At 45.8% G+C, this 72,089-nt stretch overlaps 1 protein-coding gene across 1 annotated transcript; it reads right to left on the bottom strand.

The window, feature by feature from the left end:
- Window positions 1–28,811: 28,811 nt before the first annotated feature.
- On the bottom strand, window positions 28,812–62,289 carry LOC121836447 (connectin-like). Its single transcript, XM_042291346.1, has 3 exons — window positions 62,243–62,289; window positions 60,691–61,685; window positions 28,812–29,338 (listed from the first exon to the last, which is right to left on the bottom strand). The coding sequence occupies exons 1-3, from the start codon at window positions 62,287–62,289 to the stop codon at window positions 28,812–28,814; spliced, it is 1,569 nt and encodes a 522-aa protein (XP_042147280.1).
- Between the last annotated feature and the right edge of the window lie 9,800 nt (window positions 62,290–72,089).

Here is a 72,089-nt window from a genome sequence, read left to right as displayed (position 1 = left end):
GCTTCTTTTGCATGCAGGTACCACTGGACGGTTCTCTCTGTGGACGCCAACCTCTGACAGCAGAATATGCGGCGCTCATTTTAACGAAACTGGGAGAAAGAAGTACGAGGACAAAGCTCCCCCGGTTTTTTCCAACCAGGACATTTCCGAAGTGTATGTTATTTGCCTATTTTTGTTTCTTTCTGCAATAGTTGTTTTTCCCTGCTTATATTCTTGCTTGTGATCACTGTATACATGGGTCGGTTTCTCACGTGAGCTACGTCACTGCTGGTGGCGTCTGGTGATTTGTGGACAGCGGTGCTACCCCAGTGAGCATGGCGAAATACGTGACCTACGGAAGCAATCATCGCTCTCATAGAAAAAGACGGAGCTTCAAGCAATCGTAATGTCAGATTTTGTAGAGCTGCAGACATAATAACAATGTTTTGTCTGAATACATGAGATCTCTCAACGGCTAGACGACGCAAATGGACTGCAATCGAAAAGAGGTTTTGCGACGTGCGGTTAAGTAGCATCAAGGATATCACTGAAACTGAAAAAAGTATAACATTCTCGTCCGTCATTAAATTTGCAGTGGGAATAGGTGGCATATAAAACCTACTGGACTGCCTTTTTCAAGGATTTGGCTTGGCTTAGCTAGCTTGCTGCTCAAGGCACCAGGGGATGTCGCTCTGCTGCCTTCATCTCTGATGGCCCCAAATGACAGCTTTTAATCCAGCTCTCTCGTTGTGGAAAGTAGTGAAGGCTCTGCATGTTTCCTGTCGTACATTGAAGTGCCAGCTCATCTCGACTCTAAATAACAGCAGTGTGTTTGAACGGTACCAGACGATGCTTCTTTATATTTCCGACTGCTCTATCTGACACAGTCGGTCACAATGCAAGAGGACTTCAGCGAGCTGGAAAACACTCTCTTAGCACATAGAAAAACATAGGAGAAAATGTACCAACATGAATTCTAGAAATATTTTGAGCGAAAACTGACGTCAGGTGCAAGGACTCTATAATTACTGTCCACCGTGTTTGCTTGACTAGGCAGCTTCCTAGTGACCATTCAAGCAGATAGAGTTGGACATGCCTTGTCAGGAGTTTGCGGTCGTAATATGCTTGAGCCAACTGCTTTGTAAGAAGTTGCAGCTGTGCATATCGTTCGTGTCACAAATGGAAACACATATGAATGCGGAAATATAATTATGTTTAATAAAGGGCCCTTTAGGCAAGTATGGACAGCCTAAGATGGCACCGAATATAGTCGATTTCACAGTAACATGGCAGGTGGCAGACTCTATAACCCCTGTGAACTGATTGAAGTGTTGAAGTCAAATGTATGTGACAGCTCTTTACTAGAGAAGTGTACTCTGATTGGCTCGCTTGGGACAAACCTTTTGTTGTGTGCCAAACTATGTTGAATAAGGATATAAACTTTGTTCCCTTCTTTTATACGCCGGTGGCTGTTGAATGCACTTCGTCTCAGAAAGAACTGCAACAATCGCTATTTGGCTACAACATTCCAGACCAGCTACCAAAGGGTAGAAACAGTGACCGCTATTGATCCAGCTGAGCTCTTGGTTGTTTGACATGTTATGTGCTCCGTACAGTGTAAGCTGTGCCCTGTGCTAGACAGAATTCCAGCCGGTATGTAATGCTTATAAAATAATTGCGTGAACAATTGCCTTATCCTTGCCTGCAGATGTTGCGGCCTGCCCAAAGGTCCCAAACATGATCTGCGCAAGGAAGCGCCATGCGCTGCAGCCGCTGCCGGCCTACTTTCTGTCGGACCTTGACCTGGCACAGACCGTGACCCTGCCTGCTAGCCAGGAGCCAGCACAACCCGGCAGCCCCTTGGCCTCCGCTGGTGCCCCTGACACTGATGATGTAATAGCTAGCGGTAAGCTCCTAACATTGAGCATCAGTGTTGCTCGTCTGTTTATTTGGCATCCCTGTCAACTGTGCAGCAGTCCCGATAGGTGCATGGAACACTTACATGCAGTACGTCGAACTTTACAAACTGTACTAACTCAGTCACCGCTGGCTATAGCACGCAAGTTGTGGCCGTTCCATACTCGCAGCACCATATGGCACGGTGCACTCTAAGATACCGCACATGCAAGGTACCCGCGGAGTTGTTCTTTCAGATTGCGGTCACACCCTCACTTCATTGTCTGCCAGGTACAAAGGAGATGCTGCCACAGCCCTGCTTGCATGTTATTTGCCTCAAGATCCAGATTGAAAAGTGGGGACACATGCTTTTGTTTATCCATTGTTTCCTACAAGACAAGCGGCGATTCTCTGGCGTCCACAAAAAAACCATCCCCACTTTTGTTATGGAGCACGGGCAAGGCTATGCATGCTCTTAGAATTCGCAGTTGACTCCAATGCATGCGCACGAACGCTGCACCGGAGCCTCTCAGGGCTTCGAGTTAGCGTCCGCAGCATTCTCCGTGCTCCAAGTAAGTGTAGAACAAAGCTTAGTTCCGCATTTCCCCGCAGCACCCCTGACGATCGGATCTCAAGGCGAATAGCCAGCATTCCCATTATAGCTCCTTCGTGTGGAACAGAGCAGCATTAAAGAGGTCATAAACCGACTCAGTTACTTCTGCTAAATGCTGCTGTCGCACAATAAAGCTTGAGAACAAGCAATATTCTGCTCTTCCTCACAGCCAGGTAAAATAATCACATGATTACTGTTAGGGGTTAGCTGCTACTGTTGGCGCAGTGATTAGACACAAGCCCAAGCCCCAATAGTTACCATGGCATTGATTGTAACCAAATAGTCAGGTGCTCACTCAGTGCTTGGGTCCAGTTCATAAGCCGTCTGTATTCAAGTGTCGTCACCCTGGTGTGAACCCTAGGCTTTCTCAACATTGTGATTTCTGACTGTAAATTAGCCTTCTATTCCTCAGAATATAACCTTGGCAGGGGAGCCTCTGGTTTGTGGTATATAGATTATTATATAGATTATATTTGTGCTACAGACGTCAGTATGCTTGTATGAGGTGCAGAACATCCAAATGCATATCGTTTCTTGGCCCCTTTAACATGTGATGCTTTTTTTGTATGGCACATGATATGCTATTTGGCAGAGCCAAGGCAATTACAAGGAGAAAGCCTAGTTTTTTGTTTTGATATTTGACTGCAAAAATGATGTGATATTTATTTTGCTATCTCCCCATCTGGCAGACCACCAGTACAGCATCACAGGATGTATCGATCAAGCCCTGCGTGATCGCATCAGGCAGCTAGAGGAGCTCGCTTCTGCAAACGAGAAACTGCGCAAGGACAACGACCGTCTACAGAAAGAAAATGAAGCTCTGCGGAAGAAAGTAGCCCATCTTGAGGAGATGTATGACAAAGCAGAGGAGGTCATCGATGCTACAATCCCCTTTCAGAACTTCACGCTCACAGCCGTGCAACAGGACCCAAAGAAACTGGCCTTCTACACGGGATTCGACTCCCTGGAGAGATTTCTCGCCTTTTACAAGTTTGTTCAGGCAGGTTATGAAGCTCACAAGGAAAGTCAAGGTCCGCAGAGAAGGTCACCTTATCTATCCATGGATGATCAGCTGCTGCTCGTGTTGTCCCGCCTGAGGGTGGGACTTTTGGAGCAGGACCTTGCATACCGGTTTCGTATCCACATCAGCACAGTCAGCCGGGTGTGGACATTCTGGATTGGTTACCTAGCGGACTACCTTGCTCAACTCAACTACTGGCCGTCGCGACAGGTTGTGAACAAGCACATGCCGGAGTGCTTCATCGAGGCGTATCCATCGACGAGAGTCATTCTGGATTGCACGGAAATCTTCATCGAGACACCTAGCGACTTCAGGGTGCAGAGTGATACCTACTCAAGCTACAAGTGCCACAACACTGCCAAGGGACTGCTGGGCATCACCCCCAATGGGTTCGTGTCGTTCGTGAGCGACCTTGCCCCTGGCCGCGTCTCTGACAAAGCCCTGACCGCATGTTCCGGGCTATGCAACCTTCTTGAGCCCGGAGACTCTGTCATGGCGGACAGAGGCTTTTTGATCACTGAAGAGGTCGAAGCTGCAGGGGCTAACCTGAACATTCCACCTTTCCTTGGGGGAAGGCTACAGCTCTCCCTGGAGGACGAAGCGAAAACTAGGGCGATTGCGAAGGTCCGGATCCACGTGGAACGAGTGATTGGACAAATGAAGTGTTTTCGAATCTTGAGGGGTACTTTCCCAAACAGTATGAGCAAGAGCCTGGACTCTATCTGGAAGGTCTGTGCTTTGCTGTGCAATTTCACGAGAGAGCCACTGCTCAGTCGAAGCTAGAGCTGCAGTCTTGTGGCTTCGTAGATGGTCGTGGAGAAAAAAGAGGCCATATCTCTCTATCTAGCTCACTTCAGCTCCGGCAACTTTTTGTGCCCACACGCCCTCATGACCCATGACGACCATTAGCACCGACTACGGCCCTCGGGACTTTCCTCTACCCAACGAAATGGACTCACAACCCACCGAGGCCACGCTGGCTTCTCCCGCTGTCTGAAGCTTACCGCTCAATGCACCACCCACAGCCGGTGCAACCACTCCTGCCGTCACGTCGCTTCTTGATGCACCACTTGTTGCCGCGTGAATTCAACCTGCGGTCTTTACTCAGAATCCATTCTCCATCCTCGGCGACGATGATCCCGAAAGCAAGTTGTCGCCCCTCAACAACAGTTGCCACATCCGCACTGCCGCCAATGAAACGAAGCGTGCTCGTGGCATTTTTTTCTTCGGCGCCGCTGCGACTAAGCTTACCACCTCACCCCGGTGCATCCAACGTGACTCGAACCCTGACTCGTTCCCCCTGGAGGACGGATGGCATCCTGTCTCTCGCCGACGTAAGGCGGCCCCGCCCGCGGCGCCTCCAGCAGCATCGTTCTGCAGTGAGTTCTCCCACACTGTCATTCTACGGCCGGCCAAACCATGCCGCATCATGGACGGGGTCTTTCTTGCCATTGACTCTGCAGTTGCTGCACAGATAGACCTCAGGTCTCCTACACCATTGCAGCCCCCTACCAAGTGAGGTACCTCGACTGCAGTAATCAACTTGCAGTTGATGCTGCTTTGTCTCAAGTGTGCGATGCATTCCTCAATGTAACATACATCCCGATCGGCACTCTGCAGGTCTCCGTGCAAGGCTACGAGGCCATTCGCCGTGGCCAGGTTCGCGGATTCATAAAAAAAGTCTGGCGACCTGGATTCTGCGTCCTAAAAAACCTTCATTGCCGGAAATCTGCTATCCTCCAGGCCGGTCCTCTCACAAACTCTGGGTCGGCACTCATTACATTCGACGGCACCAGCCTCGCGTTGCCCAGTGCCCCAACAGCACCCAAGCCAACGGCACAACACAGCGTCGTCAGTTGCCTTCATCAACATCCAAAGAGAAGCCGGCGTCACCACCAGTGACGCCTGAAACTAGCTCCTGCTCAGCAAGCTGTGCTGTTATCTGCGCCCAAAGCCCTCATCGCAGCACCGAGGTCTGCGAAGCAGAAGACTGACTCCCGCCCGGTGCTCGCCACAAAACTCCTAACGCCGGCACACAACATCACCGCCGACCTCACACAAGTCCCAACATCAGAACCGCCTCGGACCACCTTCGCAGAATCAGCGAGAGCTGTCAACAGCACTAGTGAGACGCCTGCCCTACTTCCGTCAGGGTCAGACTTTACTGGCTTGCAACAACAAATCACCCTTTTCACAAAACAAATGCTGGCAGCCACGCAGCGAATTCCGACGATGCAAAACTCGCTGTTTACTCTCGTGGATACCTGCACCCGTGCAGTAATCGGGCGCCTCGCGATGCAGGGCATCATTCCGTTCGGCGGCCCCCCACTATCACCACGCAAACATGGTTAGCGCCCCCAGGATTGTTCAGTGGAACTGTTGCTCGCTTAAACAGAAGAAGGCAGACTTCATCGAAAAATTTTATCTTCACTCGTCATCCGACATGGCCGCTGCGTTTGCTCTACAAGAAATCAACGGCCCCCTCCCTTCTTTGCCACAGTACGATGGACTTGCTCCGAACATTGAGACTAGTGCCCCCTTGCCTTGGATTCGTTCCGCCCTGTACGTTCATCGATCAGTGTGCTTCACTCTTCTCGACACCTCACAGAGGTGCTCTGCAATGACCAGCGTTACGGGTTGCCGCCAATTCCTCAACGGCCCGTTTTTCTCTTCTCTGTCTATGTGGCTCCAGACACATCGCTAAACCGCTGGACAAGGCAGCCGCTAAACATCCCTTTTTTTAAGCACTTCGCCCGTCTTTATCCAAAAGACGACGTTCCCGTTTGCGGTGATCTTAATGCCAAACACACGCATGGGGCTACGACATTGACCTTCCCCACGGCACGCGGCTTCTTGCAGACCTCACAGGGCTGAAACTTTCGTTCCTCAACATCCCAGACACCCCCACACGTATCAAACAATCCTCCCAACAGCAGGACACCTGCCCCGACTTTACCTGTGCTCGTTACCCTCGACGCTGGAGATGGCATGTCGCCGGCGACCGCCTCGGCGGTGATCACCTCCCCATTATTTTACGCTACGACTTCCTATCCGCAACCCTATCTCACTGTCGCGCCTGCTGCGACACATTCTTCACTAAGTGGGACAACTTCCGAGCAGCTCTTTCTTCTGTCATGGAACTTGCTGGCTTTTCCGACATTATACAAGCTATCCAGTCCGCCCACAAGTCTGCCACAAAGCGGCTAACCGTACCGGACGATGCCGCTTTGACGAGCATTTACTTACTGGACCGCCGCATTCACCTGTTGGCCTGTTACCGCCGTTCTCGCAGACCACGACGACTCCTCAAACCTTCACATAAACTCCAAAAGACTATCTCGTGCTACACTTCGGAACTCGCTTCCAACTGCTGGACTTCCCTGTGCAGATCCATCTCCGGCAATAGCCATCTTTCGAAAGTTTGAAGGCTCCTCCGTTCTCTCCTCGGGGACCACAAACCTAGGCAATTTGCTGCCACTGTTGCCCTTCGCAAAGGTGTCTCTCCCGAGGAGCTAGCTGAACGGGCCTCGGACGTCTTTTTTCCGCAACCAGCGCAACATGACTCTGGATGCTACACTTGTGTTCACCCTGTCACCAAGCTCTTGGGATGGATTGCCCGTTCACCCTCCACTCGCAGTGCACCTGGCCCCCAACAACGTCACAGTCGGGCAACTTCAGAACCTCCCTACGGCACTCAAGGAAACCATACTCGCCGAGATCAACCAGGTGACTCCAGACTACTGAAGCCCCAGGAGTCCCTGATCGCTGCCACTTGTCTCATTCGCCCTGGAAGCTCCCGAGAAGATTAAAAGCTTTTCCTCTTTTTATGCCCAAACAGCAGGGCAGATATGGTGGCCACTTCTTTGGTCGTTAAATAAATGTTTCAAAGCAAAGGTAGATGGTCATGATGAAAGAAATCAAGGACGTTAGGATTCCTGTCAGAAGTACTCAACGCAATAAAATGTTGTCCAAACTTGCCAGGTTTTAATTTTAGATTGGTTGCACACTACACGACAGAGTAGCGAGCATTTGATTATTCTTAATTTTTAACTAGGACTGATTAAATTAATTTCAATACTTTTGGATGTTTTATTTTAATACACACATATCCTCTAAAAAGGGCGGAAATGTAGTGGTTAATAAAGAAAAATAGACGTAATGGTGGGGCCACAGTCGACTCCTAGCAGAACTGTTTGGTGGGGCAACAGGCAGACTGAGATTAAAGCCCCTCTATCCTGGGAAAAGTGGCGCCATTCATTGTTGTGGAAATTCTCGAGACACGTACCGTGTGCCACTTCTGGGAAGGACATGGCGTCTGAAATCTAGCTCAGTGCTGCGCTGTGTCGCCATGATCTTCCCAAGGGCTGCATGTTGCACGTGCCTCGTGCATCGACGCACTTTGCGCTACTTTTAAAACATGAAGGGGCTTTAACTGAGATGCCATTGCGTGTGCCACAGGCAAAAATTCAAGATGTTGAAAACAAGCTGTTGCATTGTAAATTGTGCGAATTACTAAAATTCTCCGTCAATATGCCCCAGCAAATGAAGATTAGAGGGTTTACAGATTAAACCAAAGGAAGATGTCTGTCACCCCAGAGGAAGAACATGTGGGGACCTTGACGTGCAACCAAAATTTCACCATCAATAGCGCTGAAATCAGTAACGACACTACCGTAAACCAATTTTGCTCCCAGGTGGGCCGCCGGAAGCGGCGTTGGTAGCCACAGCACATGGTCGTTGTTGGAACTTTCGCGCATAATGCAGAAGAGGATCATGCCCTCTTTAGGTGTCACACGCTCTCATACCATCTTTAGTGTTTGTGTGTATGGCGCGTGCTTTGGACGGTTTCACAACTGACGACCACGCGCATGCTAGGCTGTGAAGATTACACGCTGGGGCGTGGGTTTGTAAACAATGGAAAAGTGTATGAAATTTAGCATGCACAGTGCACAAACTCTATTTTCAGTACACAAATATTGCGACTACTATATCGGACAGAGGTACGCGCTACAGTTTGCAACAAATTCTTGTGCCGACATGAGCAGTCTGAGGCATTCCAACTACTTGTCATGACAGCCACTTTCAGTTCACAAAAGTTGGTTTATTATATGTTCTCCAAGTCTTTGGCATTAAAAATGAGGTTGATTCCTTTGTGACACTGCCGTGCCGGGCTGTGGCCGGCGGTGAAACTGCACAGCCCACCAGCGACGGCAAGCAACCAACTGAGCGTCCAGAGCTAGGAACCAAAAGGCACCTTTATCACACGAGGCAATGGCTTTTTACACAAGACGTGGGCACAGTGTTTGCAACCCGATTACCGAAAGTGTCCAAACTTGGCACTAGCACCGCCCGCAAAATCCCCCCTTTAGAATGTTCAAGGAGAGTATCGGACACCTTGGCTGTGAAAAAAAACAAAGTTTTACAGATTGAGTCTCTTGGGAGCGACCACTTGTCTTCCAGAATGGGTTGAGTAGTGTCGGCCCGTACCATCACCACGAACACGTGGTGGTGATGCTGGACGAGGCACATCACGATGACGCGAGTAGACAGGTCCACCTGAGGCCGAACCGTCGACGGAAGCTAGGGGTGACGCCGGCCTCGGAGAGACACAACAGCACCTGCCGCAGGCGTTGGTCATGTTCCTTTTTCGTTCTGCCGAAGACTAGGATGTCGTCGACCATGTTGACCAATCCGTCTAGGACTTCCAAGATCCACGCCACCTGTCGCTGGAAAAACTCAGGGGCCGACGTGATGCCAAATGGGAGTCGGCAAAAGCAATAACGCCCATACGGCGTAATGAACATCGTAAGCTCTTGAGAGTCCTTGGAAAGCTTGACCTGATGGAAGCTTGAGGTAACTTTGAGCTTCGAGAAGACTGCCGCATCGCCCAGAAGTCCCAGGACTTGATCGACGGTGGGGAGCACATGACGTTCTCTCGGGACAACTTGATTTAATTTTGTAAAGTCGATACAGACACGGTAACCTCCCGACGACTTTGGAACCATGAACAGTCCAGCGTCCCGAGGTGTGGGGTTGGTGACACGCCGAATGGCTCCGTCTTGCTCCAGTTTGGCCAGTTCTGTTTGCACCACCTCGCGCAGGGGTATCGGTATGCGGCATGGAACACTAAGTGAAAACGGAACCGCATCCGGGCGTAGCCGAATCTTGTACTCCTCCTTGAGCGTGCCGAGACCTCTGAAAAGTCCCTGCGGTGCCGGCACTTTCATGTCGTCCAAGAACTTTACCACACCCAGAGCCTGGATGGCTGGGAACCCGAGCAGGGGCATAGAGAGGGACTTGATCACGTACAGACGCTGATGACCGGTCTTGCCTCGCCACAGGAGGGTAGCCATGAAGTACCCAATGACTTTTAGCGACTGGTCTCCTGGTGCTGTCAGCAGGTCGTCGACCTTGTCCAGATGATGAGGTAAGTTCGGGAAGGCTTCCGAAACAGCAGACGCCTCCGCGCCGGAATCTACCTTGAATATCGCCGTGTAGTTGTCGACATTGACCTCAACGTACTTGGCCTTGGCCTTCTCAGTCTCGAGGATTGCGTGGAGCGGTAAGGAACGCCACCTTGCTCTGCTTTCGTTTCCGAGCGCAACAGACGTCCGCGAAGTGGCCCTTCTTCTTGCAATAATTGCACAGAGACTGCCGAGCAGGACAGTCTGAGCGTGTGTGGGGGGCCCGACTGCAGTAGCTGCAGGAACCTGGGTCGTTATCGCCAAGTGAAGACACTGCTGATGCGTCGTCTGACCGTTTTGTTGTCTTGCGTTGGTGCGTCGGACCATGACAAGACTTGGTGGCGTCAACGTTGACGGTGACCTGGACACTCTCGACTCCCGCGAGCAGTTTTTTTCTTTTTCGGCGTCTTCGATCTGCCTCACCTGCGTCCACGCGTCCTTGAGGCTGAGCTTGGCTTTCCAGCAGAGCTGGCCGGACAGGCGTTCGTCGCAAAGACCAACAACGAACCGGTCGCGAACCAGGCGTTCTTCGACTTTGGGGGACGGGTAGTTGCACCACTTGACAAGCTTGCAGAGCTCGGCGTAGTAACTGTCGACGCTCTCTCCCGGCTGCTGAACCCGCTCGTGGAACCTCGAGGACTCTTACACCTCGTTGACGGGGTACAGGAAGTGTTCCGAGAAGCGCTTGACCACCGTGTTGTAGTTGTTCAGGGAGGCGGCGTTCAAGCCGAACATGTCGAGAAGGACCCGAGCCTCGGGGCCCATGCAGTAGAGAAGTGTCCGCACCTGAATGTCCGGTGGTGCTTGGCGAAGTACGGAGGCATAAGCGTACTCCTCGAGTTGCGTAAACCGGGTAGGCCAAGAACCGGTGTTGTCGAAGTCGAAACCAGCAGGCTGACGTACGGAGCCGCCCACCCACGCGGGCAGTGTTTGCAACCCGATTACCAAAAGTGTCCAAACTTGGCACTAGAACCGCCCACAACAGACACTACAATTTTATGATCAACACTCAGTCTTTCCGATATTTAAAAAAAAAGTCTGTCAGGCGTGGCACCATAACGTTCACCCAGAGTGCCTCATCAAAGGGCACCCGTGTGACCCAGCAGTCTTTCGCCCAGTCAACAACAAGGTCACACCACTCCAGTCCTGTGAGCGCAAGTTGTCCTGTCACCTGGTAGTAGTGCTTGTGCTTTTTGTCGACACTCTTGTCCGCATGGATAAACTCCACAAACCCTCTGCTCATCACCTCCTCGAAGGTCGTCAGGTTCGCATCTATCGCCCGTGACACGGTCTTCACTTCGACTAGTCCGTACTCCTGTATATCTTCGTCCCAGACCAGCCCGTCTGGTGATGCCCCCAGCATGGGAAGGCCAGGGTTGATGCAAAGGCCAACACTGAAGACTTGGACCTTTTGCTTGGCCTTGTAGCGCTTCAGAGCAGCCGCCTCATTCTGAAGTCCCGCCCTCATGTGACGTGTCGTGCCATGTCCGCCCGAGAAAATCGTCCTGAGAAACTTTTCGTTCACGGGTGCTTGTCGTTTGACGATGTCTCCGAACTGTGATGCCGTGATCCTTTTCTCACGTTCCGTGTGCCACAGCATACTTCTGCTTTGGCCACGTGTCTGTTCCTCCAGGTGCTGAGCTTGTGTAAGAGTCAGGGTGCATGGATCGCTTGGTGGCATCTGGTGATTCCAGCACTCTTTTATGGGCAAGCTGATCCGTGCTGCAGAGGCCCCATCATCCGTGTTCGAGTGCTCCTGAACCTTCCTTGGCAAGGGTGTGAAGGCAGCTTCTTCCATCACGTCCGCAAACATTGGGAATATTCCCTTCTCAATGAAATCTGTATGCAGCCTCTTGACGGTTGCCTGCGCCACGTCCACATGCACTTCCGTGGTTTTTCTCGCACTCTTCGCCTTGTTGCTAGAGTCGTGCTTGACGAATTCTAGTTCGTTGAACGACACCGTACTTGCACCTCTCTTTGAAGATGGGCCCCACTGCCTTGCTCCCTCAGTGCAGGCCAGAGCATCCGGGATGTAGGACCTTCCCTCCCTTATCAGGTCTAGCATGTGCCAAAGCAGTGCTGCCACATGCTTGCACACACCGCCTTGTCCAGCCTTGCAGGAACAGGAAGCCTTGCTGACCTGCCCATCTTGGCAGAGCACAGCATGCACTGCGTATCGCTTCGTAAGGGTCATGGAAGCCTCCACGTTAGCCTTGACAATTGTCTCTGATGCACTTGTGGTGTGGAGGAAGATGTTCTGCACTTTGTGGGCCTTGAACATTTTGTAGCCAGAACTTGTGTGCTTCTGTGCTCCAGCTGCTTGGCCATGCCCTTGGATGTGGCTTTCCGAGAATGCGGAAGGAAAGTCCTTCAGCTGCTTGGTCCAAGGTCCTGCTGGAAGTGGTAGCTCTTGCGGCTCTGGTACATCCCGTGTCGCCATAGCCTTCCCTGAAAAAAAGGCAGCTCAGTCAGCGTTTTAAAAGGAGGACGGAAATTTGACCAACACAGTTTTTTAATGGGTTTGGTGTTGTTTTGACAGAATTAACCTAAACTTGCGAAGTAAGAGTTCATCTAGGGTAACAACCCCTCAAAAAAAGCCTGCTGTAAACTTTGTGCTAAAAAAAGAGCGTTTGCTATTAGGCAAACATGCCAGCTTTTGTAATCTACAACTTCTTGTGCACTTTCGAACATTACACAGTCGAAGGAGCATTCTGAAAGCAAGCCACGCACTGGCATTGGGGACAAGCATCTCCAGTGTCACTGAGCTGCTTGTTGCTGCTGCCCTGTCAGTGTCCATGATATAGTGCAGCTCTGAATACGAAGAACGCGTTTTGACCATAATCCGTTTCGTGCCAGCAGCATAAAGCTGCTGGCACGACCGTGAAGTGTTGTACAGGAGTGGCAAAGACACTCCAGCTTTCAATGCGTCAGTGTTCGTCCAAAAGAAGCAGTTCGCAGAGCCACTAAAAAGTGTCTAGCATTTCATATGCACGCGCTTGCGTGAAAACGGGATGATCAATAAAGATATGCACTCGCGGGACGCTGTGTTAGCGCGGTTCGCAGGGGCAATCTTGCCTCACCACAGTGAGCGCGCTAGCTGAACTGTAATTTCGATAAACAATGGAATCTCCCCCATACTATGCATAAAACGCAGTCAGAACCCCTTCTCCCGCCGCGACGAAGAACCGAACGCGAAGGATGTGATGCTGCGCGGACGGTTGTTGACGAGCGCTGCCGAGGCACGCCGACCGCTGGTACAGCTTCGCAAGCGTCCGAAGGGCAAAAAGATCGCAACGACAAAGCACCGTCCCGAATGTTGAGCACGCAAGCAGTACTCGATATCCCACGCTCACATTTCACAGGGCGAGCGCATCACGAAGCGAAGGCATGTCGGCCTTCGCTTCGTGATGACTACTTTATTTCTCTGCTTACAGCGGTGACATTTGTAGTGATGTTCGAAACTGCTCTCTCGCGACCGCACACGAGTTAAATGAACGGCCTAGGAGCGGGATAGAGCGTAACGGCAACAGTCAGTACTCACCCCGGGAGCGGCGAACGAAGCGGCGTGGTGTCCGTCGACGGCCGCGTCGAAAACGATGGAATATGCACAAAAACACGTAATATACAGAAGAAATACAAAGCGCTGAACGAAATAGATACACTTATGAACAAGAAAAATACACTGGAGTAGATAAAAAAGAGGATTATTAAGTATAAACAACGAAGATGAAAAGTATGTCTAGGGCGAGGTGATGCGATTCCAACGGAGAGCAGCCAGACGACGGGGGCCGACAGAACACCGATCCCAAGATTCCTCGCGCGCGCGCCGGGGCGCTTGGGAGAGACTGCAAATGGTCTATTGGTGATTTCACTTGGCTACTCGTTTCAGTGGAATGTGTAATCTTGATTCTGTCTGTCCATAATATATTTATTGGCTGGTTTGTTCGAAAGTAACTCAGTCGGTCTATCTAAGGAAGCTTCAAGAAAAAGCTTTGCTAAGGCAGCACTAGCCTCGACAATTTTTTTTTTGTTGAGACCAAGATAAGGCCACCTGATTTTATTTTGAGCAAGCCAGCACACTGCAGAGGAGGAATGACCCAGATTTAGCATGGAGTTATAGGTTTCACATGAGCACATTCCATTTGTAGCTGAAAAAGAGATGTCACTTAATTAGAAAGACAAGTGAAATGAAAGCATTCTTAGGTTTTTTGGTTAAGAAAGCTGTGCATACTTTAGCTCAGCTTTCAGTATTTTGGGTACATTTTGCTTTGTAGCTTTGAGTTTATCTATGATAACTATTAGTTCACTTAAAGCATGTAAAATACATTGGTTTTGACAGACAACTGCACTTGGGCATCTATCATATGTCTGAGCTGAGCCTTAATTTTTTTTTTCAGCTGAAGTGTATCTCTCGCTTGGCTTGATCAGTATCTACTTCATGTACTGAATGCCTTTTTACAGGGTTGCGTTGCCACAGGAGACTTGTGCGCTTGTGGGTGTTCGGTGAGTGGTGTCACCAATCACCATGAGCCCCGAGCCCAGCATGGGTTCAGACCCCCTGCAAGCCTGGCTGTGCTAGGTGTCCCCGTGTCTGATGAAACTGGGGTCTTGGCAGTTGAGCCAAGCCCGGGCTAGGTTTCCTTCAAAGGCCACCCAGGTTAGGCAACACACCACCCCAGCCCACGCCCAGCACAAACAGGTGTCCTGCGTTGGCTCGCCTAGGACGATTCGGTCAGTCGCTTTGCTTCACCACTCCTTTCCTCTGACGTTCTTCTCCATCCCTGTTTTCAACCTCTCATCTTTCTGATGTAACAGAATTCTTTGAAAGTGAAGAGGAATTATATAGCCCATGGGTGTTGAAAACCACCAGGGTGTGACATGACGACACCAGATACTTTACTATGAAAATATCTCACCCCATGAGAACCCAATGGCCTGGACACAAAGAGGCTTTGCATGGTTGGAACGACTGGATGTGCAGCAGCCTCAGGGTTTTTGCCTTTGAATAGACCAATCTCACCAGCCAGTTTCATTAAGCCGCCGCTGCCACAATGCATCAAAGAAACTTAATCTGCATGTGGGAGAATCTGCTGGAGCTTTGCACGTGACGAGACGACACGAGCTGTCTCGTGCACTGCCTCCTGTGAACTAAAGTTATAGCGGCATCACGCATGCGTGGATTGCTTAGTGAGATCTGCCTATTGGGACAGTTGATGGCAACAATAGACGACTGTTCCCGTCTATGGTTGTGGACACCTGGAGCACTAGTCGAGACAGCTGCCTCTGCTGTCTCGGCAAACCCGGTATCTCGGCGTGCCCATGGCAGCCCTCTCCCTTGGTGCGGCATGACTGCTGTACAGTGTGGACGGTGTGATCCTCATGCATACTCTCAGATGCGTGGTGTCTACACCGTTAGGAGAGCAACATTTGGCAGTGTGGGTGCGCCGGCGTAAATGAATGGAGACAAATGTATTTTTCCTGGTGAAGCATTTGGTGACACTGTCAACTGGCATGCTTACAGCCAGGCTAGCAATGGCCGTGATAAGGTGACTCGTATCCCAAATGTCCCAAGATGTCTCTGTCACATTTCAACGACTGCATTAGATGTGCTTGCAAGAATGGGACATTCACAATAAAAATATAACAATTCACTCAAGATAGATATTAAACATATTTTTTTTAATGAACCTGTATATGCTTGTAGTTTAATTTCATTATCACCGCAGGATCAGAAGGTTAATTGACAACAAAATTTGATTGCTTTAATTTTTTCTAGTTTTGTAATTTATGGTTCTAGGTGCATCAGCAAAAGACATAGGCATAGTTGCAAGTGATCACTCCGAAAGTTTGGGTCTATGCAGCATGAACTAATTGTATTTTTGGATAGTGATCATACCAGAAATAGCATGTTGCTATTTCAGCGGTTGCTGCTCGTGAACTCAGGAGACTGGAATTGCAGCTATTGCTACTTCAAGATGTAACGAGATTTCAGCTGCTCGTCAGACCATGGCCAGGCGGTGGAATGGATCCTCAATCCTTTGGGGGGCGTGCTTGTTGGTTTAGATTGTGAAACTTCCAGAATTCTGTTCGCCTTGCAATGTCAAAATGTTGAAAAAGATTTTTCGTGTGAAGCCAGCCTAAAACAAATCTGTTTGCTACATTGTTACAGGTTTGTCACCCTGTTTTTTTGTTTTGTTTTTTTATAGTGATTTAGAACTGTAGTGGGAAACACCAGTGCCCACCGCCGAGCACAGCACCTCATGTGGCAAGCACCAGCAAAACGATGCGAAAGAGGGTTAGCAGATAAGGCCCACCATGTAATAGATGCCACCAGCCCGACAACCCACAGGACCACGTATTGTATGCAATGAATCAGTTGTCGTCGTTAACCTGTCTCGACCACGACATGCCGGCAGCGGTGGCATCCAGTGTTGCCCATGAGAAAAACAAAGGCTATATCAAAATCATAGGAGACGAGTGAACATTGCAGTATGCGCTTCTGCTATTTGTATTGCAGCCAACAACAGCTTGTCAGCTACCCTTAAATAGACCCTTTTCAAAAGGTTGCACCAGCTATACTATGTTCACCCTGCCGGACCAATCAGCCGCCTCCCTCTTATCACCAAGTGATGTGATTGCTGCGCCAATTGTGCCAAACTGTGCCTAAGTGCTTATTCTGCTACACTTGCTACATTTGATCAAAATGTGAGGAATTTGCATCAACATTGCACCAGAACTTAAGTTCAATTAAGTAATACTGAAAATATAACAGCTGCAGGCCTCGCTGCCGGGGCGAATCGTTAGCGTAGGCTCGTGCGGGTTTTCAGGACTTTCGATAATCGTCTCAAATAACATACTATTCGATTGATTTCGCACCAAGCACTGACAGTGCTTAGAAGTTTCACAACAAGTCTCGTGTTCGTGGTCTGTTCTGGTGGGTTAGTTAGCTTTGTTGAGTGCGCTTCTCACCGCGTGGTGTAATGCAGTGAAGCAACAATTGCAAATTAGGCGTCGCTATGTTGCGTGTCTTGCTTCGCCGCAGCACACCTGCATATTAAGGGGAAAGGTACTCCTCCAGAGCGAGACGGGGTGCAAGAAGGTATATATGGACTCTTGTAGGTTTATTTTTTATGGGTTCTTTTTTTCTGAATTAAGAGTTGCAGTTTTGTTGCAACCACCCTTAGAACTTGAAGGACACATAAATCTAGGTGCTCAAAATGATTGTATTTTAACATTTTTTTAGTGGGATTTCGTACCTAAAATCATCGTCCACAGCCGTTTGCGCTGTTCTTCATCAGTCGTTGTCTTGTTGCCGTGTCTGGTGCTTCCACAAGCAACTAAACAGCTGGTGTTTGTTCTCCTAATATTTGCCATCTCTCCTCACATTTGCAGTGATATAAATGAAAATGAAGTGTGCGGTTGTGCTCCAAGAGCTCTTTTTGCTTCTCCAAAATGAACTTTTGGCTGCTCAAACAGCTGCTCCAAAATGGCTATGACCAATCACATCACTGCTTTTATCACCTGACCCAACTCTTTGCGCGTGGGTATGGCCGGGAGCGTGATGATGTGGCAAAAGAGAGGCGTATGACTACATCTAACGAGGACGTAGCTTCCACCACAGTCTCAGCTTAGAGGTGAATGGAGTATGGTAGCTGCAGCACCAATTATCGAAGTCTGCCATTATTTGGGCACATACTGTGGCTGATGTTGCTTGATGTTACAGAGAAAATTGCCTCATCTCAATTAACTTTATGCGAAATTGCTTGGTAGTCTGACAACACTGAGAGCGTCACTGTTTTAATGTTAGCAAGCGTTGTCGGTACTGGAGCACGGTGGAGGGCAGTGTGTGATGGCGCGGCAGCTGTGTTTTCCGCCTTCTGGCCATGGAACGGGGACGAACAGTTTAAACAACCTACCGCAACTGTCTGATGAAACTTTCGGAGGCCTGTGCACACGCTGGCGACAACCCGCAGTGTGTAAGCTTGTACAGCAAAGGCGAAGGACTTGCTCCGCTGCTTCGACGAGGTTGTTGCCAGCGTGCACAGGCCTCCTAGAGCTTCATCAGACAGTTGTGGTTGTTTGCTTAAATTGTTTGTCCACATTTCATGGTCAAAAGGCGGAAAACAGCTGCTGCGCTACCGTACACTGCCCGTACGGCTCTCTCTGATGCCTCCACCGTGCTTTGGTACCGACGACGCTTGCCAACATTAAAATGGCGACGCTCTCAGTGTTGTCAGATCACCAAACAATTTTTCATAAGGTCTATTGAGCCTCTTTGACTGGTTGCCATCTTTTTTTTTTAAACATGGCATATATCGAAAGCTTTTGGTGCAGTGATTCGTTCCAGGTTGGATGCAAAAGTAACCGGAATGAATTTCTGAAAGGCGGGCTGTTTGTAGTACCAGCTTCCGCCGCTAGCAGCGCTTTGCAGCACCTCTTCCGAGCGAGTTTGCCGACTGGCATTGTCTGCTGCAAATATTTTTTCCAAGCACTTCAAAATCTTTTTTTTTTTTTCGATGTCTGATATGAAAGAGCAACATGGGGCTGTGAATTATTGCTTTAGGTAAAACTGTGCCAGAAACTCTTGTAATGCTTCAGAGAGCTTACAAGGAAGATGCTAATAAGAAATTGCAAGTGGTTTTCTCGCTTTAAGACTGGTGATTTTTTGATCGATGAGCAACCTCGTTCTGGGCGACCTTTAACCTCCTCAACTGAAGAACACAAAAATATTTGGGCATTGATCACTCAGAGTTTGTTCCTCTTGGTGAATCTGTTAACTAGGTGTTTTACCGGAGAATTTTGCGACACTTGCGAAACTTAGTAAGGCAGAAATGCCCCGATAGGAGGGAAAGGGGGAATGATAGTTCCATCACAACAATGCCTCAGCAGACACTGTCCTGGCATGACACCGCTTCTCAACCTCCCATATTCTCAGGACCTCGCCCCGTGTGACTTTTTTCTGTTCACCCGTATGAAAAGTCTTGAAAGGAAATCATTGTATGGATGTGGAAGGTCCTTCAAGTCAGACATTGCAAAAAACAAGGAATGATTTTGAAGCGCTTGGGGAAATTCACAACATGCCGCTAGATCCTTAGCAGACGCCGCCGGTCGGCAAACTAACTTGGGAAGGGTGCTGCAAGAGGTGGATGCTGGTACTACGAATGTCCGGCCTCCTGAAATTCATTCCGGTTATTTTTGGGTACCCACTCATACTTTCTTTTATTGTTGAAACTTTGGTTTTATGGCGCAGTATCTTGCTTGGTGTAAACCATATCCCTTTTTGTGTTATACATATTTTCAGGTATTCTTTTTTAAAATGGTGAAGTGACTGTGATGTTGCATATTTTGATGACTTAATATGTTTGTAATGCATACATAACATTGTTTTTTGGTTAAACGTTCCCTGTTTCCATGTAAGTTTTCTGGTTTGTTTCATATTCAAAGGGTTGTTTCTGGCTTTTGAAAGTATCATTACTATAACTATTATAGTTTGATAGTCCGGTGCTGGAAAAGGACTCCTTTTCAGATTTCCATTTCCACAATGTGTCAAAAGTACCTACAAGGTTGTTTTATGAGTTTTATTTATTTTTTAGAGGAAAATATTTTCAATATAAAATTGTATAATCAGGTTTGGAAAATAAAAGAATACAAACAATTGCCACCTGAGCACTTTGTCTTCATTATAGCCACTTTATATATATATATATATATATATATATATATATATATATATATATATATATATATATATATATACACACAGTATAGTTTTGGTTGTAATGTCCTAATAATTTGAGCTTAATACACTGTTTATATCAAGTGTCCCCATACTTGAAAAGTGCCAACCTTTTGTTGTCAACAGAAAACTGAAAGATTTAAAATAATTTGATATCGGTGTACATGTTCCCCAAAAGCAGCACAAAAAAAAAGGAAGAAACCTTGGCTATGCTAGTTGTTTTTGTTTCTTTTACAGGTACCCCAATCCTTTTTTTTTTCACACGAGTATAATTTAGGGGATTCTAAAGTGGAGCGAGTGGAGCGACTCATCGGTCACACGATCAACACGGGAAAGTGTGCCGCCAGCGTTTGCCCGCTACAATTGTCACCTATTTTCAAGCACTAAATTTAAGTGACGAAAATAATCCCTGGAGAAGGGGAACAAGAGGGACAAAGGACAAACACAAATCTCCAAACACAGCTAGGTGACTGGTGCGCGACCGAAAAGATCCGCCTGGTCCGGGTATCGAACCCGGGACCTCTCCATTACAGGTGGAGCGCTCTACCAATTGAGCTAACCAGGGGTTAGACATCAGTAGAGCAAACGGGTTTTATCAGCCGCCACCAGTCTAACACCAACAAGGGTGAAGCTTGCAATTTTAAGGTTATGATTATAATGCAATTAAATGCAATTAAATTCGTCATTCTTGTCCAGCTCGCTTGCACATTTGCGTTTAATTGCATTATAATCAAATTTAAGTGCTTGAAAAATTTAAGCCCAAACATATTTCTAGGCAAATTAAAATTGTAGAAACTTGTGTGCCTTTATTTATGGCTAAGGTAAGTACATTCATACAAAAAGAACAATGAAATTTCAAACCAGTAAAAAATTATTGAACATATCAAATATGCTACACTGGGCTTTTCTGCTACGTCCTTGCCAGCTGCAGTCTCGTGGCTTGTGGTATTCAAAGAAACAGTTGCGTCGCTTGCTCAGACTCGGAGTTACAATGCATTTTGCGCACACAACCGTGCTAAATGTGTTCACGCTGGGCACACAGTTCCTGCATCGAAGTCGGTTGCTCGCCATAGTTGGAAGATGCCCAACCCCGTCTTTTCTAACGTCATCTTGGGGATGACTTGGCGTGAACTTCCTCTTCTTCATCAGAGGCGAAGGCAGACTGACCGGCCATCCTCTTGGCGCATTTCCAGTAGAGATTGGGCTTTCTGATAAACTGGCAATGAAGGTTCTCAGCTTGAGTGGCCGCTCCTTCAGCTGATGGCTTTGGCGCCTGTGAATATTCCAGGCATTCACGACACAGATGAAGGTAGCATGATATATGAGGTACGTGTACCAGAGCCTCAATCGAATAGTGTATTTGTACAGCGACACCTGATAATTATGCTGGTCGATTCCCCCCCCCCCCCCCCAAAGCTGTTGTACATACCAACAATTGCCGGGCGTGTGATGTCAATGTGGAGTTTGGTCTTCCGGTCATACCGTTTGACTTGCTGAATTGACTCAACAGAGACGAAGTTTGACACTAGGGTGACAGCTTTCCTGTCAAACCAGCGAACTACCACAATTCCTTTGTCATTGTCAACTCTGTAGTCATGTGAGCCTTGCCCAACTTTTCTCAGTCTTCTCATCCTGGAGTTTGCAGTCTCTCAGCTGATTTTGCCTCAGAGTTCCAACGTACTGTATTCCTCTCGTTAGCCCTTCAACAAGGTTCAAAGAGCTAAAAAAAATGTCAGCTGCAACCTTGAAGTCTTCATTTGAACGTATTTCAGAGCAGATGCTCAGGACAGTATCACCCCAAGTCCAAAAATGTAGTTTTCTTTGGAGTGGCCTTGGTATACCTCGAACTGGTAAAGGACACCGGTTGTGCCTGCCCGTCCCCAAAGCGTGAAACCCCACGGCATCGGTTTGTTTGGGATGTACTGTTTTAGCGAGCTCCTTCCTGTAAATAACACCATTATCACATCCACCGCATTGAACTCTTCTGGTTCAATGCTCTAGAGGTTGTGCTGGAATAATAAAATCCAAGGACGAATCTTCCACAACTTGTCCTCCTTCGCTTCTTTGGTGGTTTCCATGTTGTTTACAACATGCATGCATTGAATCAGCTTCAAGAAACGATTTCTCGACCTCTTGTCAGGGATAGGAGAATACCTTATCCCATTCTCGCAGTAGCATATGACGTTCGGCATTTTGTAAGCCCCATTTTCAGGTATATTCTAATATACTGCTCCAGCTCTTGCAGAGTTGTGTCACGGAGCTGCCGTATTTCTGCGTACTGTACACATTTGTTTGCTCCACTCGCATAGTGAGCACATCAGTCCTTAGAAACTGGCGGAAAAGGAACAATGGTGAATCTATGGCATCCGGCTCAAAGAATAATTTGGAAAATTCAGCATGACTGTTTTGGAGCAATTCCTTTCGCCATTTGTTGTATGGACGAGAAGACGAAGCTACAGATGATCCGAAGGAATTTTCTACGGTTTCTTCATCATCACTTGTCTCGGAGGGCTCAGCCACGGCGGGGGGACTAATTTTCGTCACTTTCCGACAGATCACTAAAATCGCTGACATCTTCGCCAGCGACGATGTTGTTCAATATGTTCCTAACTTAGGAACCTAAAATTAAAAGGAACAAATCAATAAAAAAAAACGGTTAAAACGTGTACCATTCAAAGCTTTACCAAGAAAACGTATCAGAATTGGTACAAAAATTTTGCCATCAATTACGACCCACTGTATCGAAAATAATAATGCTTTATTCGGTTTCTAAAAACCCGGGCGACAGTGAAAAGGCTATTGCCCATGCCATAGAGGCCCACTGTACCCGCTACACAGACATATATACAAAAAAAAGGTATATATATATATATATATATATATATATTAATCTTTGTACACTGGGATTTGGGTCGGATTGAGTGTCAGATCACAGTTCTTTCAGATGGATGGTTGCACATTTACACAGTTCCCTTATGTCCGCTTTGCTTTCAAATGTCCCTTGTGTGACGTCATTCGGGAGGGAGCGCCAGAGCTCGATGGTTCTCGGGAGGAGCGTGCTTCTATGACGCTCCGTCCGTCCAAGGAGGGGTTGTAGTTTATCGGCGCGATTCTTCCTCACATACCCTAGGAGAGGCGTAGGAGGGCCACCCAGCGTGCAGGCTAGGAGGCGGAGCGAAGCCACCTGCCTACGGACAGACAGGCAGTTCCACCCCACAGCTCCGAGAAGTTCCGGGGTGCCAATGTCCCTGTATTGCCTCAGCTGCGGCGGCGATTGGCGACGCAGGATAGCATAGGCCGCGCAGAAATTTGAAGCAACATTACTAAGCGGACGGGACTCAAAAACAACAGCGAACGGAATAATGTGGTTGCGCAACACTTTCTGAGCAAAAAAAAAAAAGAAAGTGCCGAATTTAGGACGGCTTACTGTTTTTCGAGTAAAATGACGCCGACGGTATGCCTTCGAGCGAGCTGCTGCGTGCGGCCATCTTGCTGTAGCTGCCAGCGGCAGCCTGGCGGGGCCTTGCTGAACTACCCAAATCGGAAAACTCTGTCAGCGTATGAAAACCGATACTGCAGGCTTTGGTCTTAGCCATAGAGTTATTACAATAATAACGCTATGGTCTCAGCTTCACGCAATTTATTGTCACTTTTTGAGTTATAAAACTCCACGTAGCAAATATGATACGCTGGGCTTTGTGGGGTATATAACAACACAAGACTAAGAATTATGTTACCTCTAGCCGATTACTGACTAGGAATGCAGATATTATTGTAACCTGTGCTGCTATTACACGCGCGGAACGAGCATGGGGCAACATGGCATTAGTAAGCTTATCACTGCGTGAATCTGAAACCGAAACTGATCGGGAGCATGCCATGTGGTGTTACTTTAGCCGATTACTTTCATATCATGGTGCCTTTCAAAGCGTTAGATTAAGAGAAGTGTCTAGCCGGCCAATCTAAGTACTCAGAACAACTGTATACTAATAATACTTGCAGATACTTTTTGTATTCATCAACTAAACAGCGGCAGTCACCTGCCTAATCCTTGTCAGAACCGGGTAGGGCATATATACGAATCGGGTCGGTTGGGTGGTCAGAGTAGAGAGTCGCGGTTGTGTTGTGTTGCAGTTGCTTGTGTCTTGTTGTACTGTTCATATGTATGTGCCCGTAACAGTGTTCGGTAACGTGGTTGGTGTGTTGGCGCATGAGTTGTCATAGGTGCAGTACGTACGTAGTTCAAGAGCTTCAGGAGAGTTAGTGAATGAAGAGCATTTTTTTAGTGCATCTAGCGGTTACTACTACACCTCCTAGGTGGCGCAAGCTGCCGCCTGATTCAATAAGCTAAGTGTTGTGAAGTCCTGTAGCTATTGACTACAAACAGCTGGCTACGGTCCAGCCGTCCAGGCTCTGCGGTCCACTGGGCTCCCTACGTGCCTCTCAGATTGAAAACAATCGTAATAATTGTTTCACTCGGCCACCTAAATTATTGTTCTGTGTCGAAGAGCTGCGAAGTGCAGGCAGCAATGGATAACCACGTCGGTTGAGGTAGGCCCAAACAAGAAGAGATAGGGGAAAAAAAAAAAGAATGCGGGGCGTTGGTGCGAGTTGAACGCCTCCCGTCGTGTCGACGAAGGTGCCCAGCGATTCATCGCCGCAAACGACAAGCATACGTTGTCTTCAATAAAGTCAGCATACCCATTCCTCGCGTTACGATTTCTTTTTTGAGCGTTCTCCGCCGGCGGTAAAAATACAGTCAATCTAGCGAGATGCCGTCGGGTGCAATCGCGACGATTCCGGCAAACACGCTGCCGTCCTCCCCGCTAATAGGTACGGTACCGGTGTCTAAGGACGGATGTTTAGAGTGTCTGGTGGCGCCTGGAAGACGTCGAATAGGCGTATGCGCCCTATTCTCTAACTCGGCCGAAAAGCCGTGCTGTTCGCTAGGCCTTACCGGGGAATCCGAGCCTCGCTAACCGTCCGCCATGTTGCTTTTGGGGGTAGTCAAATTTCACTACCTGCTTTTTGACTACGTGTGCAGTCGTCATTTTTACCCTAGGGGTCGTTATATTTGGGACAACTTTTTACCACCCCAAAGGTAGTCACCTATGACTACCTTTTTTTTTAGAGTGCATGTGCTCGATCGAACGTTGTTCGAAATGTTTATAGTTAGTTTGTTATTTTTAAACGTGGCCTGTTCAGGAGTCTACAGACTTTTTTTCCAGCGAGGACAAATACATTTATCCAAGGTATAAAACGGGTGTTTTGGAAACCATATATCCTGCTACCTTTCGGGCCAAAGTAAATTGAAAACCTTGACACAGGCATGGAACTTCGTAAATCAGTTAAGACGTGATTGCCTAAATTTACTAGTCCGTAGCATTAGTTCTGAAACCTTGGGCCACGAATTGTGTAATTGAGCTCTCCTATATATTAATACACGACACAGGGCTCATTCGATTGGCCTGCACCAGCCCGCAGCGGTGCAGAAAAATGCAAGGAAATGTATATTTCCTTGCATTTTTATGAAATGGTTGTGTTTTTAGATAGGCTGCACTCGTAAATCGGATAAGGTGGTATGCACCAAGTGCAGCTGGTGCAGGAGATGCAGGTAAATCAAAATAACCCAAAGTCATGACAATGCATTACGAGATAAAATTTCACAGCGATACTTCGCCTCCCTTTTCACGGTATTCACTGTATGCTCCCATTCACAGCGCACACTGCACATTTAGATCAATGCCTTTCATGTTTTGGACTCATCATTCGTTAAGCTCACTTTGGTGGTTGCAGTAATTTTGTGAACTAGTGCTTTGGAAAAGTTAGATGTTTTATAGTGTTTCGCATGGAAACCAAACTGGAGTATGCTTTACAGACTGGTGTGAGGGCAGTAGAGTATCATACATATGTACACTTCAATATAATGGTCGTCAAAATAGAATGCTTTGAACGAAGACAGCAAAATACTCTACATGTGTTGTGCACAGTGAATATTGTTCCGGAACGGTGCCTCATTTGTACAGAATGTCAAGAATTGCCAAGACATCGGCAAGGGCCGGCCGCAGTCCTTTTCTCAAGAATTGGGAGCTTGAGCAGTCTCGTTTTTGCAGTATTGCGGGGGTATCAGCTAAATATATGTTAAATTTCTCGGAAATACTTAAAACGCGTATTTAGCTGGTAAACATGTTGGCTACTTTGCTGACACCCTGGTTGGTCATGTATCTCAGACTGCTATACTGATTAAATGACAAATGAAAACCAGTTACAACATAGAGCGGTAATTACATCGCTTGAGAAGAGTATATATATACGGTAGTTCATTGTGTCATAAAGTACTACTCAAAAAAGAGTCCTTTAGGATAATTCGTCGTGCACACATTCAAGGCAGTCGAATAAAAACTGCAATCAGCCACATTAAGACAATCGGTAGACTCCGGATATTCGAGATTTCCAGACAGGCAGGACCGGAAACTATTCTTGTACGAAGTGTGTCATTTTCTCGCGAACGCTCGACGGCGTAGGAGCAGTACCGGATATATCTTATCCAAGTGCAAAAACGATCAGCTGAAGCTCCCTCGTAATAGTTGTGCAGGTGCAAAAAGTACACTTAGTGACAGCGACTGGGGCCGCTCGACGAATCTCGCAAGAGTACGTGGGTCTAGAACACCATACCAAGGGCCACACAGAAAACACTGAAACATGCGCACATTTCTTAAATACAGTCCCAATTCAAGGCAAAATAAGTCAGCCCAGGTCCTTTGTATTATCGCTTAAACAGATTCGCAGTCCTGAATTTTATCACATGTATTTTTTTTGCGCATCTATTAACGGGAAATTTACGAATTTTGTTCACTCGTAAAGGAAACTTACCACAAAATAAAGGCGAAATCAGGAGTACCATATCTGCAGTTCGATGACTCGGGTAACGCGGTCAAGCAAGGGTTCGATAGCACAAAAAAAACAAAAAAACTCAAAGTACGTTGAAAGAGTTTCATAGAGTCACCCTCAGAACAAGAATCGTGTAATTAGGACTAGATACGTTTACCATTTTTGACGATGCTTTGGTTTTTTTACTAAAAAGTGTCATGGTTTCATATCTGCCGAGTAGTTAAGATGGGCCATGTATACCCGACACTGAAAGTTAATTTTACCTTGTTCTTTTATATACTAAAGCTTTAAAGACATACAGAGAACGATGGTAGTCGAAGTTGAAGGGAGGAACTTCCAACAGAACATCCAGGATTACGCAAACTGGGAAACGACGTTGCGGTAAGATAATTACTAGATCAATGTTCACAGACACTGGAAGGTTTCCGATGTTTTTTTTTTTAACCTATACAAACGTTTTCATGTTCGATATTTGATGATATATCCTTCAGACATTCCTCTTGGCCGGGTATTTGCACCCCTCTTACTCGTATGATTTATGGCCCAAATGAGATACTTTAGAACACACTCGAAACTTTTGCGATCGATGTCGTGAAAATATTCCTACAGCGCTCAGACGAGGCATATTAGCGTAAACATAAAGCCTCCCATTTAATCAGAAAGGTTATGGAGATAAAAGCGCTTTGAAAGATTGGCCCTACCAGAGATGAGATGGTTGACTCTCATACGCTGACCCGGCGTGGTCATGAATCTGTCCCTTATAGATTTCCGTAGACGCGATGTAACAGAGGGCACTATATACAAGGTGGAATATACACTGCGCTGCACGGTGAGGACGAGCACAATATTCCTGACTTCTCGTATCTTACTCATACACTATAGCAACGAACAATATTCACCGCCGAAAATTGATGCCTTGAAGAGAGTTTACTATGCAGTTTTTTTGTATCAGACCTCCTAAAGGGCAGTAAAAGCGCAGGAAAGATAAGATTTGGGTGTTCCCGTTAACTGTGCCGCACTCCGTACATCATATCTCACAGCTCCACACACAGTACGCACTCACACTTTATCTACGCCACGATGAACACTCAATTAAAACCCTACGCGTGATAAAGCAAATGGGCCACGATAACTTTGTGCCATAGCCACTACGATTGCTGCATTTCCAGGGTGTGGTCCTTTTTTTTATGTGTGTTGCCAAATTTAATTTTAGGGCGACTATGACTTACGGTTGCGTCTTACCGCGTGAAATAGTTATTTTCTTTTTTATTGGTAAACCTGATAATAAGCAGCTTTGACTTAAGGCCTGTTCAAACATACGCCGCAGCGCCAAATCAGCGCAATAACCACAGCTCTAACTCACCGCTATAGACCAACTCCCCTCTTTGACGTCACGCCACTGTGGTGGCGCTGCTGTCGGCACTGCGCATGCGCAGATGCTACGCCTTTGGTGAGCGTGGTTACTGCGCAGGCTTAGTGCCAACACCCGATGCGGGCAAGCGCGGGCTTGTTTGTAAACGCTGTGTTGGTCGATAGACGCGGCGCAGACATCGCATCGGCGCCGAAGCACCGCCGATTTCGGTATTATTTCAGCCCTGAGGTGCATGTTCCAGCCTGCCATTAAAATATCTTTTGCGGGAAGACCTCAACGTTTAATGATAATTCGCCGCCGCACCACTGTTGCACAAAGCGAGCAGTCAACTATTTTATATTGCAAACTCGATTGACCGGCTCATCATTGAGCTACTGCGTGACCACCCAGAGTCGTAGACGGGGGGGGGGGGGGGGGTGCTTTTGTGGTTTGAACCCCCCCCCCCCCCCCTAAATCCAGCTGACCCTATAATATACACGCGCATTTTGACGCCACCTCCCCTTCTCCGCACCCCAAGTCATGCACACCAGGCACCTCAGCCGCCCCCGTTAAGATTTCCTGGCCACGCCACCGTGACCAACAACTTTGACGCAAAACTAAATTAGCGCGATACTCTCACTGTACAGCTCCGTATATCGGACGCTTGATCCGGCTTGCTTGGCTGGAGGCTGGGATAGTAAAATCGTGTGGCACAAAAGGCAATCCGTCATCCATTCGCTAATCGTAGAAAACTGAGATCGCCGCCTTCCAACTAATCCGATCTCCTTATCACTCAGATCTCTCACTCGTCAAACACAAATATTTTTTTTTTAAAGACCACTAACCAGCTACTTCATAGATCACCTACACGTAGACAGTGTCGTGGAGAACGCAACCAGTCCCAAAAATTGGAGTGTGTGAAGAGCAAACGCCACCCGAGCCGCACTCCCGTTGCTCTTCCGAGACCTAGAAGTATGTTTGCGCAGCGCCTTCTGCTGGCTGAGCATTACTTCCACGTCGTTGTCCATCGACTGCGCGTCCTCGTCGCGTTCATTTTGGGTCACCGTGTCAGGAACGTTCGAAACGGCGCCTTCGTTGACGATCTTGTTTCCGTCGTCGTCGTCGCCGCGTTGTCCCTTGTCTTCGACAGGTGGACGACGCGGGGGAACCTTGCCGCGCGATGCCGTGCCGAAGCTGGGTTTCACGTAGTCCTCGGAGCAGCCCAGCTGACTGGCACTGAGTCGGGACACCTTGCTGCTGCTCAGGTTGCCCTGGGCTTCGAAGTCGCACTTGACGTGTCGCAGTTCGCGCCGGAACTTGTCGCTCCTGGTGGCATTTTCCAGGTGCAAGACCCAGGCGAGGCGGCAGTCGCAGCTGAACTTGTTGCCTGGGAAGAGAAGGGAGAGAGAAGGGTCTGGATTAGTCACGTTATTAGACAAGTGAGCAGGCTGTTTTGCGAAAAAAAAAAAAAAAACGGTCACCAACAGGTGATGAAATCTTCCGTGTTTCCATTTACTTATCGGAAGCGGCAACAGCGAATGTCGAGCACTACTGAAGCTCTAAATTGAATACTCGGCGAAAAAGTTGGCGAGATCGCTGACAGCCGCGAATGACCAGCGCCGGGCTGCGATTGGCCATCGCGAAGGTAAAGCACAGTTGCAGCTTTTGCGGCGGTTCGAGAGTGCAGCTTAGAGCTCCTGGTCTACTTCATAGATTGGTTGCTCGACCAACGCCGAGGAAGAGAGACACCTGAACTGACGCAAACCCAACAGTGCTAAACAGGGTTGTAAAAGTTACTTCAAAAACGTATCTAAGATACAACTACAGTTACTCATACGAAAGGGTACCTAATCCGTACCTAGGTACTCGCTTAAAAATGTACCCACGTACAGGTACAGGTATTTCAAAGATACTTTATTTACTTTCCCCAAATTTGTCAGAGTATACCTGAGCTAGCTCGACTTGTAACGTTTCGAGTACACAAAGAAATAAGGGGATTCTATTCAAGAAATAAAGCGTAGGTACGTGACGATGCACAGGTACTCTAAACGGCGTTTATTTTAGCTTAACGATAAATAAACAGCCGACTCGATCGACCTGCGAGTGACGAGAGCAGAGTCCACCGCCAGCGAAACCACGACCGGCTAGTAGCGAACACATTCCCCCGCCCCACGGTCCAACAGAGACGCTAGCTACTCCGAATATGATAAGAACGAACAACGCGGGAGCAAAGCTTGCCCCCTGTCCCGAAACCAAGGTCAGGTATTCATGCGGGACGGGTCCACACTGAAGAAAGGGTCTGCGGCATCCCCCCTTCTGAGTCACCAATGTGCGCCTGGCTGGGCTTTGCTTGTGTGTGAAGTCGAGGGAATCGCAGGCACGTTTTGCGGGTCCACGTCTATTTTTTCGCTGCCTGAGCTCATGCTGCGAGTGAACATCCTGATAAAAAGCCTTCAATAGCAAAATAGCAAAAGTTTGGTTTCAGATCCTGCTTTAAACTGTATTTTGGATTGTCAAAGTTGTCAAACCCAAGTCTCGAAAGGTCATGAGTGATGTCCGAGAAACAACAAGCCGTATCTCGGTGTGTCTGAACGGGGTTTCTCATGAGCCACATCCGCATCCGCTAGAGTTCCTCGATATGCTCCCCCGAAGGGGGAGCTATACAGGAACTCTAGCATCCGCAACCGCTTCGCAAACGCATCTCAACAGCCAGTGCGAATGCGCCATCACAGCGAACGCCGCTGGGCGGAATTCACTCGCTTCTCCGCGGCGTATTTGCCCTCTGAGTTCGGCCCTAAATCTTCGTTCGCATAAATCGGACAACTACTCAATTTCCGATCCCTCTTTTTTTATCGTTTCCGGTCTCCACACGGGGTAGCGACTCCTTCATGCGAGAAAGACCTTTGGAGGCTATTCTTTTCTTCTTTCTGGACTCAACATTACAATGCGAAAAATAAAAGTAAGAACATGGCGACATGCAGTTGCTACGGCAAAAATACGCCACATTTGTCTCGCTTAAACCTGCAATCCTTTTCTTAGCAACGCCTTACAATCTATTATCGTTGCGCTGTGATCTTCCCAAAACTCCAATGATCGCCCCCCCCCCCCCCCCCCCTCCTCCCCCGATCTTGAACAACCAGGCAGTCGACATCACAGCAACGAAACCGAGGCCCGAGATAAAAGGGAGTAATATTAGACCGTAACAATAATCCCGAAATACTGTATTCGATACTTTCCCGGCGCCTTTGCGCAAGCGTTGTATTCTTTATCGTGTATCGCTATCGGAGCGCAAAAATTATCTCCGAAAACTCCTCAGTGACGTGTGAACCGGACCGAGAACGACGGCACAGTTTCAACGCCGTCATGCATCGTTACCGCTTGCTCGTCACCCACAGCTGTACCCGACAGGCGCCGCCAAGGGCTCACAGGCATTCATTGTGCTCCCTTGTCGGCGCACGATGACTGCCTGTCTCACGAAATTAATTATTTCACTCGAGAAAATATTCTAACAAAGAAGAGAGTCAATCCTTCTACAGTTTTCCCGAAGCGACACGAACGTGCCAATGGAAGGAAACATTGAGATTAATCGTTATTTTACGTAAATAATACCCTTTATTTCCAACAAGTTGCCCTCGACATGGACACAACCGGCTGGATATCCGTGTGCACTTATGCGCACGATCAAAAAGTGAAGAAAATTTCTGTGCACATGTTAATATAGCAGATTCAAGGAGACAGCAGACATAAGGAATTGATTTCAGAAATAAATTTCGACACACAAGGACGATGATAATAAATCTACTAACCATGCTCGTGTAGAAAGTTATCTAATACTAGATACGTAGGTCTTCATAAATGTAAGCGGCAACCAGACAACCGGCAAGCCGGTTGTCTGGGTGGCGCCGTCGCTCATAGATGGCGGTAGCTGTCCAGAGTGTTGTGTCCGCATTTGTTTGCTGGCGGACACGATCCTCGGGAAAATAGCCCTCAACAGATCCGCTGTCAAAAATGGTTCATAGGCTATGAATAGTCTACTTCCATAAAGCCCTGCATGCAACACTGCGCGCGTTGCACTCTGGGAACTAGTGGGCCAGGGAGGAGAGTGGCATGGTTTCGGTTTCGATCGAAACGTCGACAAGAGACTATACACAGAGCGTATCTCATGTTTTCTGGTCCCGAGAGCGTCATTTTTTGTTCTCTAAACTAACCTCAATGACCATATCTCGAAGCTTTAGCACAAGCCCGAGACGTATAGCTTGTCTTGACTCTTAACACATGTTTTTTTTTTTTTTTTTTTTTTTTTTTTTGTACTCGAGCCGTTCAGTTAGCGTTTCGAGGTATGTGGGAGCCAGTGCTGGGAATCTCGAAGCTGCGAAGCTCGGGGATCTTGCTTGTGTACGAGTCAAACAGCTGTAAAAACCAATAAGTATGCATATATCGAGCTCGCACCTTTACCGTGTTGCTGGTCAGGAAGTTCGTTTGTTTTTTTGCGTCCATAGACGAAATATAACTTTTTGGAATTACTGTTTTTTTAATACGCCTGAATATGCAAAGTAAATTTGGAGGCGCCACTGAAAAGCTCAAATCGGACACACTTTTTATCTATTATATGTACAGACCCGCAGCAGTGCACGGAGCAAAGTCCCCACGAGCTTGCATTCCAATATTCAACATCGCATTTGCGCATAAAGTTATCCTGCCAATCATATAGGCACATTCGCACACACAAACATAAAGTCGAGCAGGTGTGTGAAGAATGTCGCGACGTTCACCGGTAGTGGGCCGGACTGGCGTGAACCCCTATGCGGTGCGCCAAACGAACGAAATTATACAAAACGCATTTGACGGTTGTTAATGGCCATAATATTTGTTATGTGTTTGCTTTCTTCCTGACTGAGTATACCGAGATAATTTCAGACACACCGTTCAGACACAGATCTTGGGCGTCAGAAACAGCTCATTCAAAAAGGCTTAGCGAGGAGTAGGGGACGCTTGTTGGGGCCTCCGCCGATCTCAGTGTTTGTAAAAAGTTAATCTCCTATCACCATAAAGTTTGAGTGGGATATATATGATGACAAGAGGAAGACATCGTAATAACTTTTGTCCAGTAGTTTAAAAGTTCATGCGTCAACGCTGGGCTCAATATTGATACTCCTGCGAAAATGCGGCTTGCTTTTCGCCCAATGAAGTAACAAGAAGCGGACGTTTGGCAAACAAAATACGTATAAGGCTCAAGGTGACCAAATTTCACTCGTAGTTCACTGGTACTAGACGGAAATATTGAAATTGAGCTCAAAGATGTACTCGTGGGGTGAGGTGACTAAGCCACGTACTACATACGTTTACATACGCACACACAATATCCGGTGTTTCGGGAATTAAGGAAAGTGCCCCTGTCTTCGTTTTCTATCGCTCGAGAATGAGTGCATGGTACATTCGTGAAAAGTCAGATAACCGAAAACGCAAGCAGCGCATTCGGTCACGGCGCGATGGCATGAAATAAGGCTGCTCAATCGAAACCCAAACTGAGTGGCCAACTGGTTCCCAGAGTGCACTGCTTGGTATTTCGCCGCGGTGGGGCGCTTCGATTTTGGAAAAAGTCTATTGAGATTTTTCGGCACAACCGTTGAAACGAATTTGGAGATTGAAGATTTGGAGGCTGTGTATTGCCTTGTTAGCGTCGTTACTAAGCAAGCTTCGCACAAGTTGTGAGCAAATGTCGATTGGCATAACCCCTGTGCACAAACAGCTACCCGCTGATCCATTCTTGAAAAATATTTTAAATGTCTTTTTTTTGTAATTTTTGAGAATAAGTTTATGCCATTACAGGTTTGGTTCAATTGCCCATATATTTTTAAACCTCTCCTGTAATGGCCTTCAAGAAAAGGCTTGCAGTAATTATAATAATAAAAACCCTTACGGCAACCCCTTCAGTGCTCGCCTTATCTCCGGCAGCACCCGTTTGTACATTAGAAGGCCTCGTCAAAATATCCCAATCTCGCATTCGCGAACAAAGATCACCATTTTGTCGACAAGTATCGCCCAACAAAGAGCTTTGACGTCCCGTCTCATCAGCGGCCGCGGAAGCGCTCACTTCTTTTATTAATTGCCTGGTTCTATAACCAAACTTTCACATGATGTTGCAGGCAATCCTAGAAGGCCGTGCATCAAATACTCCCGTTCTGTTTGCTCCGATCGATTACGCGGTTGTCCGAGTACTTGCTGACTCGTTGTTTAATTATCTGCAACGACGGCCCTTTCGGGCGGTCCGGACAGCGACATGATGTGAGAAACAGACACCGAGTGTCATCCGAGCCACGTCATCCGGGACGATGATAACTGTCCGAGTCTTTGGATCAATCTTTCCAGACACTGCGTGACCTGTGTGTGCCTCGCTTGGGTTTGCTTTCTTTTAACATGAAACCTTTATAGGTTGGGTTTTCAGGTGAAGTGAAGCCTCAAAAAGCATAACCACGAATTTTTCCGCTAAATTTAAGGGAAAAAATGTCGTCACGGTGCTTCGTGTCATGTGACCTGTACACGACTTGATCTTATTTAACCTCACAGCGCACCAGAAGAAAACAAAACTCACAAACACAGTCACACTAAAAAGAAAAAAAGAAAAAAAAAAACTACAACCGCTCAGCGCAGACTCAACTCTTGGCTTGTATTGATTATCTACTACGTGCAAAGTTTGCTCTTTGTACGTAGAAGAAGAATATAATCAATACAACGCTGAGCGATTGTGATTTTGTTTACGTATGCCTGTGTCCTTGAGTTTGTTTCCTTTTCCTGCACTGTAGCATTAAATATTATGAGCCGCCAACTCGCCCAGTCATCAGTCTTAACACAAAATCAGTTTCCCCTCTAGATTTAAGGAAAACATTGACGTCACGTCACATGGTCACGTGATCTATACTCCAATTCAGCTTCCCCGCTAGATATAGCGGGAAAATTGATGTCACGTAACCTACACATAAAATCAGTTTGCACGCAACAAGTCATCACTCCCATACTCTGCGGGCACAAGCCGACCCGACAGGGAAAGTCGATGCCCAACGAGTGAATGACTCCATAGGGTGGAGAGCAACCAATGGGGTGAGAGTGGTGGGTGGAGTGAATGGGGTGAAGGGGTGTGGAGAGACCCGGAGGCGCAGCTCGAGAAAAATGTCTGGAATTTACTAGTGCTACACCAAGAATGTTTCACGTCGCAACACAATTGCTGGGCAATCTGAGATATATTGTTTTCCTGGCTCGATTGTTTGACATTTTAGTCTGGTCATAACTGCTGCTTAAACTATGGGTTCCAGCCTCAGCACCGTTGGCTTCGGAAGCATGAAAGATATAAAAACAGAATAAAACTAGAATATAAAACATGCTGAGATTTTTTTTAGAGTGTTTGTAGACGACCCGTCTACAAACACTTAAAGAAACGGTACTATTCGAGTGTTTAGAGGCGTGGCAGAGGTGGCTATGACATTGCGTGAAGGATAAGTTCTGAACCTTTCTTTCTGAGTTGATCATATTAGTGCGTTAATATTTTATTTCGTAGGGATCGCGGGGTCGTCGGTATTCGTCCTCTTTGGAACCTAAATAGCTACCTGCCCTCGTGTCACCTAAATCAATAGTGTTTGTGAGTTTTTACTTTCATCGTTGTTTACATCCCGATGTCTATGGGTTGTTTTAGTCCGTACCGAAAATGGCATGAAAAGAATTGTCAACCGTGCAATAGTTAAGCTTACTAAAACAATTTTCAAGTAGTTTTAAAATATAACTTCTAGAAACTTTTTGTATAGAATAGGGTCGTAAACACATTGCACCTTAAAACCTCAACTGAACAGACATGAGTCTGGAGTGGATAACAAAAATAAGTAGAGGACAAATAGGCACATATGTATATAAATGAGAAGTCTCACTTTTTTTGCTTTTAATATCGGTTATAGTATACTTGGCATATCGTACAAATTACTGACCCTTTAAAACGCATGGAACAAAAAACATGCGCGGAATCAAAATTCAATCTTTCTTTTTTTACTCTTGCCGAACAAGATGCGCTATCTACAAGGTGTTCCCAAAAACAACTTTACAAAACTTTTTTTTTTATTTATTTATTTTTATTACGCATTGCCTAAGGCTCACTCTCCGCCCAAATGTAGCACTAGCCTGTCTGAACTAGATGCAAGTTCAAGAACTAACCGTTATCTCAATCCAAAACTACGCTATGCTAAAAATTTCAATGCAAAATGGGGCCCGTTTTTTGAAAAAATGGCCGCCGTATTCAGTCGGCTGCCATATTCTGATTGAAATTTTCAACAAATCGCATCATTTTTATTAAGATCACGTTTATTTCTGAAGCTTTGGCTTTGTGTTCGAATCGTTAACGCTACATTCGGGTGAAAAATGAGAGTACGGCATTGCGTAATTTATTTTTAAAAATAAATGTGTAGTTTTTGGGGGGATTTTTTGTAGTTAAAAAAGCACTTGTAGGTTCTAAAGGCGAGAGTAACACTGAAATAGTCCAAGGTGAAGCATTGAAATCCACGGAAACAAAGTAGAATTAGATGTTCTTTTTTTAATTAAACGAAAATGGCTCGCTGTGCCCCACTTATCGAGATAGGTTGAGTTGCAGAGACAGATAGCCATTACTTCTGGTGGGGCGGGAATCCTTCGAATCGGGATTTAAGGTTTGATCGCTGGCTTAGTTTATATGGGCTTTGCGATTGGGATAAAAGGATGATATTGAGGAGGTGGCGCAAGCAGATTAGGGCGAAGCCTTCAGAGGGCCAAGAAGAAAGAAACGAGAGAACGAGGGAGAGGGTAATGCGGAGAGCAAGTCGTCTGCTTCTCAGGCAGGAGTTGCGGTGACGTCAGAAAGACGCCGAGCTCTGATTGGCTCTGCTTGAAGGATAGTGGGTAGACCTCAAAACAAGCTGTCTTCAGGTGTACCCACTGTCCTTCAATAAGAGCCAATCGGAGCTCGGCGTTCTGACGTCACCACAACCCCGCAAATGAAGCAGACGAACTTGCACTCCGTATAGAATGTCACGCTGGCTCCCACACCGTTCAAGAAGACGCAACAATTAAGGAAATGAAAAAGAGGAATGGAGAAACACTTTATCAAGTGCACCTAGAAGAGATGCGTGTCGCAACCAGTCCAGCTTTCAACGACAGGTTGCACTTCTGTGCGTCTCAGAAACGACTGCACCATCATGTCTTCATTTTGGGTCCAGGATGGGGTACAAGATTGTTGTTACTGACTGTTTTCGAGCGTTAAGCTTTCCGATAAACATGCTGAACAATAACCTGGTGCGAATATGCTTGTGAGACACTTCACTAAGCTCTAATGGCAAGGAGCCAGTTAAGCGCCAATTAAGAGTGCGCATAATTGGAGAAAATAGAAAAGGGGAATAGCAAAAAGAAACAAACAAGAATCTGAAGAAACGACAATTTTGTGTGTGTGTTTTTGTGGGGTGCCCACCTTTTACATCTTCATTTGAACTTTCTGTTGTTTATGTGAGGTTTAACTATTCCCCCTGAACCGCGTGTTCCACGAAAAAAAAATATCTTGAGCCTTTCGATTCGGCATTCTCATCTTCGTAGAGGTATTGGGCGATCCCCCCGAAAATATGGTCGGATATTCTTAACAAATAAAACATGTCGGCAGAAAAACAAAAATACTGTCAGAAGATTTTTCTAACATCCTGTCTCGATCTTTGCGTCTTCGTGACGTAGTATTGAAGCGGGCCGACTGAGGACCGTCATCCCTCAGGCGGGACAAACAGGCGCCTCTGTCACCGAATTCCGAATTCCAAGTCTCCGCCAGACGTGGGAAGCGGCGATGATGGATGCAGCTTGCACTGTCAAACTGGGACAACTTCTCTGCTTTCCTCCTACCATAAAGAATATCGCGACGGTGAGGCGTTCGTGTCGAAACCCCATGGTTCGTTGGCGTTACTTGTTTTTGTTTTTTCTCCCAGTCCACTTTTGCATGCTGGTTCTCTCCTCGCTCGCGAGTGTGAGGAATGGTGCAAGAATCCCCCATTCGTCATGTTCCCACTTTTCTTTCTCGGTAAAAAAAAGGGGGGGGGGAGGGGAACCTGGCTGTAAGCTTACTTTTAGCCCCCCCCCCCCCCCCCCGGTGATGTTGGCCAAAAGAAGAGGGCAAAACCAAAAAATAAAAATGGCGGAAAAAGCCACGTCTCCGTCCACTAAGCGCGAAACATCACTTCTCATTAGGGAAGAATAATCGGTCAGCTCGAAGGAGAAAGGGTCGTCGTCGAAATAGTATCTTCCGACTCAGGGTCGTAATCTTTCCAGATGCTTCTCTTGCTTCGAACTCCACCGAAAAAGAAACAAAGAGAAACTCAAGGTAATATCGAAGGGTGACCTGGAAACGGGACAAAAAAAGATGATTAGAAAAAGGAACGCGAGCTTCAAAAACGACGAAAGTAATAGCGTTCTACTGAACGTGATATTCACCGTATTGTAATGGAAGTACTACAATATTCCTCCAATGTATGAAGTGAAACACCCGCTACATCCGCAACCAACAACGAAAGAAGCCTCGATACGCAGAAGAAACGGGAAGCAGTATTACTTAGGAATAAGTAAAAATGATGCATTGTCACATAAAAAAAAAAAATCGGAGACGGCTCTAGAAACTTTTAAAAATATGGTACAAATACAATAGCTAAAAAAGACAAAGACAAGAGAGCAGTCGGGACAGGCAGCCACTCGCTTTGTTTCTTTTCCGATTTTTTATTTGTGTCTAGTTATGCACAACCTATCCCCACAAATTACTGTACTAAAATCAATGTTGAAATAAGGCGAACTTTCGACAGCAACTAAGATGAAAAAAAAGCATATCCCAGAGGCGTTCTAAATGCATACATTTATGGGTCCTCTATGTCGTCATGGCGTAGCGTCACGTTACGTCACGTGAGCGACCGCTTGACGTGGCGTCGATCCGTGTCACTGGACGTCACATGCAACGTCATGTGACATCACAGTGTCATTTGACGTCATGCTGTCGCGTTACCTCAGTGCCACGTGAAGCCACAGTGTCGTGCATTATGTTCCAAAGCAGCAACTGCTTTTATCGGTTTCTATTTTCCTCCGTAGCATTCACTGGGGCTTACGGCAAGCTCTGATCTCAGCCCCCGGCAAGCGCTACTAGACGCATCATTTGTCCCAGTCAGGCAATATTGTTTCCTTGTCCGGGCAAAGTGAAAAACAAAATTTGATAAAAAAAAAATAAAAAGAGTAATTTGAACATCGCTAACATATATCTTGAAAAGCGAGAGACTACCCGTGTAAACGAACAACAAAGTAATTCCTTTTCCGCGCGTTCTATGTAAGAAAATTGTTTATTCTAAGGTTCAGTTAGCAAAACAAAAACTTCTTCGTCCTCTTTAGAGGTTCCAACTCAGCTTGCAAAGCAAGTTGAGTTGAACCTTCTAAAGTTGGCTAGTTGAAACCGAAGGCAACTTGGAAATCGCCTTCGATTTCAAAGGAAGACGACTTTTCTCTAGCCCTGAAAGACTCTAATGCAGGGGTCTCAAACTTATTAAAGTGTGGGCGCCAGATAGTCCACCCAAAAAAACTCCAAAGCCAACTTTAAAAAAAAAATTATTAAAAACATTAAAAAAAGCAATGGTGTTTTACGTTGCAAAGGAGCTAAGTCTCTGAACGACACCCCAGATGTATTTGTTTTTTTAGAGAAGGGGGCAGCTCGTGCTCGTTGATTATTGTAAATCATCCTTTTCGCCGTTGATATATTTTGCTTCGATTATCTACCGTGGGCCCATACATATAATGATTAACCGATGCAAGCACACTGTCGCTTCTCTGTCGTTCAATTCACTTGGAAATCAGACAATATTTGTACTGTAATTGAAATTTCTCTCGGTCCCAAGCGTGGGCTTGGAGCTTTATGTTTGACAGTTGTTCCTGCTTAGCGAGTGTTCGGGAACTCGAGGTGCGTCATGAGCAAAAGACTCGTGTTTGTAGCCTAAAGGGGGATTGTCGTACAGGTGATGAACATCAGGAAAAGCCGACAAACAAAAATTAGTACCAAACAGTACTCCATTAAAAAGATATAACAGAATAGTGCAAAATATTCTAACACGTCGTAAGAGCAGAGCTACATTTCGAGTGGAAATGAGTGGACGACATGAAACGATGAGACGTGTAGCGCTCCAGACAAGGGAACGGGGGTCGCAGCCCCGGGGTGAATGCGGGCCGCGTCTCAGCAAGCCGCGGGCTGCGTGTTTGAGACCCTTGCTCTACTGCCTACGCGTCTTATTCGTACTTCCCTATTAGCCTTACGTGAATTGATCTCAAATACAATATACCAGTCAACATGTTCTAAACGTAATTTGCCTCTGGAGAATAAAAATATTAGAAATGATACACGTCAACCTCTACGTTATGTGACACCTCAAATGCTTTACACAAGAAGTGAATAACGGCATTTTCAAAATTTCAGGAATGAAAAAGCTTATTTGGCTTGGTTTTTAGGAGGAATGTGCTCAATATTCCTAAAATTTAACCTTGTTCTCTGACTCGATTGCCTTGCTTTTTAATTCTTTTTTTATTTGGTTGCTTAATTTGCTTTTACATTGTTGTTGTTTTTTGTCACGTAGTGAACTTGATTTTCGAGTCCACTTTTGACGTTTTGCAGCTTTCTATGAATGGCTAAATTGCTCACTTGCCTAAAATACTTGTTGTTAGTTTGCCTTCCCGAGGTAACGTTTCGGTAAGCGCCGTAAATTGCAAATACATAAATCTGTCAAAGTATTAACGGTTTCAAAATATACGAGTAAAACCAGCGCATTCACACATTGCTGAACGGAGGACTGAAGAGCAGCAATCGGACATCAGAAGTGGAACGAACAAACGACAGCACTCAAGTGAATATGAAAGAAGAAAAAGGGAGACAATAAGGCGACATTCAAGCTAGGAAGCACCAATCATAAGCATATAACGGAAATAAAAACACGTTTGCAGCAAAAAACTTTATGAGTAGCAGTTTGAAACACGGTATACCTGCACTCTTTTTGCAAATACATGAAGACTCTTTGTGTGGAAGTTAAGTGTGCTAGAAAACACTGATTTTGGACATGCTTGTTTTTTCTTTCTATAATTCAAATTTTTCGCGAATCAGGAGAATGCATAGCGATAGTAATTTACGAATGCTTTCGGGTCATAATTTCATGTACCGAAGCACCGGCCAGGAGGTGGAACCCATATGGTTTTATATATTACTAGATTACAGAATCGAGTTCCCTTAGTACTAAAAAAAATCATCTTCTAACAGAACGTTTTCTATCTTGAAGCTGCCAATGAGAGTTAGTTCTTAGGTATTCGTTTTAACGTTGCCCGTTATTAACCTAATTACACGTAGCACAAACTAATTTTCTTACATCCCCCATTCCAGACATTCTGTCCAAGTCATCTGTACTGGTTACCAAAAAAGAACGACTGTTCTCACCCGGAAAAACGTATTCAAAAAGAAGATAAATAAACTAAAATATTAGAATAAGGGCGTTTTATTATTAGCTGACTATGCGGGCAGATTTGGTGAAAGGCATTGGTAGTTCAGGAATGTAGACATCAATTAATTTTACACAGGCACTGCATTTTTTGCTCCTGATAAAAATTTCTACTTGTGGTTTGTAAACCCCCCTCCCCTTTTCATTTTGCTTAATTATTCTTTTCCAATCCAGTTAAGTACAGCGCCCATTCTTCGACAATATATGAACTTTATGTGGATAATAGCGGTAAAAAATGGCTTAAATGTGAAAATAAAGATATCCAATTTGAGACAGAAACAACAAAACTGTAATATAAAAAATGGGAGGGGAGGTAAAAGAAAATTTGAACAAATAAAGTAAATCTTCACAGAAATTTTGCTGTCTCGAAAGGTAAGAATTTGTGCAATGACACTTTTTCAGCATTGCCTCGGAAGCACCTTTCGCTCTTCCCATTGTTTCACCCGTTAAAACGACAACAAGTGCATTGTGACTTTACGGAATCGATTCCTGTCTCCAGTTCCATGTACCGCGAGAACGGCGCCGACAATATCATATCACACCTCACCAGACCCTGTTGCCAGCATCAAGAAGTTTTTCCGGACGTGACTTAGAACCAATGAGAGAGAACCACCACCACTTTGCCAAACATGTTTATCGGTTGAAGATGCGCAGTAGGCTGTTCATCTTTAGGTATAATCGCTACTATAACTAAGGCTCTCGGTCCTTAGTAAATTTAGGAAGAATCCTGAAGTAGAAAGCAATGCACCAACCTGTATATTTTCCGTCCTTATTTTTTATTGTGGATGCCCAGAAAGGTAATGAATTGCGTATTAAGGGAAAATGGTTATAAATATTAATATTCGGATCATTTTTTATGTGACCCTTATTTTGCCCGTGAAATCCATACATTTTGCTTTTGTATGCTACTTGAGCACTTACTATTCGAATGACTAAATATCTTTTTTTTTTGTTCATGTTTTCCCAGCTTGAAAAGAAAACCAGCATATTAGCCTTTTCGTATTTTCAATAAACGATTTTGTTCCTCGAGTGCAGATATCTCTGCCGCTTGAGCACGGCGCGCCATTAAACATTTACACCATGACTGTGCTCACCGACTCTCGCAGTGCGCTGCAACAATTATAACATCTACAAGAAACACCTGAAAGAGTGATGGATGTCCGACCTGCCACGCAAGCCCTCGAGGGGCTCAGACTTCTAATTACGCTATAGGTGTACTCCGACGCACCTTGAGGCAACAAACCCCCCCCCCCCCCCCCCCCCATCACCATTTACCGTACATGCTTAGACATCATCAGGTGTGCCTTTCTTTGAGGTACGGCGACACTGGTTTACGCTGTAGATGAGAAATCTAGCCAGTGCAGTACCGCAGCTAGCTCGGGGTTTTAACGCGCCTTAAGCAGTTGTGGCTCAAGATTGCGCGGCAATGCTCATCCAGATTGAAACTGGCAAGGGGGGGGGGGGGGGGGGGGGATTGAATCTGGGATTCCTGGTTTCAGCAGCGCGTTCTTTCGCTCCACGTGCTCCGAGCTGCGGCGCTCCTGGCCGGGAACGAGAGGGAGGAGAAGCTCGGTTAGAGCGCCCACTGACAGCAGTAAGCAATTCCCACCCTTTTCGAATCTAGACCAGCACTTCTCAAACTTTGCGTCGCCGACGAAACCCGAGCTATATATCTTATGGGTCATTTGCGAACTCCCGTTGATGACAACAGCGTCTTGCATAGATCGGGAACTTACGTCGCTGTAGATTGCAGTAAGCTGAAGTTGTCAACCCGGCTCAATAGGTCCCAGAGGAAAGCAGAAATGGCAACAGGTATTTGAGTGCTTTCTCAAATAAGGCCCGTAGAAAAAGGCGCTTAAAACTAGAAACCAACAAGATTCTAGACCTATCTCGTGAAAACTCTACTAGCAGCAAAACTGTTCGGTTCCTCGATTTTCACTCTCTCAAGTAACTTAACTATCACCGGCGGGAGCGATCCACAACTCAGTGCGGCGCATATTCACGTCATCTGTCTGAGGTTGCGCTCTTAAAGCCTCTCTCTAATAACTGTCGCTGTGATACTGAACTTTGCGAATAGCTGCAGAAGCTGATTTTGTTGAAGAAACTGGTACACTACATATTAACTTTATCGCCAGAGCAGTGTAATAACATAAAATTGGAATGTTTCTAAATTTATTCGAGGTTTCGGGCACTACAGTACTTGTACAAGTATACTGGCACGTAGCGTCACTCAACGATATATTTCTTTTCTCCTTCGCGCATTTTGCTAACCTACAGTAACATCCCGAGAGAGAGCTCAAATAAAAGCGAGCGCAAATCCTGTGAAAATCAGGAGTGTGCTAACTTTCGGTGAGCGGTGAAAAAATTAAAAAAATGTGTAATATAATATTTTCGTACCCTCTGAACCTGACAAAATTGTTTTCACATTGAGGGGCAATGGAGCATGGACAAAAGGCCTTTCCGTCATTAATGTTCGCGTATCTCCCGCCGTAGCTAACTAACCCCATTAAAGCCGAGGTCACCATTTTACCAGGGCACTACCATTAGTAAAAAAAATACTGTCTTTTTGTACTTTAAAAAAAATATCACGTTAAAAATAGGGGTGGGTTATCTTTCGCTATATTGCGGTAGTCACGGGTATCGCAGAGTAGGCGTATAATTTCTGAAAGTGCAGGGGGGGGGGGGGGGTAGCACGTTGCCCCGCGTGCAGAATCCCCATCGCAAAAGCCCCGCACCATTATCCCTACGTTTCGAAAATCCCGCGTTCATTTACCCCGTCCTGTATTTCCCAAGTGCCAAAAGCCCCGTCCTTATTGCCCCCTTCCCATCCTCTTCGCGCTTCAAAAAGCACTGCTCTATGTATTTACCGAATCCTTTGAGGGTCTACAAAGGCTTTTTAAGTGCAGGAAACAGCAACATAAAGCGATGCACCCTGCTGTCATGAAAGTATACTCAGACGTAGAATTATAGACTTCATCTACCTTGATGGATAAAAATATTTTAAGACAGCGTAAGAATGGAAGTAGTGTTTGGTGCTGTATATGTAGCAAGTACGGCGCCATGAGCTGCGGCTTAACAATTTGGACAGAACCGCTGGAGCTGTGAATCCGCGTGTGCTTCAGAGTCAACGAAAGCTTTGGTACAAGGCTTATTTATAGAAGCTGTAACTTTAAATGTTTTGCCAGTGACTGATATTTTCTCCCGGTTCTCCCTTGTAACGTCACAGGACGTGAATGTGTATAGCGTACGCCCGAAGAACGCGAAGCTTTATCCAATTATTTCTTACTTGAGTCCCGGATACGGCATGACTACGCTGCATAACCTCGCGTGCACACTCACTGTTTCTTAGTTAAAAGCAGAATGCTCCGCCCTCGCGCTGAGGACCCTGCCATCTGACACGGGGGATTCGCGTCGTGGGCTTTTGAAACTGGGGCTTTTTAAAGTGGGGCAAAAAGGCCGGGGCGTTGACCACGTGGCATATGACACGGGGCTTTTGACATCGGGTGTTTTTGTGCACCACCCGGCGGCTATCATAGAAAGCGACTCTGATGGGACAGGTGCATTGCGTGAACACTCGACGTGTGTCCCTAGCAATCAACGCCTCGGCAAACATTCGTGTAGAGACTGGGGACTAATCGGTGCGGAGACGGAAATAGCCGAACTCTAACAATATAGGGATTTCGGCACGTTCCCCGTGCTCTTCCAGCCCTAGTGCCTGGCTATGATCAACCTTTGCGGAGTAGGCGCCAGATCACGTGGTCCCTTCTGTTTGGAAGTTAAAAGAGCGAACGCTGCTCGCTCCTCCCTTCTCTTTCTGGTTGCCATTTCGTGGAGAAAAAAAAATTCGTGAGGGTATAAAAAAGTTATGGGTTTATATTTACCGAACAAATAAACTACGCATTGCCGAAAGCTCATTCTCCGTCGGAGTGTAGAGGTCGCGGTTCTAACCAGATCCCAAAGTTTAAGGACTCACCGTTATATCATTGAAAATCAATAAGTGATTTCCCGAAAATTTGAATACAAAAATAGGGCCCGTTTTTGCCTCTTTCCGCTGACTGGCGTCATTCAGCTCCACGTATTCGAAAGCTCCGTCGGCTGCCATTTTCCCATAGAAACTTCGAAAAAAAAAAAAAAAATCACTCATAGCGTTTGTGTAAGCTCACGGTAAGTTTGAAACTCTGGTGTGTCGTTTCGACCGCTTGCGTCAGTTTTGGGCGGAGAATAGCATTCGGTGATTCGTAGTTCACTTTTTCGGAGAAAACAACCTTGTACATGTTTGGGACACCCTGTATTTCGTAATTTATGAACATCAAAAATTAATTCTGAGCGGTATATATTCAACCTAAGTTCCTCCTAAAAAAGTGCGCCTTTAAAACTAGGCGCGAGCCAGCATGTTTCGTAGGACTGTACTGGGGCTTCCTCTTATTTTTATGTAAGATAATACGGATGATTTTTCACCATCCAAGCAGGAAAGGGCACCAGGAGACACGACAACAAAGGGAGGCGACAAGGGTCACTCTCGAGTGTATAGTGGTTGTCCAAAGTGGAATCGCGACACAAGTTCTTTTTTATTTCGGCTCAACTATCCACATTCCGAACACGTTTCTGCGTCGAGCACGGCGTCCGAGAAAATTGCACCTCGCGGATTCGCTTCAAACCGGGGACAAGGGCGTCCGAGAATGCTGCTAGCGTGACCGAACTCTCTGCGGGTGTTGTCGAAAAAGGAAACAGTGAGGGCTTTTTCCATGATTCGACTACTTTGTTTTTCTTTCAATTGTTATTATCTCGTCTAGAGTTCGATTTTTATCGCGTTAGTACTGCTTTTTGTGGCTCGAGAAAGGTTTACCCACCTGCGGCGAGAACACTGCGTTTAATTGTTTTTTTCGCCTTTTTTTTTTTTGAACTAGAACGTTTTTTTTTTTTTTTTTTTTTTTTAATTTCTAAGTCCGGTACGAGTTTGGTACGAAGCGCAACACACACTCTCAAATTGTCTACAGGAATCCTGCCCCGCTGTGCACATGGAAGACCTTCCAAGTGTTCATTTAGTCACTCAGTCAACACGATGTCCGCTCTGTGCCGGTCCAATGGCAATGCTGCTTCTGCTTCAATAACAAGTATGAACGCCGTTTTGTTTTTGCCAATAATTACTGGTGAATTTGACCCAAAATATATCCCAATCATTGACCTTTCTCCAGTGAGCCTCTGCGCATGCGTACACCCTCTCTGCTTTCCCTCGCTTCCCAATATCGCCATTTTCGGAGAGTAGTTTGCCGAAAAATTAACACACTCAGCACCCATCTTCGCGTGTATTTTCGACATTTATATATGAGCATCGGTGGTATGCAGTATAAAACGCGATAAAACCCGATACATCGGCAAAATATACCAATGTTATCTGACGGGTGGATGGAACTTGGACTGCCCTTCGCTTGTAGTTCGCAGACAACAGTTCAGACGGCGATTGTAACTTGATAAACACATACTGGAGTTCCAAGAGCATAGTAGCGAGCACTCATGCAAAAACTTCGGAGTGCACGCCGGAAATTTACGCATTCTGCACTTCGAGGAACCACTAAAAAAAGAAGAAAAATACCGTAATGGAATTCGCTTCTTGAGTTCACTCCTTTTGGGTGAAGAGCTATAGTTCGCAGACGGTAAAAACCAGGAGAAGTAAACAATGCTGAACGCGTTTGAAACTGACCAATTTAGTAGTAATTTAAAGAATGATCTGCGCTGACCCTCCGTTGGGGAAAGAAACACGCCGCCCAACATTCCGGAATTTAGCAAAGCTCTGTAACCACCTCGGTTCACAGAACCTTAGAGCTTGCATTCGCCGCAAAATCTAATAGACGCAGAAACAAAATAGTTTTCACATGCCACTCCCTACGTCGCACAACGTTTGCTTTTACTCAGACAGACCTTGCATTCCAGTAGCTTCTTTGAAAGGAGCGAGGTTCGGCGACCAGCTGGCCAAAGCAGCGCGAACAACTCATAGCTGCTTACCCCATCCCGTGCAAACTAACAAATGCACAATAGGGGCGTACATGCAGGAACCATGGCTGTTTAAAGTCGCGCTTGCACGCGCTTTTGTCTGTGTGCATTCAGCCTAAAAAAAATTTCGACTCGGCGGCACGAGAACACGCCCATTGTTCTCGAACCGTATGGAGCTGTTTCCGCTGCAAAATAGAGCGAGATGCACCTTCGGGTATTTTCAAAGAAGCGGGTCTCGACACTCTCGGCTTATACAAACGCACCGAGTGCGCTTTCATAAACCACATACAACCCTCCCCCCCCCCCCCCTTAAAAAAAAAAAAGTAGGAGAGACAGTTGCACTCTTTATTTCTAATTAGGTTTTTTATGTGCATTGTTTACAACATTTGCCAACGTCTGCTCCATCGAACGTTTTCTGTGACAGGTGTCGCTGATCATCGTAGTGGGGAACAACCTTCCAGAAACCAAAAAACCCCATAAGTGACAGCTTCCCTCGATTTTTATTAGTTGGAACACAATGCCGTTCGACTTAAGGTTTATCTTGCTAGGCTATGGCTCGGTAAAACGTAGTACAACACTCTATCAATTATGCCCAAAGTCAGTCTCTCCCAAATACAACATGTATCATTTTTTTCTCTATATTTTGAGCTTACTGTGTAGCAAAATCAAAAATGTGCTTTTAGCGTCCAGGAAAACTTGGGGTAATGCCGGTCGGTGTGGTAAATCATTATTAAATCATTTCGATAAATCCGACAACGGTACCCAATGACAATACGCTGCACGGGCAAAGGCCTCGGGGGTGTATGGGGTATTGCTCTTCACGATATCGGAAAAACCGCTAAAACTACATATTGTCCAACTGTGTTCCTCACTTGTCTCTTGATATTTGCACGTGTTCCGCATAGTTGGCTTCCCTTCATCGTGTGAATGACTTACAGAACACGAAGAGTCACTTGTGCAAAAGATAAAGGCGAGGTTGTGTGTTTCTTTGTTGATTTGCGGAATGTTTAGAAAATAACTACGGAATAAAGTAACAACATCTAAGAGCATATTTTTTTACTCGTTGATTTGTTTCAGCAACTTGCGAGCGGTATACAGTTGCGAATAATATTAAAAGACCCGGCGAGAATGTGGCTCACAACGAGTGCCGCCCTATCTATCAGAAGGTATCCGAACCATTACGTGGCTTCAGCGACTGTTTCGTCGTCACTCCACGCTTGACCAGTTGTCGCTCAATCAATGCTCATTTTGCCGAAAGTAGTGGCCTTTCGTAACAAACATGAAATTAAGCGCGGCTAAATCCACTGATCCGGCGGAGTGGGCGATCACTTTTAAGAAGTTAGATAATACGTTCGCAAGAGAAATGACAATAAGCAGTTTCTGTTTTATTTCACCAAGCGCACCTACTATCGGTGTTGACTCAGGAATGATTTGCCAACCAAGTGAGGAGTAACTATACAGAAATCGAACAATCTGTTATAAATTCCGTTCTTGTACACAATAGCCTCGATGATAAATCACCCATCTTTTATTCGATAAATGTTCTGAGCCCCGCACTTGCCCGGACTTTTTCGTATCGTCCGCGACTGCACTTACGAAACTTTTTTTGCTGCCTTTTTTGACCTACTAAAAAATCAACCGGAATTAATAACGCTTAGAATGCCTTGAGTACCCGAAACTTGGGCCGAAACGCGCGTGATATCACCCGAGCAGGTGTGAAGTTTAAAATGAGGCAACGGTAAGTAACGGGAAAACATTAAACTATTTTCCACTCAAATAGACAGCCCCAGTAAAAACAGCACGAACAAAATAACTATATAATTACATTGCAAGCATAAGCAATCATCAGTCAACCATTTATATTGTAACGTATGAATCGCAAGAGGCGTGTATAAAACACAAAATAAAAGCATTCTGAAAGTTTCGTGGGCTTCTTTGAAATCATTTATTCCTTTAGATATGGAGCGGGATTGACCGATTGAAAGTGTTTTTATTATAATAATCTCACAAGGATTTTGCCGAATGATCTGTCTTCTTGAGGCGCATGTGCGCGGACAATAAGATTATTTGAAAATGTTAGTTCGAGCGGATATTGACACTACAGAATACTGATCGATTTCTGTATTTTCTAGAAGATAATCACATATAAACAAAATCAATGAGCAGCTGATTATAAAAATAGGGAGAAAAATTTTAATCTTTCAATCTTTCTACACTGCTCGGAATATTTTATTTCCTTTGCCGTCAATTATGGAGACGTAAAATTTAGGGTCTTGTGCTTTCTACAAATAGCTAATTTTTTTTTGACCTCATTAAGTTTGGGCTTTTTTTTTTTTACAATTTCGTGCTCGGGTTCCCAATTATGTTAGCAGGTTCCAACTTTGATCGCACCAGGGATTATTACGCTTGAAATTCCCCGGGATACTCCCCGTGATGCTTTTCTTGTGTTTTTGACGACGCATACGTAATTTGGGAAATGGTGATGAATGGCATGGCAGTTTTGAATGCGCTAAGAGCAGCGAAGATAGCTTGATATAGTTACACCAAGATATTTGTATTTCGGGCGTTATTTAAATGATCAGTGAAATTCAATGCCCCCTTTTTTTTTTTGGTTCTGCAACAAATTAACGGGCTAAGCCTTTGCGCCCTTGAGATGGATATCCTGCGCGCTTGGTGAAATGTTCATGCATAAAAAATAGAAATTAAGTCATATATGGTCAGCTACGGTAGAGATTGCCTTAAACACAATTCAATCACTCCCGCAAAGCGGCGTGTTGCAATGCTTGGTTGTATTTTTACTGTAGAAAAGGCAACGTTAATTGTAATATTTGGTTGCCCGAGGTGCTTAGGTTGCGTAGGTCAAGCTTTCGTCGTAAAAAGGCGATATTGAAGTCCACTTTAGTGCAGTCAACGGTGTGGTCAACTAATTTGCAGGCATGGAGTGCTTCTGCCTTTGCTTATTCTTTTTTTATTATTATTATTGAACTCCGCTACCTGACCTACGACCACAATTGGTGCACTCGGTGCTGTCGGGGATATCAGCGTTTTCCGCAAGTTGAAATTATTAAGAAAAACAGCGGCCGACTGTTCAGTGGAAGGGGTGCTGGAAAAACCACATGTTTGCTTGTTTTTCGAAGCTGTGAAGCAAAGGACATCAGCTCTTGCGATGCGCCCATTGCGCGACTCTGATGGCGCATGGCCATTTGCTATATTACCCAAGCATCAAGGAGAATGCAGGGATTGGTGTTCTACGCGCCACACGCGCACGCGTTCCCTGTATAAAAAATTCCAAATAAATAACCAAAATAAATCGTTGAGGAACGCGCGTACAAGATGCCATTTCTTTTAGGTATTTTCTTTGGAAAAGTTACTACTGCTGAGTCCAGCACGCGCTGCGCGTGGAACACCAATCCCTGCATTCCCCTTGATGCTTTGGTAATATAGCAATACCTCTATTGTGCTCATTGGCAAATGGCGGCTCGAACAACAAAAGTCTAGCTGTTCTTACATGCAGCGGAGCCCTAGAAGTACACTGTACTAGAATACTTGGGTAGTGTTGGGACCGGAGCGGCTCGGCAACGGGAGCTCGTGAGGGCGCGAGTATTGACAGTTCGTGGCGGCGCTGTAGTCGAGTTATCCGAAAAAACACGCGCAGCCCGCCTTTTTTTTTTTTACTTTGAGCGGTGCACGTGTTGGTACCACGATTTTATACACTCCGTTTCACCTTATGTTGTACCGCAGCGAAGGCTAGAAGCGCGAGCTCATAGCGTTGGCAGCTACTATTACCGCACGAGAGCTTGTGCCGCCGAGATGTGCCCTAGAGCAAGGAGCTCGCGCATGTAGCATTTCCTGCGGTACAACACAAGATGAAACAGAGTGTAGGGCACATAAAAAAACATCGGTATTTTCAAATCTTTTTTTTTAATTTTTGCGGTAGGCAAAGGGTTAATGAACGGTTTAATGGGCCATGTTGCAATTGCAGCTTTAAAGGGAGCCATTGTTAAAGGCTAACCAAATTTAGAAAGTTCGCGAACAAACAACGAGCTTTGTGCGAAAGCCACAAGGCGCTCGTTTTTGTTGTGTTTGTCCGTCCCTTCTCGTTTTTTTCTCAAGCTTAGTTATCTCTACCAACCCGCTCGTTCTGTCCTGAGATATTCATCGCTGAACTTTGGCCTTTCTTCGCTTAATTAAAAAACCGCACGCTGAAAGCGCGAATGAGGTTGTGCTGATATTGATGCGTAGAAGTGACGAGGAGACAGAAACAAACACAGTCGTTTCTGTCCCCTCGTCACTAACTCGACAGCGTGTCTTCGGCGGACTCGCCGGCGCCACACATCAAGACGACTAGGTCACTATTCTACGTATTATTTTCATAACGCGGTTTTTGAATCAAGCGAAAAAAGGCAAACTTTTACGATAAATTTCGCGAACCTCGTTGCCTTTTCGCGAATTGTCGAAATCGTGTTTGCCTTTAATAATGACTCCTTTTAAAACTGCAATTGCACCATGGCCAATTAAGCCGTTAATAAACAAGTTAACTAACAGATTTTGGTTAATTATTAAACATTGCAACGGTTATTCACCTATTTATTGTCCACCGAGCCCTACAGATATAACGAAAGACGGCATCCACATATCTGCCACACAGTGGCGTCACAAGGGGCGGGGGGGGGGGGGGGGGGCGGACCGCCTCGGGTACAGCACTCGAGGGGGTGCCGCGGCGGGCCACGAGAGCGGGAGGGGGGGGGGGGGGGGGAGGCAGTCGCGGCGGGATACGCGAGAGCCGGGGGTGGAGGTCGCGGCGGGCTACCGCCCCGGGTGCCGCTGACCCTCGTGACCCCACTGCTGCCACATCCTTTTTTTGTAAAATATGTAAAGTTCTGTAAAAAATAAAACAAAAACACTCTGTATGTCTGCGTGAAACAGATACGCCCCCTCTGGAACCATAAGTCTTTCCCTTCGAATACACAGCTCAGGCGAGACTTACCTGGTTGTCAGGGGGGATCGGTGGCCGAGTGGTCTAGCGCACACCAGCTCGGAGCACGTGAAGCGAGAGCACGCGCTGCAGAACCCAGGCATCCTGCGTTCGAGCCCCACCCCTGCCCGTTTCGATCTGGATCAGCATCGTACCAGTGTGCGGTCGTGTACCACTACTGCGTCATGCACGTTAAATACCCCAGGCTAGCGGTTGTACCGCACTGGCTAAATTTCTAATCTACAGCTGGGAGACTCGTCGCCCCTGTGAGGCAGACCAAGTTCTAGGCTGTATAAACACACACAACCCAAGTTTTACCTGGTTGTCAGAAAGCAGCTGTCGGTTAAATGTATTGTTATGAGCATGTAGGTTTCGGATGGTTTACCCTCAAGAGGATAATGTGCTGCATATTGTAACCATGAATGCGCTGAACATTGTAACCATTATTTCAATGCCGAGCTGTAAACTATTACAACTTTTTCCTTGCCTGATCTACGTGTGCTCATGTTTTCTGCTCAAAATGATGTGAAATAGTTGCTCGTTTTCTTTCAATCTTATAAAGCATTACTTGTTTAGCCCACGTTGTCTCAGTTTTTGGACTTAAGTTCAATGTTAAAACGCGTTATAATAATTGTCACGGCTTATGAGCCATTTCTTACAAGTGAACGTCGGGTGGTCCTCGGATGGTCGTGGCAGTCATGAAGAAATAAAAGATCCTCACCCCTTTGCGACCGTCGCTTGGGTGGTTCGTCACATGAATAAACAGAAGAATGAGTGACAAGAGAAGCGAGCTGATTAGGGTCAAGAAAAAGAAGACGGGCAGAAACGAAGACAGAGAAGTTAACCTGGGGTATTAAAAACATACTAAAACAATCTCGGACTTTAGTATGTGCCGTTTCGTTTCATTATAAAATAACATAGGAAAAAAATAAATAAAAAAAACTGCTTCCGAGTTAGACATCCCTTTCAAATATCTAATGTTCGGCCTTTGCGACCAAGGAAATGGGCATTTCATTTAAAATGCTCACCATCCGACAAACCGAAAGTCGCAGCTAATTCTACGCTGAAACGACTTGCAATCCGCTTCTTTAAAGTCGCAATTGTTTTTATGTAAAGGAAGGGTAATGTAGCTTGTACCGTCCAATACATTGAAGCATCATGTTGCTAACGATTGTGCCGCAGCGTAATTGATGCCGCGGTACGACCGCTGGCAGGTCATAGCTCTATCAGAAATCCTATGTGCACTCCGCCAAAGCGGCACCAAAGATTCATATTTGCGCGCGTGCAGCAGCGCATGCGCACACCTTCTAGATAACGCGCCGGTGTCGACACATGTCGCGATCAATACCACGCGCTTCAGGCGAGCCCCTCCGGGCCCAACACTACCTAAGTATTCTAGTACACTGTACTCGAAGCCCAGCGCTGACCTCGCGCTAAGGGCGTGCTGACGGGAGCTTTCGCCTGCTTTGTATCGCACCGTCGGAACTGTTGCTCATGGCAGACGATAAGTAGCTGACGACACCTGAGCAGCGCTACATCAGCACCTCACTGCATGTGAGAACCGGCCATAAGACTCACACCTGTCAAGTTCGGTTAAAAGAGCGAAAGTTAAACCTTCTCTTCCACGCTCACAAAAAAAAAAAAAAAGTGAATTGAGATTTACAAGTTCCTTTATGTCTCATCATGGTCCAAGGTGAGCATACGACAACATTCTCTTTAAGACTAATAAATTATAGTAAAAAGATATATATATATATATATATATATATATTTATATACATATATATATTTGTATATATATTATATATTTTTTACTTGCATGAATGAAAGGTTGGGACTGTTCCCTTGCATTGCATAATAAGTGGTCAAAAGAACAAGAATGTGAGCCTCACAGTTGCATAATCGAACGTGAGCTGGAATGATGAAAATAAACCCTGGAGAAGGGGAACAAGAGGGACAAAGGACAAACATAAATCTCCAAACACAGCTAGGTGACTGGTGAGCGTTTGAAAAAATCCTTTGTCCCTCTTGTTCCCCTTCTCCAGGGCTTATTTTCATCATTCTTGTCCAGCTCGCTTGCACCTTTGCATTTAAGTGCATTATAATTATTGTGAGCTAGGAGATATCTTCTAGCTCACGTGAACTTTGTGAATGTTATCTTTTAAAATAAACATTTGTTGCTGTTTATTGCTTAGCTTCCTTGAGGTCGAAATTACAATACAGTGAATAAATTTCAACAGCGCTTGTGTGTTATTATTTTATCCATATGAAAGGTATCGGCCATTCAAAAGCTTTCGTTTTCCTCACTTTATTGTTTGTTGATATTTTATTTCGTTGTTGTTGCGTTTTCACGAAATATTTATATAAAAATTAGTTTTTTTGCGCCGCTGTGCATCTGTGGGGGGGGGGGGGGGGGGGGTCTGAGGACCAGGCAAGCTGCCTGTGCAACTTTGTTTCATAGCTCCCGCCGTATCTACATGTATATGTATATACCGGGTGTTTTTGCGAGGACTTTCAAACGTCCCGAAAGATAGGGTGTTTGAAAAAACAGAAACCCCTCGGGAGCAAACTACGAACCATGGCGGACGATTGCAAAGGACATTGTAATTGGCACTATAATTTATTTTTAATTGAAAAAATAAACCGGATGATTCCAGTAAGAAACATCTCAAGCGTCGTAGAAAACGCTCTATATCGTACAATTTTAGAACAACTAGAAAGAAGGACTGGAGATGCGGGAAGGGACGCTAAATGTATCACTCGTGCAGCAAGCGCGAGTACGGCCATGCGAAAACTCAAGTGATAGGAACATCATCCGCGTTTCTTCATCGCCGGCCTTGTGACTTCGAAAACTGACTGTTATAGGGATTTTCGATGACGCTCAACAAGTTTCTAACAGGAACCATATATTTATTTTCCCTGATTCAAAAGGTAATTATTTCACTTTAGGTAATTATTTAGATTATTGGTATGTTTTTTTTCTTTCAATTCTTTGGATCCGTTAAAACTGGCAGTTTGCTCCCGAAAATAATTTCTCTTTTCTCAACCACACGATTTTCAAGAATATTTGTAAATCTTCGCAGAAGCAACTGTTATATGTGGTGAATAGGGTTATTACTATTATTATTATTATTATTATTATTGTATAAGAAATAGGTCCGAGCGTTAGCTAAAGAAAAAAAGAGATTTCTATATATTTTTTATTTAGACCTATCTATCTCATTGCGCTATAGCATAAGTTAGCAATACACAGATACACCGACAATACAACAAACGATAAAAAATCGAAACGATATCAAATTAGATAAAAATAGCCCTCCGTCCCCCCTTTTTCCCTCACACACAAACACACACACAAATAAAAAAAGATAAAACAGATAGATAATCGACAGGCCCTGAAAAGGGAGAACTGTGATTGGTGCTCCGAGGTCATCGCGAGGCGGCATACGAGCACGAGCTCCTGAGTACGTGCGTCTCGATAAACAAGACCTTCTGCGAGATGAAACCCATGACGGCAAGAAAGAGCGAGGCGGACCCGTCCAAACACAAGACGGACCACTCCGGTCGTGACATAAACAATCAGCACTGATCATAATCGGCGCCCCTTTTTCTTTTTGTTTCTCGCCTGCGGGTATCTACGATTGAGGCCACTTACAGGGGTTAGCACGTCGGTTATAGTCACTCCAGTTATTGTCTCGGTCGCCGAGGCACACGTCCCTCGCGATTGGTGATGTCTCCCAAAGGTTAGCACGAACGTCTTCACTTCATTATTCCGTTTTTTTCGTGACGTGACAGAGCCGATATTTCTAGAGAGATTGTGACCCTGGCCATCTGTGAAATAAATACTGCCATTGTATTTCAACCTATTGATCATTCCGTCATAATATATGCAGAAATGCGTTTTACCAGAAACGCAGATAACATATACACCAGTTTTAGCCTTCCAGGCACGCGATGCTGTGTCAGGGGTCGCCACGTTCTCGTTTTGGACCGTTTACTTCTTGTTTTCGAAGCTTTCGCGGCTGGCGAAGTCTTCTCGAAGCATCTCCAAGTCCACTCTGCCTCTGTTTTTTTTTTTTTTTTTTTTTTTTTTTTTGGCGAAAGCCTTATATGTTTCATTACACGAAAAGGTGGCATCGGCGTTTTGCCCGAAAGATGGACATGAAAATACGTCAGTAAGCACGTGCCGCTCAAGATAAGGCGGACCTGCCTCAGAAATGAAACAGAAAGAAAAGCACAGCAACGCAAATGCTTAGCCACGGAAGCCGTAAAGCCGGCGGGGGCGGCGCTGCTCAGGGTCAAAGTGGAGACGCCTCACAAATAAAATACAAGGAAAAACACAGCAACGCAGATGCCCCGTCACAGAAGCCACGAAGAGGGCGAAGCGCCTCGCCTGCGCAATGGGGGTGCGTGATATCACAGTCGGAGCGCCGTCTGCAAAAGGTGCATGCCCTTGAGACTTTACATGTGCTCGTTGCGTGCTTCCTGTGGTGGACTGTAATGCGACCGCGCGGGACTATAATGCTTTCGCATTCCTACACGTAAGCAGTCTCAAGTGTCCTCCGGTGTAATTTTCATCGCAGTTGCGTCGTGCGGCCGGCGAAGATCGCGGCGCAGGTGTTTGGCAGCCGGCCAACGCTCTTCGACCGTAACACGTGCTTCACATTTTAAGGAGAAACCAGAGTCATCTTCGGTGGAAGTTTTGTATTAAAGAAATTCAGCCTGGTTACCTGCAGTTGAAAAAAAAAGTGTATGTGGGTGCAGTCGTATTATTGTTGTGACGGCACAGTTTCAAGCGTCAATATTCCTGATAATCGAATGATAGAAGGCACTGCTTTACACGTGGTTATAGTGTGACTCACGCTCATTACGCACGAAAGAGTTCTGAATTAGCGATTGTAAACGTGCTCTTCTGCACTGTTGCATGCTGATTTCTGCGATATCATCGAGCAAAATGCCTGTCTGCAGGGAGATGCCGAAAGTGGCCTCTCAGTCGTTGCGTGTTGCTTATTCACAACAAGCGCCTCGCAGAACCGGCGTTCTATACTTTCTTTTAGTATAAGACAAATGGCCAAAGCTACTTCCCTAGCGAGCGAATTAGAGCGTCGGAACGAGGCACGTGACGATCTCTACCCAGGCTCCCGTGGGAAACTGTAACATGCTTCGCTCTGTTCCTGTGATTGGCACACACTGACTTAGTGTTCCCCCCTCGAGTCATGTTTCATTAATATAGGTTGTCGAGAGCAGTTATAACGAAGTTAACGGGAATAGGAAGTCACTTCGCTATATCCGCTATTTCGTTATAGCCGACTTCGTTATAACCGGTCTCGACTACCTTTGTTCCCAAAACGTCATTCATAATATGCGTCGTCCTTAATAATCAGACAAAAAATTCCATGCATTTACCCAGTTTGTTCCCGAGAAATATGTCAATGTACGGAGGGAAAATGAGAGAGTGGAAATTATTATAGCACGCGAAGCCGCGAGAGCGCGAGCTCTGGTTAAACGGTTAGGGGGTAGACACAAAGCCAGCTGCCTTTGTCTCTACTCAGTCTTTGAATGCACTCGAAGTAGAGACAAGGGCAGCTAGCTTCACATGCACTCACTAATCATTCCAACCGGAGCTCAGCTTTCCGGGCCACCGCGCGCTCGCATCATCTCCTCTCCCTCAGTCTTTCCCGCATAACTGGCTCTCTACACTATCAAAGTTCATATTTACGAGACTCGAATTACCACGTCATAATGAGGTGGATGTACTCCCGATTACAGAGAACTAATGAGGTTTTTCTTAATCTCACGGGTTTCTAAACAACTACCGCGGTACAGGCCCCTGCAAATTGAAATTGCAAATCCCCGGGCTGGACAATGGCACTCGGAGTAATGTCACCTTTTGTTTATGAGGACAGTAGCGCGTAGCAATAACAAGCTGCTATACTCTATGGGCTACACAGAATACGAAAGAAACTCCGCTCCGCGAGGAGGAAGGTGGGGTACCGTTGTTCGACTACTCCGTCACGGGAGCTCTCCCCGAGGGAGGCCGGTGGGAGGGCGCCGACGACGCCTTCCGAGTTTGGTTGAAAGACCCGAGAGATTTCGGGGAGGGGCTCGCAAGGTCGGACCGATCAGGCCCCGAAAGAACGCCGCCAAATCTCACTTGAAATCGTTCGGGCTCATTGAGCGAACCCCGGAGGCCCGTTTGCTCGGCTCGAAGCGAGACAGAGGCTCACGAATACAATGACCCGCTGAGTCATTGTATTCAGAGCCTCGTGCGATGCGAGGCCCGGCTTTCCGTGGCAAGTTCGTGCGCTTAGCTTTAGAACTTGAATCATATATTCATACACGTATAACTTCAAACGAAAAACTAAGATAGTAAAAAGAAATGGCAGTGACTTTTATCTCTAAAGTAAGATAATGAGTGAAATGCAGCTTTTAAGCAGCGATAGCGTAAATTTGTTTAAAGTACATTTGACAGACGTTTCGAGGAGTGAAAAAGAACCTTTATCTTTATCAGGTTCCTCGCTAAATTTAGCGAGGAAACTGACGGTGCACAGGTCATGTGCAGCGTTGTAGGCCTTATCAAAAAAAGTAACGAAATACGTTACTCGCTCCTTGCAAGTAAAAAGAACGCGTTACCGTTACCGTTGAAAAGTAACGTACGTTACTGTAGCGTCACTTTTTTGTATTCATGAATTAACACGTTTTACTCTTTTGACATTACAAATATGCATAAGCGCCATATTTCAACAAGTATAATGTACATCCAGGAAATTAACGTAATTACCTTATTTTTTATGGTGAAATTATTTCATGACTTGGGATCAATATGTAACGGGTAACATAACTACATTAGACGTTGATCGAAATAAATAACGTAAGTACGTTACCCGTTACAGTTTAAAAAGGGAGCGAGTACGTTCCAAGGTTACAGGAAAAAGAACTCGTTATCGGTAGCGCCGTTACCTCTAACGCGTTACCGCCAGCACTGGTCATGTGACATCAAATTTCTCGCCATACCTTCTAGACGGAATTGGTCTATACATGTCATGTGACGCTGGGTCACGTGATGTAAATTTTCCCGCTAGTTTAAGCGGGGAAACTGACGCGCGTTGGTCGCGTGACATTAATTTCTCTGCCAAATCTAGCGGGTATACTGATTTGGTGTATGGGTTCCGGCCGTGACCTCGGTCACATGACTTGAATTTTCCTGCTAGATTTAGCAGGGAAACTGAATTGGGTGCATATGTCTTATGACGTCAGATCACGTGATATCAATGTTTACCCCTAAATTTAGGGGTGAAACTGAATGGGTGCGTAGGTCACATGACGTGAGCATTATCGCTAAATGTAGCCTGGAAACTAAAATGGCGTACACAGTGTTTCTAGAAGCCTCTGAGTGGCAGCCGACGTTTTGATAAGAAACGTAAGACTTCTCTTTCCTTAGCTTATGCGTTGCCTCTGATACTCCTAACAGTTCCATTTAGGGCTCTTTCTATTGTGATAACCTGGGCCTTGGAATGCACTGTCATGTCACGAGGCCTGTAGCGACCTGGTAGCAAATACTACAGTATATATATATATACAAATGTGAATTTAAATAGAGTTTTCTTTTTAGTGTGGCGTCCAGTGTGCGACTTATCACACCGACCAGCATCGATCACGTTGGTGAATTGTAATCTCGTAGAGCTAGAATTTAAAATCTTTATAGCGACTGGGAAATTGAAATTGTTTGATGCGTTCTAGTAACGGAACACACTTAGAGGGTCTGTGAATCGGGAGCTGATGGCCGGTTATCGGATGACCCTTCTCTCCTAAACAGTATTTTCTGGTTACAGGCGCCACAGGTTCCTTCCTGTCGCGCCTCATCGTCCGACGCGGCTGTCGGCTGCAACGTTTTCTAATTTTTTCTTCTTCTATTTTTGAGGTTTTACGACTTCGTCGTGTTAAACCTCCGGCAAGCCCGACCAAGCTGATGGTTCTAGAGTGGAGAGAATGCTCTTGGTTCACTTTCTATACACTGCGAGACTGACGGGTTGAGAGGAAACAAATCTGTAGTTGAGGTGGAAAACGAATGTGAATTTCACAAATGCAGTTTGTTTGATAAAGAAAGCAGTGCAAATAACCTAAGCGCGGATTCCTGCTTTATGTTTTGTGAACTGCCTCTCCTGAGCTCTAGTTAGCCCAAAGAAAACGTATCTTCACATTTCTTCAGAAGGGGCTCACCAGTGAGGCTCATGCCAAAGGACTCTGCGCCGATCTTCATCAAGTCCTTGACCGTCCTCCAGGTAAGCGTGAGCAGCCTGTTCTGCGAAAGGTCCACGGTCACCAGATTGGGCGCTCCGACGAACATGTTGGCAGGCAAGACTCGCAGCCGGTTGTGGGACAGGTACAGGACCGTCAGGTGCGCGAGTCCGTCAAAGGCCACGGGATCCACCTCGGAGATCTCGTTGTACTTGAGGTCGAGTTCGGACAGGAGGGGCATGGCGCCGAAGACCCGGGCGTCTAACCGCCGGAGCTTGTTCCTAAACAACTCCAGACGCTTCATTTGGGAAAGGCCCTCGAACGTGCGCTCGGTCAGGTTAGTCATCGCGTTGTCACTGAGGTCGAGCTCTTTCAGCTTCGAGAGCCCCGTGAAGGCGAGGTCCTCAATGACCTCGATCTGGTTCCGCTCGAGGAACAGGTAGGTCAGCAGGGGAAGGTGGCTGAAGGAGCGCGTCGTTAAACGCTCGAGTTTGTTGTCTCCCAGTTCAAGTTTCCTCAGCCGTGGTAAGTGGGCGATAGAATCCTTCTGTAGCTGCGTGATTCCGTTGGAATCGAGAGAAAGGACGGCGAGCTTGGAGAGGTTGTAGAAAGAGTGACTCTTCAAAGAGCCCAGCTCGGCCTGCGAGAATTTGAGGCGCGGGAGGAGCGGTTTCCGACGCAGGAACACACTGGGCACGAAGTCCAACTTGTACTTCTCCCCGAACGCGGTGAAGGTGACCGCCACGACTGACGGTAGCCTTTCCAAGGACTTGAAGACGGCGTGGTCGGCCGACAGCGTCCTGACCACGAAACACGTCACTTCCGTGCCGCCCCCCATGCCGGGGTCTCGCACCTCGTCGCAGCGACAGGATATTGGCTGGTCTGCGGGCTCGCACACACTGGGGGTCAGCTCTTCTGTGGCTCCCGTCGTCGCATGCGTCTGCGTCAGCAGACCCAAAATGAGGAGTGTCGGAAACCTGTAAAAGCGAACCGGAGTTGCGCCATCTCAGGATTTTCGATTAATGGTTGTAACAAGCGGAGGGATTCGTATCATACGTACACAGGTTGAAAATATCTCTACTTACTTCGGCACTGTTAGACCATCCTGAGTGCAAACTGACCCACGATGCATCTAAAACACCGGTCATCAATGTTTCTTTTTAAACATTTTAGGCAGTGGTAACGGCGGGCGCGCCATGGCACTCCTGTGGTCATTAAACTCGCAGTTACATAAGAACGTCCTCTTATTTTTCCACCGACGCCAGCCACTGGAGTGTAATACGAATAGCCGTTTTTAATGGTTCGGAGTCTAGACGATTAGGGATACATTTGTGCCTTGTGTGCATCGCGGTACGATACACATGCAGAAGCCTCTGAGAGTGTTCGTTCCTCGACATCACGTGGAAATTAACGGAGGAACTCTCCAAATGTCGAGCAATAAGGAAGAGGTCTATGAAATATAGGCGCAATGAAATACAGAGTTAAAGGGGCGGGTTTTGAATTTAGATCCGTTTTTAGAGGTATACGCTCGCACCCTCCATCTGTTACACCTAAACATGGTGCGGGCTGCCAAGAAACCATGCTTTAGCACGACTGTAGTCTCAGCGGCTTAAATGTTTGCCGGGCGGCACTGGGTCGGAAGACCGTCCGCTCGAAAACCCTTTTCACTTGATGGCTCTGCTTGGCATTCCCGGAGAGTCAGAAACATTGCAACTATTCAGCTATATAGTACCAAACGGACACCCATCTTCGGAGTTTCTTCCAGAAAAAGACCGCAATCAGTGTGATGGCCAACTTCACCGAATGTGAAAGCTAACTGGAAAGTCCAGGGCAACAACCGACGTGTTTTATGGTCTATTTTCTCACCGTCTTGCCTAATTAGATGGGAAAACTGCGGCGCAGTTCTGCCGCCTTCGGAGTGTTACGTTCGCTGTGCATGGTCTTGTCCGAAAATAATCGCGGTGATTGTAACCCCACTTCGGCTATTGTCAATTCTATGCCATAAAAAGGTTAGCTTTCCGACGAGATATCATGCTTGAGCCACCGTTCGGTTTGTGTAACATACCAGTGTTCTTTTTGGACCCGACGGCTTTTGTGGTTGAAGGCTCGCGAAAAGTATTAACCTAATTGGTGCTCAGAGGATTTACCAAGAGACCGTTCGCTGGCAACATTTTTGCTAAAATTAAGGTTCAGTTTTCTTACTAAATTATCCGTGTTCGGTGCTTTTCGACGATCTACTCTTCTCAAGATCTCGAACAAATTAGGCAGCCCGTTCAGACTTGAAATTAGCGAGTCATTTTCCACATAAAAAGGTAAGAGCGGAGCAAGGATTGGAGTGAAGGACACAGCGAGGATTCATTGGAAGAGTGCAAATGTTCCCTCTTCACGCCAATAAACGTTACAAAAAAAACAACATTTATCTTGCTATAGATACAGGGTGTTATGTTCACGCAGTGATGCAGAACTTGAAACTTCAATAGCTAAAACAAATTTGATTACAGATGAGCAAATAACACCGGCCGCTCTGAAGGGTGCTGTAAAATGGTATATGAAAGGTTTTCAAGCAATCTCTACCCGCAGAGACCTCAGAAAGTCAAACGATATGATCTACAGAGGAAAGCCGGCAAATCACAAAGTCAGAAATATTTATTTACCGAAATCATAATTAATCTACGTAACACAGGACACGAGATGCTACGAACTCCCAGGAGTTCAATTCAATTTTCAATTCATTTATTTACTCCTATTTGTACATATGGGTGACGGAGACAGGGAAAAAAGCTGCAAATATGCAGCTTGACAAAGCCCCTGCCCCCTATCGGCAGATCAGCAGACAGGAAACGTTAACAGAAACATTTTAAAGGCGAAAAAACAAAACAGGAAGTTCTATGCAGGAGAAAAAAGTTTAAAAGTTAGAAGTGAATATTGTGCGTATTGTTTTCTTATTTAGTGCATCAAGACAGACATGGTGGTCTCTTACAAAGTTCAGTAATGTTGGCAATGTATGCTGTAGCATTTGAAGCCCATAATTTGTTCTAGGACGAGGTACTCTCAGGGACCCGGCGCTACGTATTTTTAACACTTAGTCTAGAAAACCGCAGTAATGGGTGGTTAAAATACTTAAGGGATGCCGCGTATACTGTCGCAAGCTTATATTTGTAATATTCTTGTATTTTTAGAGCGCAGCTCTTAGGCGCCCGTTTCCGGCTTGAGCGGCGTCGGCGTCGGCGTCGGCGTCGGCGTAACCGCGCGGTGCATTATGGGAAATGTCCCATAATGCACCGCGCGAGCCCCCCCCCCCGGGGTCACGTGACCTCGTGAGGGGAGGGGGGCACGTGACCCCCCGAAGTCACGTGACTCCCCTGAGGTCACGTGACCCCCCGAGGTCACGTGACCCCCGCCGATGACGTCATCGTCACTGATGACGTCCCCGGCATCCGCATCGTCATCGTCATCATCACTGATGACGTCATTAGTGACGTCACTGGTGACGTCACCGGCATCCACATCGTCATCGCCATCATCACTGATGACGTCACTGGCATCCGCATCGTCATCGTCATCATCACTGATGACATCATCAGTGACATCACTGATGACGTTACCGACATCCGCATCCGCATCGTCATCATCACTGATGACGTCATCAGTGACGTCAAAGATGTCGTCACCGGCATCCGCATCGTCATCGTCATCATCACTGATGACGTCATCAGTGACGTCACTGATGACGTCGCCGACATTCGCATCGTCATCGTCATCATCACTGGTGTAGTCATCAGTGACGTCACTAATGACGTCATCGGTATCCGCATCGTCATCGTCACTGATGACGTCATCAGTGACGTCAGTGATGACATGTCGGCATTGTCATCGTCACGTGACCCCCAGGTCACGTGACCCCCCCTGGTCAGTTGAACCCCCCCAGTACCCTTTCCCCCTCCTCCTCAAGAGCTGCGCTCTAATTCGGCGTTACAGGGAGTTGTAAACGGCTTTCACTTTTTTTTTATTACTTTATGCTTACAGAAAAGTGGATCGGTGTGTGCGTAATACGACGCATTGGCTACGACTCGAACTGCTCTCTTCTGCAATAAAAAAGAAGTTTATTAAGGTTTGTACTGGTCGTGGTTGCCCACACCAGGTTACAGTAGGATATACGAGAATTGAACAAAGCATTATAAATTAAGGGTTTAATACTAGATGGTAATGTATGGCGATGCTTATATAGAATTCCTACGATATTTGAAAGCTTAAGTGTAAGATTTTGAATATAGGAGTCCCATAACATATGTTCATGAAAAATTATGCCTAAAGTTTTAACAGTGCTTGCAAATTCAATTTCCGAAGAATTCAACATTAACTTTACATTAGGATTGCACACTCTACCTTTTGATTTAAAGATAACGGCTTTTGTTTTGGTTTCATTTATTTTTAGGGAATTTGAGACAGTCCATGAACTAAGCTTTTGCAGACATGTGTTTGCATCGGCTATCATTATATCAATATTGTTCCCTGAAAAAAATATACTAGTATCGTCGGCATACATGACAAATGATGCGTTACTTGCAATAGCGACTACATCATTTATAAATAAATTAAAAAGCAGTGGCCCCAAGACACTACCTTGAGGTACCCCTGTTCGGACTGCTTTCAGCATAGAAGAAAAACCATCAATTTCAACTGTTTGCACCCGACCGCTTAAGTAACTTTCAATTAAAACAAGAGGCCTCGAATGCCATAGAAATTTAATTTTTTAAATTGAATTTTATGATTTATCCGGTCGAAAGCTTTCAAAAAATCGATAAATATCCTCAACGTTAAGAATTTGTTTTCTATATTATTTAGAATAATTTCTTTTTCCTGTAGAAGAGCTAGTTCGTGCGTCAGTGTCGCGGCGTATGTGGACTTGGCATATGAGTCGAAACGTATTTCCGGCATTCGCATTCTCTGAGCTTCGTCCATAAACATTTTGGAAACAACTACTTGTGACACTTCAGAAGCAGTAAAGAGTGCAAGGCGCGAGTTCATGGGCTACCATAGCTTTGACGTCACTGCCACAAAACTTTGACGCCAACTACCGTGCTCTTCGCGAATGTAGACGCAAAGGCATCGTTTCATGGGGCACAGTTAGAAACGCTGATCCTCCGCTTTATTTCTTTTAAATTGCGACCTAAAGTATTGTGGATTTTCTTAACTATAAACTTCATAAACTCTAAATGAAGCGTTTCGTGAAAGTTTCATCCTTATAACTTGAGCGGAACTGACAAAGGCAAGTAATTTTAATTACCCAACTACACATCAAGTTGCGCGAATTATTAAAAAAAAAAAAGAAAAAAGAAACGGCTCACGGCAATTATTTTTCGCAACAACTACAGATTTCCCAGTTTTTTTTTTTATAGCACACTTTTTACTGAAAAGCGTGATCTGAGTATATTTTCTTATAAACAATCAGGACCTATATTTATTCCTTTCAAAAGTGATTTTGATTATCTCCTTTACTCGTTCTTAACGAGCGTATTTTTTCGTAAGTAAATAAATGATAACATTTTTGAGGAAACCCCCTCTAGAAAAAAAACATCACATAAAGTACAAAAACCGAAACACCCAGCCACGAAAAATGTGAAAATATATAAATACAGTAAACGCTGTCAAAATCAATAAATTATGTTTATTCTTTCGGGTTGACTTTCTACTTGAGGGACGGTTGGAGAGGGATGCATGCGTCATCGCTCTCCAACCGTCAAAGGGAAGTGGGGCGGCAGCGGTGACACTTTTTTTTATCGTTAAGCCAGTGGAGAACGCCCAATTGCGCAACAGACTGCGATATGTAGCGCTTAGCGCATGTGCCGAAAATTTTCCGGAAACCACAATTTATCTCTCCTTTGACAGCGGGTTTGAAGCGCCTGGACGAAAACGGTCGCGCCTTGCGCCTCGCTAGCTTTAGGATTTGGTCCTCTCCGGGGGATTTATGGGTCGAGGATGAGTCCGCTGCGCTGTAATGAGGTTATGCGAAAAAATGTCTATACAAGGGGGAAAGCCTGCGCCACTCACGGCGGATCGAGCCACTAAATTGGAAGTGTCATAACAACGTCTCTCGTGAAAACTGACACATAGCTCATCCGCTTCTTCATCTCTTAGATCGGCGTCAGTAGCTTCTGTACCGATTATTCTTTTTTTCTAGTGATACAGTCGCCACCTCGCTGCTTTCGAAAGAACTACTCCATGGGCTGTCAAAAATGACGTTTCTTTTCAACGGACTTTCCTTCTGCTAGTTTCTATCAGGTAACCAAATTGGCCTCGGGGACAACTACAAACAGTCCCAGAGGGTGCAACGTAAAACACACCAATAGTTCGTGCAGTCTATTCAATTCCACTAAGCTGCGGCAGTCAGTACATCGGACAAACTGAGAGATGCGTCAAACATCGACTCAGAGAACACAATTGGAAGCATCAAAGGCTTCAGATGAGCCTTTTCACCCAATTGTCGTTCACAGCCGCAGGTGCGACGACTGTACTCTTTATTTACGTGATACCAGAATACTGGGCGGGCACACTAACAGATGCGGGAGAGAAATCATTGAATCATTTGACACGGGGACTTTCAAAAACAACATTTCTTTACCTTCATTATCACTGACTAACACAGAGGTCGATTTCCTTGCACCAGAGATAACTAGATAACTTATAGCTCATCGTGACGCCAACGGATTTTAATTTTTTTTTTTTATATTTTCCCCTTTCATTTTTTGAAAACGTTGGAATCTTTGGGAGGGGGGAGGGGGTTATAGTTTGCGCCGTTTGTTTGTTGTTGCTCAATGAAAGAAGTCCTGTTTCCGTCCCAGTCCTAGATGTTTTATCCTTTCAATTATTCGTCACCATCCTGTCACCCTTGATTCGAAGGAATTGCAACGTAATGGAGAGGGCCTATTTGAGGCTCCAGTCCAAGTGGCAACATTTATTGCTCGTCAATCATTCTTCAGCCGGGGTCACACTGCTTGTACCTCGTACGAAATACAGACTGCATACAGCTTCGAACGCGAGCCACCGCGAGATCCGTGCTTCGAATGCCGCATGCCAATGAGTTCAATGCGAAAACTTGGGCTCGCGGCATTGGAACCACAAATACTGCGGCGACTCGTGTTTGCAGACTGTCTCTTGTACGGTGTATGAGCACTGTGAACTGTACGGTGTATGAGCGCCGTCATTCTTGTCCAGCTCGCTTGCACCTTTGCATTCAATTGCATTATAATAATAACCTTAAAATGCAATCCTTTCACCATTTTTGGTGTTAGACTGGTGGCAGCTGATAAAATCTGTTTCGTCTACTGACGTCTAACTCCTGGTTAGCTCAGTTGGTAGAGCACACCACTGGAAATGGAGAGGTCCCGGGTTCGATAACCGGACCAGGCGGAATTTTTTTCGATGGCGCACCAGTCACCTTGATGTGTTTGGAGATTTGTGTTTGTCCTCTGTCCCTCTTCTTGTGGCACCTGATAAAACCCATTTGCTCTACCGATATCTAACTTTAGCTCAGTTAGTAGAGCACTCCACCAGAAATGGAGAGGTCCATGGTTCGATACCAGGACCACGCGGATTTTTTCGATCACGCACCAGTCACCTAGCTGTGTTTGGAGATTTGTGTCTGTCCTTTGTCTCCCTTGTTTTCCTTCTCCAGAAATTATTTTCGTAGAAGCGTTAGTTTACGTGCTGTATATTGGAGAGACACTAAAGCGATCGCTGGCACGACGAAGTTTGGTCGAACCGGCAAGGTATCGCCACGGAGATCTGAACCGCGCTATTCGGCTTGACGTCTCCTATCAGATATCGCCGCCGCTGCTATAAGCACTCTCCGGTTCCTACTACCAGGACCATATGGTAGCGGAAGTTCCACAAGTTTAGTATATATCTTCAGAAACTTTCCCCTAGAGTCAGGGATATGGCACGTTTCACATTGTCACAGCATGGTTAGACTCATACCAAACTCTTTTTTGTTTAAAACTTTTATTGATCGGCCATATTGTTTACCACGATTCCTGCATAGTTCATGCAGATTTGTTATTGAGTAATTTGCAAAAACACTTGTAACATTGTAAAAAAAAAGTATTGTGAAGCATATAGAGTTCTGACAGCTATCGATGGCCACTATAACTACTTTCTTTCATTTTATTTTTCTCGCAGTGTAGCGGTGCGGGGAGTTTTAATAGGACACTTTAAATGGTAAGTGGATTTCAATATTATTAACTGTTGACCAGACTTGTGCCTATCTCCAATATTCTACTCAAGGGACTATATTTCAATTACTTTTGAAAGTAATTTGGCATCTTGCAAATGCATTTGATTGAGAGTATTTGCTACCTTATCTTAATTGCATTTCTCAGTATATTGTACTCATTATCTCAAATGCATTTTTTTTTATTTAGAAAACATATGTTATGAGGGAATATTGCACGGGAATACCCGAGCGCAGAGTCGAACCGATTGCAAACTGGAAGCGGAAATGACCGAAAACTGAACATGAAAAAAGCCAGGACAAAATATGCAGACTCAACATCCTATGAACAAAATATATGGAAGGAAATGAGCAGGGACACCAGGAAAAGACTGAACTTTTTTTTGTCAATTACTTTTGGGAACTGTCTGTGGGCGAACCGTGATAGCGCGACCCTTTCACATGGAAAGAGACTGTAAAACCAAGGTAGAAAATAGCTACGAGCAAGATGAGCTCTCGGAATGCGTAGTCCTCTCAAAGTTATACGCCTTTCTGAATGGACTCCTAAGCATGGTATGGTGAAAAAAATGAAGAAGTCGACGACCGCGAGAAAGACAGCAGTGCTTCTTTGTGTCCCATTCTACCTTTCTTTTTGGATTTTAGTCATATCTGAATACGGCGTTTGGCGTGCCCTACTTCAAGAAGGCACGGCAAGTGCCATATGCCAACTATACCTGAGCCCTCCGTGCTATACAATTTCCTATTTTGCGTACATAATGTCTTTTTGTATTTTTTTAACGCGCACTCTGGATATAGCGATTACGGCGCCTAGTGAAACGGTACTTCCAATGTGTGAATTAAAAAACAACAAAAAAAAAAAAAAGAAACGCCAGAATCTGTGATTTTTAGTGATGGGACTCGTAGAAAAAGCTATTTTTACTAATTTGTCTGAAAAATATAATCTTGCAACATGCACCAGTGATCACAGTACTCGTCTACTGAAGCTGCATATAATTTCATTGTAATTTTGTTTCGTTTGAATTTGTTGCTTGAAAATAAAGGATTCAAAGTCGAAACAAATTACGCAATGTGAAAGTGACTTCGTCCGTAATGGAATTACACTTCTAAGTATTTGGACTCTACTCAAGAGGCTTTGCAGGGAGCGTAACCTTAGTAGTACTCTAAGTAATTTTTGAAGGAGGTATTTAGTAACTTATCTTAAATATCTTTGTCGAGTATCTTGTCCAACATTGCTGTTGACAGATAAAACATCTACTGTTCGGCAATCCCTGAGCAGATGGTGCGTGTTTTATCTGATGGATTTGGCCCGCCAATCATTGGGTTGCCTGCGATTAGTTCCGTTAACAAAACGGGCTGCCAGTAACGTTATTCGGTGCTGAGGCAGTTTCAGTGGCATTAGCGATAAACGCCTTTTTGTCATTAAAATCAAGAAATGGGGAATTGGAACGTAATGCTCAACCAACTCAACAACGTTTATTAAACAAAGCGCGCGACGTGCTCGAAAAAGAAACCGAAAGAAGATGAGGCTATCTTCCCGTCTGCCTGGAGGAGGAAAACGTGTCGTTCCTCCCTTCTTCTCGTGTCCGCTTGGGGGCGCGTCAGTAGAACGGAGGAAAACGCGCCGTTGTTACATTATTTCTCCTTTTTTTTACAGTGCAGCAGCAGAGCCGCAACAAGTTAGGCGATCCCGAGTCCACCGCCGGTCTACCATGAGAAAGACCTGTAAAGTTACCAGGCACGCGAACAGAATACCGCCAATTACGAAGGGATCCGAAGCCAAGGCGCTTGTCCAGCCCAAACAAAAGCTCCCCCATTCTCCTGAGATGTTTACGTCAGCGCAGCTCCGCGCAAAGGTGTGACGTTGTTACCACGTGATGGGCATCCCGGGGAGCAAATGGAGAACTTTCTCCCCTGTGTCAATAACCCTAAAGCTCTTAGGGACTATATAAACCTTTGTTAGAACACCCCGCCGGCCTTGTGATTAGGTTATTTTAACAGGTGTTGTGGTTGGTGATTTTTTTTGTATGTTTCTTCTTTTTGCGAGAGAGGGTGTGCAGGCCCTTATTTGTTCGGGGTGAGTAATTGCCTGCCAGAACGACGTCCGATTAGATCGCCCACCGCACTGGCGTTCTGTCACCCTCCGGTGTTCCATGGAGCCGCCTCACGCCATCGAACATTCCCGACGAAAGCCGACTAATGGTCTTACGCGAATCAAGAGTCCCAGTCTCCTTTCTGCTTTCAAATATTTTGTATTTAATGGGAGTGGGCCAATAACGGTTCGACTCGAATCGCTTTTTTCTTTATCACTGCAATGAAATGTCATTGGTTTCCCAGCACAGTGAAGGCTATGAAAGACGCGGTGCTATTCGATTCGAACCGCTGTGCCCTCCACTTTATATTATGTAATACCCCATAAAGTTTAGGAATAGGATAAAGCAAGTATAAAGCAATGTAAACCAACGATTGGTGGAGGACTCGCGAAGGGTCACCTGGGGATCTCCTGGCGTGCAGCAAAAATCTCACTCGCGTCTATTCCGCAGTACGTCTTTGTCGAACTGCGAGCATTTCGACCAATGGCCACTAACAGCTTCATAAAAGTAGGTATACGTTCATGTTTCTTGCTACGTGATTATTCTTCGACGATCTTTTATGCAACGGCCGCAATCATATTGGCTGTGGAGCTACCGCGATCAACCGAGGGAGCTCGGAGGACACGCGAACATGTCGAACGTAACGCAGTGTGAAGGTACAAAGAGCATTTGACAGCTGAACGTGTCTGATGACCTCCAGCGGCCTTACAATGATAATAATGCTTATTTTCAGTCAAATTCGCGAAAATATGAAATACCTTTACGTTTATAATTCTCTGTAATGCCGAATTAGAGCGCAGCTCTTGAGGGGGAAGAAAAAGGATACGGAGGGGAGGGTCACGTGTGTCGTCACGTGATGGCACACATGACGTCACGTGTGATAATACGAGGGTGAAATGTGTACCGCTAAATTGAGCGGATAATTGCGCTAAAAATTCAGCAAGAAAATTTTGGCCCCGTGCCGTCACACGTGACGTCATGTGTGACGTCATTATGGGACGCGTCCCATAACGCAACGCGTGGTTACGACGACGGCTTCGCCGCTCAAGCCGGCCTCCTAA

The sequence above is a fragment of the Ixodes scapularis genome, unplaced genomic scaffold, assembly GCF_016920785.2.
Source record: "Ixodes scapularis isolate PalLabHiFi unplaced genomic scaffold, ASM1692078v2 PGA_scaffold0__279_contigs__length_252992795, whole genome shotgun sequence".
NCBI lineage: Eukaryota > Metazoa > Arthropoda > Arachnida > Ixodida > Ixodidae > Ixodes > Ixodes scapularis.
Note: the sequence above shows the minus strand (reverse complement) of the source record. Positions and strands in the feature narration are given on the sequence as shown.

Excerpts from the sequence above, each read along its gene's own strand:
- LOC121836447 (XM_042291346.1), bottom strand. The coding sequence starts at position 62,289 with ATGGTTTCTTGGCAGCCCGCACCATGTTTAGGTGTAACAGATGGAGG. Across the intron at positions 61,686-62,242 it reads TTAGGTGTAACAGATGGAGG|GTTTCCGACACTCCTCATTT; the intron begins GTGCGAGCGTAT and ends TCGCTTTTACAG. Across the intron at positions 29,339-60,690 it reads CTTTGGCATGAGCCTCACTG|GCAACAAGTTCAGCTGCGAC; the intron begins GTGAGCCCCTTC and ends TTCTCTTCCCAG.